At 36.8% G+C, this 60,011-nt stretch overlaps 1 protein-coding gene and 1 long non-coding RNA gene across 4 annotated transcripts; both read left to right on the top strand.

Annotated features, from left to right (window-relative positions):
* Window positions 1-28,733: 28,733 nt before the first annotated feature.
* On the top strand, window positions 28,734-40,254 carry LOC120085663 (UPF0047 protein C4A8.02c). The gene is made up of 7 exons (XM_039041789.1): window positions 28,734-29,012; window positions 29,304-29,364; window positions 29,445-29,539; window positions 29,635-29,668; window positions 30,988-31,042; window positions 31,117-31,159; window positions 39,863-40,254. Exons 1-7 carry the CDS (start codon window positions 28,773-28,775, stop codon window positions 39,932-39,934), a joined length of 600 nt encoding a protein of 199 aa, XP_038897717.1. The 5' UTR covers window positions 28,734-28,772; the 3' UTR covers window positions 39,935-40,254.
* A 1,049-nt stretch (window positions 40,255-41,303) lies between these two features.
* On the top strand, window positions 41,304-45,202 carry LOC120086601. Of its 3 annotated transcripts, none has more exons than XR_005484267.1 (4): window positions 41,304-43,673; window positions 43,814-43,929; window positions 44,194-44,326; window positions 44,459-45,202. It is a non-coding gene; the product is annotated as an uncharacterized LOC120086601 (long non-coding RNA). The 3 variants fall into 3 exon arrangements; XR_005484268.1 differs by having other exon boundaries at window positions 43,814-43,964; XR_005484266.1 differs by having other exon boundaries at window positions 43,814-44,326.
* The last annotated feature ends 14,809 nt before the right edge of the window (window positions 45,203-60,011 follow it).

Raw genomic sequence — 60,011 nt, 5'->3', positions numbered from 1 at the left:
CTATGCGTTGGTGCTATGCGGTCTATGCATTGGTGCTATGCAGCCTATTCATTGGTGCTATGCGGCAGTAGTACTAAACGATGGGCTAGACGATAGAGTATGTGATGCATGCTGAAGTTATGCTATGAAACGAGGAAGGCTTAATGCATGGTTGATATGATAAGAGCTATGTGTGGGCTAGGACATGCGTTAGCTTAGAAGTATGTGACCAAAAGAGGGATGCAAAAGCCTCTAAGTGAGCTATGCGTTAGCCAGATTGAGCGATGCGTTGAAAAGGAGGTATGCGGCCATGTGGTCGTAAGCGTTGGCTTGGGAGCTGCCCTTGCGTTGATAGCCAAGAGGGAAAGATCATCTTGAAGATTGATTAGCTAAGCCAGCTGTCATACTCAGGTTTGATATTATCCTCTAAGGATGAGGTGGCAGCCTGATGTTAAAAGAAGAACATGCAGCTGTTAGTTTAAAAAGAGAAGCCCGACTTCAAGCAGAAGTTTGGAGAAATTCACTCGAGAAAATGAAATAATTTTAGAGCCATTCAAACCCTAAATATGTCTAGTTGCTGAGGTTGATATGCCGGAGGGAGATTCTAGCAGAATTGAGCTGAAGTATGAAGAATCCAATTAGAGGTCGAATTCTCGGGTAAGTTGGGCCAGTCTTGATAATTTGAGGATTCCGGCACAATCATGAGGAATTATGAGCTGAAATTTTAAGTTGAGCTTGCTAAGACAATTTAGAGAATGTTTGTATAAGAAAATTTCTTGAGGAAAGGCCTAGAAAATTAGTTATTAAAATTTAAATTTAAATCTAGAATCTTGAGCAAGCAGGCAGCTGCTTGGGTTGAACAAGCAAGCAACTTTAAGAGCTTGACAATGATGATGAGCGCATGCGTTAGAGGTTGAATTGGCGCAAGGATGCACAAGAAGCATCAGACTATGCAACGCATATTGAAGCCATAAGCGCAAGGTTGCGTTGGACGATGGTGCACCGGATGAACGCATGGGACATGCGTCGATGTGCCACCAGACGGGAGTATAAGCCGGATGATTGGCGCAACTAGATGAACGCATGGGGCATGCATTGATGTGCCACAAGACAGGCACATGAGCTGAGCAATGGGCGCAAAGATTGCTATGCGATGGGCAGTAGGCGTGAGCTGAAGGCTTGAATGCCGAATGTAATGCATGGACGCAAGGCATGGACGCATGGTAATGAAGTTACTGCATAGTCAAGTTAAGGCCTAAGAATTTGGCTAAGTGTTCAACACACAGTAAGCATATACATGAAGGGAATTGCCAAAAACTGTGAGTGACTCTAAATGCTTTAAATGTTTTAAGTAAACTGCTAAAGCTTATAAATGTTTAGCAATGTATGTTTACTGAAAGCTATTTATGACAATTATTCTCAAATAGTTATGTAGCAACACATCTCACTTTAATGTTATGTTTATGCTATGCTTTACAATGACCATGAGGATGCGTTAGTAAGGAATGCATTTCGGTAACTAAGTCATTAAGAGATAAGAATATGCAAGTAAGTATAAATAGCTCAGTACTAAAGTACATGAATAAGGTACTAAAGCTTGGACTTAGAATGTGAATAGCTCAGTACTGAAGTACATGGAGAAGGTACTGAAGCTTTGTCCTAGAATTTGAATAGCTCGATACTGAAGGACATGGAGAAGGTATCCGAGCAGCTCGATACTGAAGTACGCAGAGAAGGTATCTGAGTAATAGTACCTAAGGTATGACGGTACTTAAACAGAATTATACAAATAAATGAAAAGTTGTTATTGGTAGTGTCGAGATCACTCCACTTTAGCTATGAATTGATGTTGAAGGATTGAGTAAAGGTTCTCTCTCAACTAAGGATGAAAATTATGATTTTAGGAAGTGAACAGAAAGGGTTCCTTCCTAGTTAAGTAGTAATGTAGTAAAGGATGATAAAGAGTGAGCAAAAGGGCCACTCTAGACTGATAGACTAAGGCATAGTCCAACAAAGCATAAAAATGCTATATGATGTTGATGATAATATGAATAATAGTTGCCAAGTTTATATTTCAGTAAAAGCTTTCAGTTTTGATATGAAATTTATGTATGAATGTTATGTTTAAATGTTAGTCACTCACTGGGCTTCTAGCTCATGTTTTCAAATGTTTTATTTTCAGGTAGCGGTCAGTTAAGCTCATGTTTTCAGTTCGCTGTTGCTGCTCTGCCACTTAAAGAGTCAAGTTAAAGGAAGCTTAATTGAAGACCTGTATTAGTTAGTACACATGTGTCTATCTAGTGACTAGTATTCTAGTCGGGCTCACTAAATTGTAAGATTCATGTATGAACAATGCTGCAAAACCCTGTAATGTAAATGTGTTAAGTTTTGAGTTAATTTGTTCAATGTATTGATGATATGTACATTTTAAGGGTTTGAGAATATTTAACAGGTTAGATAGGCAGTAAGTGTCAGCAAAAGGGTTGGTAACTACTGCAGCCACAACTCCATCCAGGTTAAGAGTGTAATCTAGGGTGGGGTGTGACAAGTCTAAAGACAGGATCTAGACTTGGGAAGGTCAGGTCAGAATCTAGGTTTGAAAGAACCAGATTAGAATGCATAAATAGGAGATAGGCGCTTAGGAATGAGCACTATTTGTTATTAACGCATCGCATACATCTTAGCAATAAGATATGATTGTATGCGGTCACCTTACTTTCATGCATTTTACATCAACGCATAGGACAAGAGCAGAGACTTAGGGATAAGCTCTATGGACATTTTGCATTCAACTCATGCGTCTTAGACTTAAGAGCATCGTATTTACATTGGGAAATGACTTGTTGTGCATGGTTGTAACATGATCGCAAAGTTTGACACATTCCCAAGTAATGCTAGCTAAAGATCTTCTCAATCCGTTCGTTGCATACTCATTGCACCTATCAACGTAACTATCTTTCTCAAATCCACCGCCTTCATTTACTTCTTTTTCATCAACGCAACAACACACCCACACTTTATTTATTTACTTGGTTACCACAAAGTTTTCATACACATTACCAATGCAACTATTTTCACAAGTCCCTGTGTTCGACCTTGGACTTATCAGGAAACTTAGAGGAATTTACACTTGAATTCCGCTGGGGAAACTTGAGTGCACAACGCAATCCATCAACGCATATCATCCATATTTCCATTCATAAAATAACGCATCAGTGAGCCTAGAGTTTTGCTAGTTAAGCTTACAAAGCTCGGAAGAGTTTCAAAAAGGTCCTCATCTCGTTTTCCCCTACTTTGGTTCGATTATTGACCTCGGACATACCACACTTGCAAAAAAGAGGGCAACACTAAGACAAGGATGCCTAAACACACACAAAAAAAATATAAAGGGCATTTATTTTACCTAGAGGGCTAGCTTTCACACCCCACCATTGGGAACCTAACACTTTTTTGTTGTGGGCCCTAACTAGTCACGGTGAGGGTAGCTCTTTTCACCTCTATCCATGCGCCCACACACACACGCACATTTTTTTTTTTTGCGGGCGTGTCGACTAATGCCTCTTTTTTTCATGGATTTTTTTTTTCAGAATTGCAACTAATTTTCTTTTCTTTCTTTTCTCTTTTTTTTAGCTCACAGTAGGCCCTATTTTATCCACTTTGTCTAGTTTTGCTCTAAAACAAGTGTGGTCACTCCTAAGTCAAAGGTGGACCGTTCGGGGTGACAACAGAAGTATAAACCAAATAACTCAATTCTAAGCATTCAAGGCTTTAGTTTCGCAAAAGAAATGACTTGAATATGTAAGAGACAAGAAAATTTTTTAAATTTGGGATGAAAATAATGATCATGCATTCATTTTCTCATGCAAATTTCATCATAGAAAGAGTGCATCATAGACTATCATGATAACAATATGGAAAATAAGCTAATAAGGCAATCAAGCACACAAGCGTAGTCCGGGCACAACGCTTAAGGACCCCAAGCTAATAAAAACTACCTAACATGCACCCCACCCCCAACTTAAAATAATACATGGTCCCCAATGTATTATAAATAAAGCTCAACAATATCATAAAGACAAGGGAACAGAAAACATCCCTTGAAAATGATGCGTGCATGGGATAGTGGTGGTTAGGCATCTCCTCCTCACTTGATTAGGCTCTGGAGAGGCCTACTGATGACTTGAAATTGGTCGTATGTTGTGCATGCCTGATGATGTGCTACAAGCTCATGTTGCCATAAAATTGTAACGCTAAATGTAATATTATGCTATGTTAATGCTCATGCACATTTTATGCGATACTACTTTTAGATATATGCGTTGTTAATTATATGCATGTAGTATGCTATAGAGTAATACGTTGTCACAAGTTTCCTTGCGCTGAAACCAAATATAATTCCAACGCAAGTTTCTCAGAGTAATCTGAGGTTGAACATAGGGATTGTTTTCGTTAATGTGTTACTTTTGTGATACATGCAACCAATTTTTACAATTAATAAGAATTGGGTTTGTACATGAATTTAAAGTTGCGTTAATAAACTAAATTGCGATGAAGATAAACCTAAGCTAATGTGATATAAGATACAAGATACATGGTATATATGATGCTGAGTTCGAGACTGACTGTGAAGTTTATACAAAGGATCGTGGTATGCGATGACAAGTCTTTATGGATGAATCAGAAGGAGAAAGAATAATTAGTACAAGTGTCGCAAGTTTGTTAATTGCGTAAAGATGTAACTAAGGTTCTGCTTTCCCTTGGCGTACACCTCTCGGTGATCAGCTGTGTTCCCATATCTCTATGTGAACAGGAATGAACGTGGTGAACGCAAGGTTACTTCCATCTCTGGAAGTACTTTCTCGCTTAAGTTAACGCATTCTTCCCAACCCTCTCTTGATAGGCAGAATAGCATCTTCACTTCTGCTCTCACAGGTGAAGATGTCGTCTAGCATGCCTTGACTAAACTTATTATTTCTTTAACCCAACTTAATTTTACCTGCTTAATTCTTGCTAATTACCCAAGGGATTAAGAAAACATCATGGAGAAATGAATTATGGGTGAACGAAAATAGACAGAGAAATGATAAAGGAAATGATCATAACATTCAATACCAAGATTAAGCGTCTGATACATGGTGTAATGATAGACAAAAAGATGAAATACAAGTGATGATAAAGAGATAGAACAAATACAGAAGAGTGTCAACGTCTTGACACAGATCTAGACGGTGGTTTTGCTTGCCGGCGTGTGGAATGGATGAACAGAAGAGCTTCCCTCTCAGGCTTGCTCATCTGGTAGTGGTGACCTTTGTACAGAGCTTCGACAGTGGGGATCAGAAGGATTCTTTACCTGGAGACTCACCTCTCGGCCTTGTCTTTTAATTCTTCTCAGATCTACTTTGATTAGTCGCTCAACCAGTCTCTCTCTCAGATCAGTATATACACTTTTTCTCTATATTCAAGCATCCCTTCAATGAAATTGCAGAAGCTATTTATAGGCAAAGCTTTGACTCATTGCATTGTGGTCCCACTTTATTGTTAAGGCAGTTCCTAAAATGGTGGAGTGAATATTCCTTCTGTTATGCAATCAATCCCATCAGTAATGTACAACGGTCAGTTGTACATGTGTCAGAATCCTCCGTAATTGCATTGCTCTTTACATCTTTGATCGTTTGCCCACATGCGGTATTACTTTTGATTACCGCATGCGATTGAAATTGCGTTGATCGCAAAGCTCTTGATCGATTGTCGCATGCACCATCATTGCGTTAATCGTCTCTTCATTATTGAGTGACGGGCGCAAGGCGACGTAGATGCGTTGTTCAGTTTATCTTTGAGCCATGAACGCATGCAGTGACTTGATTTCCTACAAAACATAACTGAAACATTCCATTCTACCATCATAATGATGTTAGTGGGTGTATTGATGACAATTTATAATTCTCGCATTTCTTAGCCAATTTCTATACAATCGACGCAACTTTCCTTTCTTTTGGCCGCAATATCTAAATAAAACAATATAAATAACTTGTATTTCTACAAGTTATCACCTACAAAAAGAGAAAAACAAAAGAAAACCTACAAAGCAAACAAAAAAAAGTAGCGAAAACTAAAAGAAAGAAAAACTAAAAGAAAATGAAAACCGAGGGCAAAATAAAATAGGAAGGGAAAAGAAAACAAGCCTCAGTTGAAGTCAGGAGAGTTCGGGTTTCTCTGAAGACCGCTCTAGAATATAATGTTGTCGTAATAGAGGCAGTTTTCGATGGAAATGAAATTTAACGTAATAGAGGCAGTCAGGAGAGTTCGGGTCTCTCTGAAGACCACAGCCTCGCGACTCACTCGGAGTGACTCAGTGGCTATCCTGAGCGCCTCCTCCCCGTAAGATTCCTCTGCCATCAAAATCTTATACTAGACCTGGGGACCAGCATCAGGAAGCTGCTCTGCCGTTGGGACATCCTCGTCTTCCCCTTCATCATCTAAACTATGCCCTTCTGCAACTCACTCACGAAAGGTGGCAATTAAAAACCTACAGATGGCGGCTCGAACCCCCATCCTCTCTTCATCGTCTGAAATCTCCACCTTGAACCTATGACACCACTCAGTAATTAAGTTTGTGTGTCCTAAGCTAATGGTGGTGGAACATCGTCCACAACGACGAATCGAAGCACTAATGACTCATCCGACATTGATGGGCATTCCCTGGACTAGACAGTACAAGAGTTTAGCCTAGTCCTTCGCTACATTCGTGAGCTGTAGAACTGGCATGAACTTGGAACATACAAAGGCATGCAAATTTTGGCCAGTGATGGACATATCCATCCCTCTGAATCTCACTGCCACCTCTCTTGACCCGGCCCACTACACTTCTGGACCACATAAGGCCTCCATAACCTCCTCCTCGAGGAATTGCTGAGAATAGAACCCACTATACTAATCGTTGAAGTCATGTAAACCGTACACTTCATTGATGTGTGATGATGAAAAGGGAACCTTAATGCCTCTCACCAACAAATAGTCCTTACTCTCGTCGATGTTAGCATAAAACTCTCTAACTAATGGGACAACTACCTCGCTAGGAAGGGCTGCCAAAGATTCCCACCCCCTCTACTCTATAGTAGTAGTGATATGTGGGTAAAAATTAGCCTCTAAGGACCAGGCTCTCTTTGGGACAATTTTCCTAAAAGACACTACATGGTGGCATCTATCTAGGGCCTCCTGAGAACTAAACCTAGAATGCTCGAAAACTGGCTCTTGGTATTGCCCATGCCCACTAGAACTAACTTCCTTCCTTCCTACTCTCCTAGGACTCATGAAAATGATTTCCACAAAAAGTTTAAACTCAAAAAATTTGATTCCTAGACAAAGTCTCACAACCCCTTCTCAACTTCCTTCCAAAAACCACTCCCAAACTCTCAATAACCACAAAAAATCACCAAACGTAGAAAAATCCCAATTATTTCATTCACATATATTTAACTTTAACATATCCAAATCTACAAACCCATTCAAAACAAGCAAGAACTCATGCGAAATAAAGAATGGAAAAAATAATTACCTTGAAGCAGAGAAATCCAAAAACGCTAGAAAACTCACTAGTTGGAGAAAACCCCACAAAAATGGACTACCAATCTAGGTGAAACATGAGGATTCGGAAGAAATGAAGGGGAAGACGTGTTTAAGATGAAAAATAATGAAGGAAATCGAGAGAAAATGGGGAGGGAGGCTCGGGTTTGAAAGAAAAATGAGAAGAAAGTGAAGAGTTTAAGGCAGAAATTGCGTTTTAACGTAGTTTTATCTTCACAGCGTTACAATGTTGTGCTTGCAGCATCGCGACACTATGTCCTGATTTCAATTTTTTTAAGAAAAACATAGAAACTTTCCTAAAAACTACTAAAATCTCTCTTAAAAATAAAAACAAAAAGGCAAGAAACAATTTTTTTTAAACATGGCTGCCTCCAAGAAACGCAAATTTTTAACATCGGTTGCTCGACGCGACCCATCTTCTATCAAAGCGCAAAAAAAATCTCGTATTTCTCGGGTCCTTTCTTGGATGAGTCAATATAGCCTGGTAAGGCCATAAGGGTTCCCATCTTTTGAAAAGAACCAGACAAGTCGAATTTTGGATTTTTAAATTTTATAAAAGGAAATAAGAAATAAAATGAAAGACTCTGGGATGGACTCAGCTAAAAATAAAGACTCTGACTCGACTGACTCATTAGGTGAAGATGAGCAAAATTCAAATATTAAAGAAATACCAAGACAAAGAACAGATCGAGGCTCGGGAGCCTCTAACTCCTTTACATGAGACTCCTCGAAGTAAAGCTCAGACTCATACTTAACCTCACCAACTTGTTCTCGGCATGGCAAGGGATAAACATCGTCATCTGAATCAGTCCACACGTATTCCCTCACAAGGTCGGCCTCAGTGCCACAAACGCGAGAAGGCTCTTAGTCAGAAATTCGAGGAATCAATTGTTCGACGTTCTCATCGATGCAAGTATTTCCATTGCACAACTCGACATTTTCAGAAAATGATTGTTCCCAAGACTCCTCAAGTCTCCTAACTAATTCAATGATCTGAATAATGCGGTCACTCAGACTTTGAAGCTCAGCTCTAACTTCGTGTCTAGAATAGAAGTCATCTTGCTAGATTCTCAAGGGTTCTTGATAACTGTAGGGGCACTTATGCACAGACTCACTAGAGGGATTAGAAAGTTCCCTAACTATATCGTCTAAAGAAATACCTGGGCTGGTAGATGGATATGACATCGATAACGGCATTTGGCCAGGCAACTCCCAAGGAGAATAGTATTCGCGCTCATGGCCATGCGAATTATGTATCTATATCTGAGCCAAAACTTGAACAATAGAGGTTAGTTTGGATATTTGATTTCTAAGTTCAACAATCTCACTTACCTCTTGTGTTTCCTGTTGTGTCACATATCTCGCTTGAAGCACATAAATGTTCAAATCTTCTGCCATAGAAAAACAAGTAGACATAAAAAGAAAAAAAAATATTTTGGGGTTTTAAAGTTTGCAATCAATTTTAACAAAAAGATATTAATTGGCGTGTATCCCCAGAAACGATGCCATTTTTAACAGGCCCAAAACTTACGTCGTTAATAAGCTCCAAACTTGATCAAAAGAAAATTTGTATACACCGAACTACTCATATTACTACTAAAGCATAGCAATAGTGGTAAGTGTGGGGTTGAACCACAAAGATGCGTTGAATTAATTTCTTTTAAATTAAAATTGACTTTGGAAAAAGTAAAAAACGGGGTTTTGGTTTTCGGTTGAAATTTGAATAATATGCAAGAAAATAAATTGCTAGGGATAAATGTAAGTCGTAATTGGTTTATCTAATTCTCAGATCAAGTAAACATTCAATGTAATTTCAATCATCGTTTTCTACCAATTGACTATACTAACGAATTATGCGTGCATAGCTACTAAATTAATGTGATTTAACTAATCTCTACAAAGGCCGATAATCAATTAAATTAAAATCAATCAAGCGTCCTAATTAATAATTAAGGCTGGAAAGACCGTGCCCTATTAATCTACATGCTCCTAGATTCAATTGGGTTCTTAGCGACTATAAAGAACTAGAAACACGTGCATTAAGTTTTAGGATTCAACTATGTTGATTAAGTGTCAGGAAAAGTCATGTTCAAATAACCAAGCATTCTTCAAATCTAAATTAAACATGCATACAAAGATTCAAGATTAGCTTGTAAACCTAAACATACATGTTCAATTGTTGCTACGGGGGTAAATTCAAGCATAGATGAACTAGTATGAAACGTGCGAACTTGAAATTAACTAGCAGAGAATTGCAATCATGATAGAAGCATCAATCCAACACACAAATGCAAATCTAAATCAATTGAGATTTAAAGAAAACATAATTCTGAATTATAAACATCAAATTGGGTAGAAAACTCAAGAGTTACATCAAATCCTAATCCAAGAACTAGATAGAAGTTTACCTCATCAACTCATAGACAAACCCATGAGATACAATCCAATCCGTGCTTACAATCCAAAATTAAACTAAAAACTAGCATAACGAAACTGAAAACATAAAGAGGGAAGAAGAAAGTTCGGCCTCTCCTCGGCCTCCATTGGAATTCAGCCTCCTTTAACCTAAAATCAAAGGAGAATATTTATAGAAAACATGATAGCATTGCAATGCTAGAGCTAGCATTACAACGTTGAAGCGGTTGATCAAGAGTGTCAGGTTGAAGAAGTCCAACGCTGCCCTGACGCTCACTTGCACGCGCGCAATGCTCTTCGTCCGTCAAAGCACGTAGGGTTGCAACACTGATGTGCAGCATTGCAATTGTAAAATCTGAACCTTATTTACCCTTTTTAATTATGTTTATTGATTGAGTTTAGCAAAGTAAGAGGGTTAAATATTTAAGTTAGATTGGAATTGTGAGAATTGGGTAAAGGATAAGTTTTAAAGAAGGAAAATGTCTAAGTATGGGAAAATTGGCTCTCGAATCCTTATTAAACTAGCCTTGCAAAAAGAAATTTTGGCTAAGTGTTGGTTGTGAAGAGTGGTGGTTGAGCATCGAGTAAGCATAAGGCAGGTATCGAGTAAATGCCATCGAGCATCGAGTATGAGCGATCGAGGAAGGGTCGAGCATCGAGTATGAGCGATCGAGGAAGGTCAAGCATCGAGTGTGATCGATTGAGGAAGGNGAGGAAGGGTCGAGCATCGAGTATGAGCGATCGAGGAAGGTCAAGCATCGAGTGTGATCGATTGAGGAAGGATCGTGCATCGAGCAAGTCACCGAGCACCAAGTATCTCATCGAGCATCAAGTTTTTCCATCGAGTATTCACCAGAATATTAATGAAATGTCCATCGAGTAATTAACCATTTCCATCGAGTTTTTGCATCGAGGATCGAGTTTGCTCGAAACATTTAGCTTTAAGCTTTTCTTTTAGTTATCCAAACGGATGGCTTAATTTGGGCCCTTAATCTCACCTAGTGAGTGAGGTGGCTTAAGGAGATTTCATGCAAAATTATTGGGTGATAGTATAAAAAGGGAAAGGAAATTTAAGAGCTCGTTTTGGATGGTTCCTTCGAGAAAATAAAACGATCTTGGTACCATTGGAAAGCTATTTGAGTCTAGTTTCCAAAATCAAGCCACTGGAAGGAAGTTCTTGCCGGAAAGAAGGCCAAAGAAGGAAGGAAGAGATGAAGGTTCATTTTCAGGCGATTCCGGGCACTTGACGAAGAATCTTCGATCTAGGCCAAACCACTTGGAATTTCAAGCTGAAAATTTAAGGTAATATTGTTATCAACATTTCAAGTAAGTTGTAGAAGGAACTTTTGCAAGGTAAGGTCTGGGGTTTGAGTTACATATTTGGGAATTTAAACCTAGAATTTTTTAACAAGTAAGGAGTTTTTGGTTTAGGGCCATTGAGAAAGATTTAAAGCCCCAGATTATACCACAAGGAGTTTTATGCTGAAATGTTTAGGTAACGTTATTAACACAATTCTGAGCATGTTTAAAAAAGGAACTTTCTTCAAATGAATTCTGGTTTTTGAGTTATTGATGTTAGAAACTGAATCTGGAATTTGTTGGACAAATAGACAATTTCTTGCTAAGTGTGAGCTTGGTTTAAAAGAGTAGTCTCAAAAGGGAGACCAAAGTAGTAACTAAAATTCTTATTCTTATGTGTAAGAGCAACGTCCATTGGGGAAGCCTACCAAGCATAGGAAAAACAAGCCTAAAGACCCATGAGTGACTAAATGTCTTAAAAAGTTTATATATATAAGGGTATATGTTCCAAATGAAGTTCACGCTAAGGTTTATGGGTTTTCCAAGCAACTAAAGTATACCTATGATTTTAAGGATTTCACGGTATTTCTTAAGCATGATATTTTAAGCTATTTAAATAAGTTTTACTAATTCTAGCGCATGTCAAGGCTAAATGATAAAGTATTGTAAAAACTAAATGTTTATAATTCGTGAAACATGCATGTTGAATTGTGACAATGCTCTTATGGTGAAAGCTAGGTAAGTGTTATGCCTAAAGCTTTATTTACACGTGTTCTATGAATGTTAGGATTCTATTAAGACAAATATCGAAGGTATAGAAGGTATCCGAGGAAGTACCTAAGGTGTTGACGATACTTAGTATACTCCACGTCCACGTAGGTAGTTCAGTATGAGAAGCCGAAGTATAGGTCTCTTGGCCATAGTCATTATAATGGGACCAAAGTATGGGTCTCATGACCATGAATGGAAGTTGGGAGCTTGAGCTACGAATGCTCGTTCTCAACTAAGATTTGATAGTATGTACGATTATGATGTTATGTTTAATGTATGTTACTACGTAAGTTGCTTGAGATTATTTCCAGCATGTTTATATGTTTAATATAATATATGTATGAAAGGCTTGAGACAAACTGTTTTTCTTTGAGTCACTCACTGGACAACCAGTTCACCATTTTCAAATGTTTTTTTTTTTTTTTCTCTAGGTAGCGGTCAAATTCCTCGAGGTTGAACCCACTACTGCTTGCCACTCAAGACTCGGCTAGGAAGAAAGAAGCTTAGATTAAGCTTGTAATTAATGTACATATGCTTTTTAAAGAAGTCAGGGACTAGTGGATTTTATTTTGAGACCCATGTGTTTGTTCTTGTGTTGTCTTGTTGGACATATGTTTTGTCATCGTTTCTGAAATGTAATTAAGTTGTTTTTGCTGGTTAAAGTTATAGTTATTTTGCTGCTAAGTCGTATTTGCATATCAAGGCTTTAAGCAGGTTTTACTGATAAGTTAGGCAGTAAGTGTTGGCAAGTAGGTCGGTAACTGAGAGGGGTGTAACAAGTTGGTATCATAGCATAAGGTTTTGGGAATGAGAGAGGGTTCATGCATATGTCTAGGTCCCAGTAGTATGAGTTTCTAATATGTGTACTATTAATTAAGTAAAAATGGCGAGACGAAGTGGCAGGGGAAGCAAGCAGAAAGTAGATAGGAATACTGACCCTATCAACCGTGACTCTAAGGTTGAAAGGAACTCAGGGGTGAATAAAAGAAAGACCAGAGAACCTGTGAATCAGGAGGCGACTTCCAAGGGAGAGTCGAGTACTCCTCAAGCCATGGTAGATCCTCAATTAGAGGATAGAGTGTTTGGCAAAGTTGCCCAAAGATTAGCGGCCAGCGTGAGTTCAGTACAAGTCGAACCAGAAAAGAAGTATGGCATTGAGAGGCTTAGAGCCCTAGGTGATATGGCCTTTGAAGGCACTGCTGACCCTGTAGAGGCGAAAGTATGGTTGGACTTAATAGAGAAATGTTTCAATGTAATGGGCTGTCCAGAAGACCGTAAGGTCAGTTTAGCTATATTCCTTTTGCAAAAGGGAGGGAGAAATGGTGGAAGGTGGTGTCTGCTAGGTGGAACAGTTCGAATGTTTTGTTGTGGCCTGAGTTTAGAAAGGCTTTTGAGGACAAATATTATCTCAGTTCTTTTTTAGAGGCAAAAAGAGATGAGTTCCTTAGGTTAGTTCAAGGAACGTTAAGAATGGCAGAGTTGTTGGGGATGATGCCCTAAAGTCTCGTGTCCTGTAGTTTGTAATCAGCTTGTACTTATGTTTATGATGTATAATATATGATATTTACTTACTTCTTGACTTTGCACATTGGATGTTTTATTTGCTTTACCACAAACCAATAAACTAAAATCCTTGGTTGTCTTTATGTAACTTAAGCATGTATGTGGTGACATACAAGTGGATCATGTCTTAAGTGATAACCAAAATGGTCTGTAGTATATGGATATAGGAGGGAAACCTTATCCTGGTAATGTTGCGGATGTGGCCCGCTTTGTGGAATAGTTATAAGTGTTGTGACTTGTCACAAATGATCTAATCCTGATCATTCATGTAGGGGACATGCGAGCAGGGGCGTCCTATACAAAGAGTTTGTAAAAGACCTGACCACGAAGTGTTAATGTCTCGTTATATAACACCGTTCATGATAGAGACTTCACTTCACTAGGATGACCATAGGTAACATGACCTCAATCCTGAGTGAGTTAGGAACTCCTGTCATTGAGGGCGGTCCTTTGATTTGCATGGGAGCGAGTGGCCAAGTCGCGGACTCAAACCTACCACTTTGGGGATTCTTCTGATTTGGGAGCTGAGAACTCAGCAACACAAGATGGAATTCACTAATTCCCTAAAGTAGGGGTAAGTAAATAGATAGCTCCCTTAAGGGCTAATCCCAAGGCTTGAACGATGTGGCGCCATACACCTTCTCATGGCCCGATAGGTGTTCACAAATAGTAGGACTATGTTGTATTGTTCATTGGAGGGATCAGTGGTACTTAAGGAGTGAGATGTAACTACAGGGGAAAACGGTAAATTGGTCCAGCTGTACTTACGAGCATCTGTGAAGGGTTATCGTACTCATGATTGGTTATATCCGATGGACACAGAAATATATCTGTGGTAAGAAAAGTACAACTGTCAATCTTTAGTGGAATGATTTGCAGTTAACGGGTGGTGTATCTCGTGGCTAAAGAGTTCAGTCAGTTATTCACGTACTGTTGGAGCTTCGAGCCATAAGCCCATAAGGTCCCCTTGGTAGCTTGGATACAAGTTGAGAATCAGTTTTTGGGTCAGTTTGAAATGTTCAAATTGATAAGAGGGACTTTGATCTAATTGAACTGGTTAACTATATATGATATGATTGACTAAATGTATGAGATATATTAATTTGGAGGAAATTGGATATAAATGTGATTTATATCAAGTAGAGGAGAAAACACTATGGATATCAAACTATAGGTTATGAATATAATATGATTATATCTATTATTTTATTAATTGGAAAGTTATGAGATAATTGCCTGACATTTTCTCCGTATTCATGCGTTAGTGGGAAGTTCAATTCGGTTTTCGTAACTGAAGAATAAAATGAAAATTGGTTTCATTTTTCAAGATATACGCATAATTGCTCACGGTGTGATTTGCATTCCATCGCTTAGTATTTTCAGAGCCTATACAATAGCGCCAAATTATTAAATGATCGCATTCACCCGCACGTGATTTCCTGAACGATCACTTAGCACCCAAGCCTTACTAAACGATCATATAGATGATCGCCTAGCTTTTCCTACACGATCGTGTACCTTGTCTAAACGATCAAGCACCCTGACTATATGATAGTTGTTGCCTTCTCCCACTTGCTTGATCTTTGTATGCGATAGCCTTTCCTCCACACCTCTACCAAATCCGAACAAAACCCACACTTTGGATTCTCACTCCGGGAATACTAAGGGCTCCAAGTGGTGCTGTCGTCCCTATCTCCTGCTATTCATGCGAAGTCATTCGTGGTAGACAACTGGGGTGCTGCTGAATGATTGCCTGACGTTCTAGCGAGAGCGCAAGGAGCCCATTCGTGTGAGAGTGAGATTTTTTCTGAAGAAAGTCTTCAACTGATAAGTCCTCGTTCTCTTGTTTATTTATCCTTTAAGCATGCCAGTAATTTAGTCTTGTTAATGCATATCTATTTGTGTGAATGTATATGTGGAAATTCTGTCACAATGAATTGGAAAGATCCGCTTCTGCTCATAGGTACTCTTGTTTAAGAGTTCCTTCAAGAGTATGAACAGAAGTTCACTAAGCTATTGCAATACGCTTTTCTGATTATAGCAGAAGAAAAGGATAGGTGTAGAAGGTTCGAGAATGGGCTAAAGAAGGAGATTAGAACTCCATAATTTCTACAGCTAACTGGTTGGACTTTAACCAGTTAGTGGAGACCATTATTCGAGTTGAGCGAAGTTTGGCAGATGATGAACAACTACAGAAGGACCGAGTTATGCCTGTAGGGTTAAGAGATAGGGGATGCCAACCTCCAGTTGCAGGCCAGTCAAGTATGGGTAAGTCTAGAGGCATGGATTGGCAGAAAGCCAGAAGAAAGAGATCTCAACCCTCGGCTAATACAGCTAGTTGGCCAGGTGTAGCACCTGTCTCTTATACACATCTAGATGTGTATAAGAGACAGGCTGAAGGGTGTAGTAGATCGACCTCAACAACATGGGCGTGTGTATGCAGTTACGCACCAGGAAGCCGCAGAATCTCCAGATGTGGTGACTGGTAATGTGACTTTATGTAAACAATTTGCTTATGTTTTATTTGATCCTGGTGCCACACATTCCTTTGTATCTAGCATGTTTGCATCATATTTAGATAGGTTTCCTGAAAGTATGTCAGAGGATTTGTATATCTCTACTCCTGTGGGAGATGTAGTAGTAGTAAGTGAATGTTATAGAAGTTGTGATGTGTTGATTGAAGGCCAGGATTTCTGTCGACTTAATTCCCTTAGACTTACTAGAGTTTGATGCAATTCTGGGAATAGATTTTCGGGGTAAGTATCATGCTATTTTTTATTTTTATAAAAAGGAAGTGGCCTTCAGGAAAGCAAGAAAGCAGGAAGTAGTTCTTGTGGGAAGCAAGGGGTTAACTTTAGGTAGTCTTATTTCAACAGTAAAAGCCAAAAAGTTGATTGGAAAAGGATGTGAAGCCTATCTGGCTCATATAGTGACTTCCCAGGATGAAAAGTTGAAACCTGAAGATGTACCAGTAGTTCAGGAGTTTCTAGACGTATTCCCTAAAGAGTTATCAGGCTTGCCACCTGATAGGGAAGTAGAATTCGCCATTGACCTAAATCCTAGGCACAACCCCTTTATCGCAAGCTCTGTATAGAATGACACCAGTTGAATTAAAGGAACTGAAGGTGCAGTTACAAGAATTGGTTGATAAGGGTTACATTAGACCTAACATGTCACCCTAGGGAGCTTCAGTTCTGTTTGTAAAGAAGAAAGTGTTGAGACGTACCATCACGCAGCGGAAGTCACCAGGATCCATAAGCACTCTAATTCATTAATTTTGGTAGAAATAAAAGCATGCTTCAGTAGAAATAAATGGGTTTCGTGGCATACCTTTGTAGAACTTTGATAACTTGTAGAAATACAAGTTATTTATACCGCTTTATTTAGATATTGCGGCGAAAAGAGAGGAAAGTTGCGTCAATTGTATGGAAATTAGTTAAGAAATACAATAATTATAAATTGTCATTAATACACCCACTAACACCATTGTGATGGTAGAAAAGAATATTCCAAGTCTGTTTTGCAGGATATCCAGTCACTATATGCACTCATGGCTCAAGAGAGAAAGATTAACGCATCTACGTCGCATTGCGCCCATCATTCAGGGATGATAAACGATCAACGCAATGACGGCGCATGCCACAATCGATCCAGAGCTGAACTTCAACCACATGTGGTAATAAAAACAACACTGCATGAGGGCACACGATCGAAGATGCAAATGAGCAGCGCAATCACGAAGGATTTTGACACGTGTACAATTAACCGTTGTGCATTTTCAACGGACTAATTGCATAACAGAAGGAATATTTATTCCACCATTATCGGAATTTCCATAACAATAAAGTGGGGACCATAAGTCAGAGAGTCAAAGCTTTCATCTATAAATACCCTCAAAGAAGTCACTGAAGATATACTTGATATGGGGGATAATTGATACGAGGCTATTGAGAGAGAGACCGATCTGAGTGCTAATCGGAGAAGATCTGGGAAAAAAAGAGACAAGGCCGAGAGGTGAGTCTCAGGGCGAATCATTCCAAATCCCCGCCGTGAAGCTCTGTACCTAGATCAACTCTACCGGTTGAGCAAGCCAGATAGGGAAAGCTCATTTTCCTTCCATTCACTCCGTCTACGCCGGCAAGCAATCTCTCCATCCAGATCGATGTCAAGACATTGACACTCTTTTGTATCTGTTTCTAACTCTTATTCATCAATTGTATTTCATCTTCTTAGTCTAAATCATTCACAACCATGTATCAGACGCTTGATTTTATAATTAAATGTCATGATCACTTTCATTTCCACATCTCTGTCTATTTTTGTTCCTTCATTAATCGCTTTCTCCATGATGTTTTCTTAATCCCGTGGTGATTAATATGAATTAAACAAGTAACTTAATCTGTGCTAAAAAAAATAAAGATGTTTAGCTAAAGCATGCTAGACGGCAGCTTCACCTGTGAGAGCAGAAGTGAAGATGCCATTCTGATCTGTCGAGAGAAGGTTAGAAGAATGCCTTAACTAACGCAAGAAGTACTTCCAGAGATGGAAGCAACCTTGCGTTCATACGTTCATCCCTGTTTCACCACAGAAATGTGGGAAACGCGGCTGATCACCGAGAGGTGTACGCCAAGGGAAAGCGGAACCGTACTTATATCATTAACGCAATTAAGAAACTTGCGATGTTTATATTAATTATCCTTTCTTTTTCTGTTTCGCACATAAGCCTTGCCACCGCATAACACGATCTTTGTATAATCTTCATAGTCAGTCTCAACTTCGGTATCTTGTATCATGTAACATGTATCTTGTATCATCATAGCTTAGGTTTATTTTATCGCACTTTACTTTCATTGCAATTTACTTTATTATCGCATTTTTTATCGCTTAGCTTTACTTTACTGCACAATTTACTTTATCGCATGTACAAACCACACTTTTATTAAATTGAAAAACCCCCGGTCGCATATATCACAAATATAACGCAATCAACCTAAAACAATCCCTGTGTTCGACCTCGGATCACACCGAGAAACTTGTGGTGAAATTATACTTAGTTTCAACGCAAGGAAACTTGTGACAACGCACAACATACTACAAGAACATTCATTAATAACGCATATCTAGAAGTAGTATTGCATATCATCGCAATGATCCATGCGTTGTATGACATAAGAAGATTAATTTTATTCATTCATATTCAACATGTCAATAAGTTTATGGCATCATTGCATTTTATGTTAGATTAAAATTATGTCATATGCGTTACAAGTTTATGGCGCCGTTGTCGGGGAACTGGTAATGGGAACGTGGACTTGTAGCTTAGATTAAAATTATGCGTTACAAACTTCCTCAAAGCTTGAATCCAACTGCAAATCACCTCTGAATCTTGTTATAGACTACCCCAAGATCTTTCCTACTATCCTCTTGGTGCTCTAGATTGAGTCGTGGGACTCAAAATAAGTCTGAATTAAGGGAATATGGAGATAAGCTCACAACAACAACCCAACGGAGGAAGTCTTTCTTCTCACGAGTTTTTTAGACAAATTTGATCGGTTGCCTTTTTTCAAAAACACTCCAATCTCTTCAATATATTGCAGACACTCATGCAAAGAGATTAGCTGCATAAGATGCAGCTCATGCTTGGAGTAAATGAAGACTTAAGAAGTGGGTTGTTAGTGAGCTACTTGAAGAAGACAATGGAGAATGCTAATTTTCCTTTTTGTGTATTTCTTTCTTTTTCAATTTTTTAATAAATTGATTTCATAAATCAATTCATTTAATAAAATTGAAAATATTATTAATTTTACAAAATTAATTTCATAAATTAAATTTTCTTAATAAAATTAATAAATAATTATTTAAACAATTTAAATAATTCTAATTAATTTAATATCATATTAAATTAATTAAATTTAATTTCTTAATATTAAATTAATTTTACACAATTCCATCTTCATATATTTAAATCATATTTAAATATTATTTCTCCAATTCCGTTTAATTCTAATTTAAAATTTTCAAATTAACTTATCACGATATTCTAGAGCTAATCCATTTATGAGCTAGTAGGGGGATCTCGTGGACCTACAGATCATGGGCTCCAACGATCCGAGATTAACCGACTAAACTCATTAGACCGAACTAACTCGCATTCGTTAACTAATGGGCGATTCCACTAAAGCCCATAGCTGAACTCCCCTCACTATAGATATATTATGTCCACTCGATATAAACATGATTAGTAAGTTAACCCTTCACAGGTTGTTCGTAATAACGGCTGGGTCGAATCTTTGTTTTACCCCTGAAATTACCTCTTGTTCCTCAAGTCCCATTGATCCCCTAATGAACAATTGATTTGTGTTCCAATCAACGAATCGAATCCTCTCGGGCCAATGAGAGGGTAAGGCCTCTTGTTCAAGACTCAGAATCAGTACTTCAAGGGAACAACCTCTCTACTAACCCTAATTGGGTAGGAGTGAATGTCATCTTGCACCCTATGTCCCCAACTATTCATCCGATCTTATCCCCAAAGTGGGAGGCTTATTGAGCAAAGACATTGGTCTACTCTCACTGTTTGCAGATTAAAAGATAATTCCGGAAAAACAGGAGTTCATAGTTAGCTTAGGATTAAGGTCAAGTTACCTAGGTCATTACTTTGAAATAGTCAGTCTTAAATAGTAAACAACATTATAAAGTAAGAGTGACTAGTTTCGTGGTCCGATCTTGCACAAAACTCATTTGCACAGGATGCCCCCACTCCTCATGTCCCAACATGAACGAATTAGGATCACTTTGTTTATAGCACTTTACAACAACAGAGTAGGCCGCATCCAATAATGTTACCAGAATAAGGCCTTCAACCTTATTCATATACTATAGATCATTTTGACTATTTACTCGAACCCGATCCACTTGTATGTCTCCACATGAAGTTCAAGTATTCACGTAATAGTCAAGGGACTTTACGTTTATTAGATTTCTGATTACGGGTAGAAATGCACGTTGTTACAGTGTTAAGATATAAAATAATGCAGGATTGTGATGATAAAAATATACATTATTGCGTCCAAAAGCATTAAGTTCACAATATTGTGATCGCATGCGTCCATCGCATTAAAACAGTTAACTTATGTATTTTTGTGCAGAAAATGCGTTGACGCAAGGCAGAAATGCGATCCACAGAAATTAACGTCCGAGTGCATTAAGAGATTGTGTTGACGCAAGGCCATGCGATCAAATTGCGCTCGCGAATATTTGCTCAAGAAGGTTGCCGCATAGAGCCAACGCATCATGGTGGGTGCATCTAGGTGAAAAGCATAATAAATCGCGATGGGACAGAAAGCTAATGACGGTCGATTCCGAATTAAGTTGACAAGTCGTTAACGATCTACTGTAGCAAGTACACTCAACTTTTCGGTGACAAATATCGGCGCATCAAACAGAGAATTAATGCCATCCCATCAGTGCAATCATAAGAGAGAAGAAGACTTTCACCCTGAAACTCTATAAAAACCAAAAGCCACCTTCAGTGAAGGAGTTCGTTCAGTTAGATAATTTTTCCTATAGATAGAAGTAGCCTTGTCCTTAGTTTTCTTTACTTAGAAGGCGGAAGCGAGTGAAGGGAGATTATACCGAGAGATCGTTCCAGTGAACTTGGAAGAGTGCCGGAAGCATCGACATTAGAGAGAGGGGCAACTCTTGTGGAAGCAAGAACATCTTTTGAGCAGAATAAAGATAGTAGTGTAAAAGCCTTGGGAAGCAAGGAATTGCTACCAGGCTCTCTATCCTTATCTTTCATTGTCATTTTGTACTCTCAACTTATTTATAGAAATGGAAATTTCATCTTTATATCTGATCACTCTCTGTACATTACGCATGAGTAGCTAAATTTGTCGAATGGGTTAAAAAGCACTTAGCTAGCATAACTGAGGATCTTCATTCTATGTGATTATCTTGTATTATGTATGCATCATTCGTCCATTAGAGATACTCGAGAGGGTAGTCTAAGATATAATCTAGGCTTGGAAAAGTCAGATTAGAATCTAGGCTCAGGAGAGTCAGATTAGAAACGCATAATCAAGAGATAGAAGCTTAGGAATAAGCGTTGTTTGCTATTAACGCATCGCGTGCATCCTAGAGATAGGTTATGATTGTATGCGGTCACCTTGTCCTTTTGTGCATCTTGCATCATCGCATAGGCAAGAAGTAGAGACTTAGGAATAAGCTCTATAAACACTATCACATTCATCGCATGCGTCCTAAAATTAGGAGCCACCACATTTGAATTGGAAAATGATTTGTTGTCGCATGAGTGTAGCATGATCGCATAGTTTGAACGCATTCTCAGGAAATGCTAGCTAAAGACCTTCTCAACCCGTTCCACCGCATACTCAGTGTATTTGTCGCATAATCATTCTTATCTCAAATCCGCTGCATACTTTTTATACTTCAAACAAAAAACCAACCAAATCATTAATTTATTTGTTACCGTAAAGTGATCTAAAAATTACCACCACATAGTGTTTCCCTTAGTCCTTGAGTTCGACCCTGGGCATACTAGGAAACTCAGTAGGATTTATACTTGGGTTCTGCTGAGAAAACTTGTTTGCACAACGTATTTTCCATCAACGCACCCTTTCCATTATTTCATCGCATAAATTTCTAAAAAACAAAATATTCAATAACAACTTATTGAATTTCCAGAATAAGTTCTATTGTTTAAAAACCACGAGTTTTAGGATATAAAACCCAACAGAAAGATGGTTCTTTCAGACTGCGTATCGTTTATAGGCAGCTAAATAAGGTAACGATTAGGAACAAATATCCGTTATTGCATATTGATGATCTCTTTGATCAGTTGAAGGGAGCAGTAGTATTTTTGAAGGTAGATCTGAGATCAGGATACCATCAGTTGAAGGTGAGAGAGATTGATGTCCATAAGACTACATTCAGAACCCGATACGACCACTATGAGTTTCTGGTGATGCCATTTTGCCTAACAAATGCTCTTGCTGTGTTTATGAACTTGATGAACAAGATATTCGACCCTTATCTGGACCAGTTTGTCATTATTTTTATTGACGATATCCTGGTGTATTCAGGTAGCGAGGAAGATCATGCAAACCATCTGAGAGTAGTATTGCGGACACACTGGGAAAAGCAGTTGTACGCCAAATTCAGCAAGTGTGACTTCTGGCTAGATCGAGTAGCATTTTTGGGGCATGTAGTTTCTGCAGCTAGAGTTAGTGTGGATCCTCAAAAGACGGAAGCCGTAGCATATTGGGAAAGAGCCACCGATGTGTTTGTGGTACGTAACTTCTTGGGCCTAACAGGTTACTATAGGCACTTTGTGGAGGGTTTCTCGAAGATAGCCCTTCCACTAACGAATCTGACTAGGAAGGATGTAAAATGGTCCTCTGATTGTGAACGGAGTTTCTAAAGATGAATCAAAGGTTAGTTTCAGCGCCCATACTTATGCTACGCACTCCAGGTGAAGAGTTTGTGATATACGGTGATGAGTCCTGACAAGGACTAGGTTGTGTGTTAATGTAGAATGGGATGGTGGTAGCTTATGCTTCTCGACAGTTAAAGAAGCATGAATATAACTATCCCACTCATGACTTGGAGTTAGCTGCAATTGTCTTAGCCTTAAAGCTCTTAAGGCAAAGAAGATGGATCAAACTAATCAAAGACTATGACTGTTCGATTGAGTATCACCCTGGTAAGGCCAATGTGGTGGTTGATGCCTTAAGCAGGAAGTCGATAAGGTCTAAAGCTACTGTTTGTTCAGTAAGAGGAAGGTTGATCCAAGAATTCAAGAATTCCAGAGCGACTCTAGCAGTTGAACAAATAGGTGGATTGTTAGCCTCATTCTAGGTACGACCCACCTTAATGGATGAAATTGTACGCGAACAGTTGAATGATCTTAACCTCTAAAAGATGGCATAAGAGGCAGGTAAAGGACTAAGAACCGATTTCCAAGTAAGGGCAGATGGTGCTTTATTGAAGGAAGGTAGATTATGTGTGTCGAATGTGTTGCAGCTCAAGCAGGCCATACTAGAGGAGGCACATAGTTCAGCTTATGCCATGCATCCAGGTGGCACCAAGATGTACAGGATTTTGAGGAAATCATATTGGTGGCCTGGGATGAAGAAAGTAATAGCCGAGTACATAGATCGATGTCTAATATGTCAACAGGTGAAACCTGAGAGATAGAGAACCGTAGGATTACTTAACCTGCTTCCAGTACCCGAGTGGAAGTGGGAACATATAGCGATAGATTTCTTGTTTGGATTGCCTAGGACACCCTTAGGATATGATGGAATCTGGGTATTAGTTGACAGGCTAACCAAGACAGCTAAGTTTATACCAGTAAGAGGTACTTTTACCTTAGATCGAATGGCTAAGATGTACGTGGATAAGATAGTTAGCCAATTTGGAGCTCCAGTCTCGATAATATCATATCGAGATCCGAGGTTTACCTCGAAGTTCTGGCCTAGTTTGCAGAAGGCTTTGGGTACCAAGCTACATTTTAGTACAACTTTTCAATCTACAAACGGATGGTCAGCCAGAGGTGGACAATACAGACACTGGAAGACATCTAAGAACATGTGTTCTGCTGTTTAAAGGAAGTTGGGATACACAATTGCCATTGATTGAGTTTGCGTATAACAACAGTTATCACTCGAGCATAGGCATGCCTCCGTACGAAGCATTGTATGGCAGACCATGCAGGACCCTAGTATATTGGAATGAAGTAGGAGAACGGAAACTGTTTGGTCTAGAATTGGTGCAGCAAACGTCAGATATTCTGAAGCTTATCAGGGAAAACTTGAAGAAAACTCGAGACAGACAGAAAAGTTACGCTGATAAGTGAAGAAGAGATTTAGAATTCGAGGTTGGAGACTAAGTATTTCTTCAGTTATCTCCATGGAAAGAAGTACTCAGGTTTGGAAGAAAAGGGAAACTGAGTCCACCATCGGACCCTATGAGATTATAAAACGAATTGGCCCGACAACGTATAAATTACAGTTACCTCCGGAGCTAACACAAATTCATAATGTGTTCCATGTATCGATGCTGAGAAAGTATATACCTGATCCTAGACACGTACTAGTATAACAACCAATATAGCTCAAGGAAAATTTGTTGTTTGAAGAATAGTCGGTTCAGATTTTAGACAAGAAAGAACAAGTACTCAGGAACAAAATCATACCTTTAGTGAAGGTATTGTGGAACAACCATGGTGTTGAAGAAGTGACGTGAGAATCCGAGGAGCAAGAAAGGAAGAAGTATCCTCAACTTTTCAACTGATATCTTCAGGTAAATTTCGATGATGAAATTTCTTTTAAGGGGTGGTAAATGTAAAACCCGAACCTTAGTTTCCCTTTTTAATTATGTTTATTAATTGAGTTTAGCAAAGTAAGGGGGTTAAATATTTAAGTTAGATTGGAATTGTGGGAATTGGGTAAAGGATAAGTTTTTAAGAAGGAAAATGTCTAAGTATAGGAAACTTGGCTCTCGGATACTTATTAAACTAACCTTGCAAAAAGAAATTTTGGCTAAGTGTTGGTCGTGAAGAGTGGTGTCTGAGCATCGAGTAAGCATAAGGCAGGCATCGAGTAAATGTCATTGAGCATCGAGTATGAGCGATCGAGGAAGGGTCGAGCATCAAGTATGAGTGATCGAGGAAGGATCGTGCATCGAGCAAGTCATCAAGCACTGAGTATTCCATCGAGCATCAAGTTTTTCCATTGAGTATTCACTAGAATACCAATGAAAAGTCCATCGAGTAGTTACCCATTTCCATTGAGGATCGAGTTTGCTCGAAACGTTCAGCTTTAAGCCTTTTTTTAGTTATCCGGACAGATGGCTTAATCTGGGCCCTTAATCTCCACTGGTAGGTGAGTGGCTTAAGAAGATTTCATGCAAAAGGGCTAGGCGATAGTATGAAAAGGCTAAGCTAGTCCATGAGCGTTACGATGCTGAAGCAGGGGCATTTTGGTATTTTTGACTCCTTTGAAGCCCGAGTGCTCAAATCACCTCCAAATTGCTGATTCTATCCCTTGGTTGCTCAATGCCTACAAAATAAGGAAATAAACACGTAAAATCTAATAACAAGCTTGAATTAAGTCAGGAATAATAGCTCTTTTTTAGGGCTATCAGTCGCTATCAAATGTGATCGAGAACAACAACTGGGATAGGCTTAGTGGTGGTGGTAGGGTCCACGATGGTGGTGGTGATGAAGGGGTCTACGATGGTCGTAGTGAGAATTATGTCAGTGGTGGTAGTGGTGATAGGATCGATGATGATGATGGTGGTCTGCTCAGTAGTAGGGTGGGATTTACATCAATGGTGTGTTGTTCGACAGTGGTGGTGGTGGACTGTTAAGTTTTATGTCTTAAAACTCGTGGTTTGTAAACATTAAACATGTTCTATTTTGCAATAAAGATGTTATTGAGGTTTATTTAGTAAAAGATGTTAATGAATATGTGAATTGCACCTTTTAACCCTAAATCTAATAAACTAAGAACTCTGGCTATAGTAAGAATACTTGAACTTTATGTGGAGACATAAAAGTGGATCGAGTTTGAGTATATAGCCAAAACGACCTATAATATAGGAATAAGGCTGGGTACCTTAACCTGAGGATACCATGGATGCAACCCACTTTGTATTCGATACAAACAGTGTGATCCTATATCGTTCATGTGGAGACATGCAAGTGGGAGCATCCTATGCAATGAGCTTGCATGAGATCGGACCACGAAATAGTCACTTTTACTTTATAACGCCGTTTACTGATAACACTGACTATTTCAATTCGATGACATAGGAAACTCAATCTTAATCTTGAGCTAACTATGAACTCCAGTTTATTCGGGATTATCCTTTAATATACATGGGTAAGAGTGGCTCAACATCGCCGACTCAATAAGACTTCCATTTTAGGGGTAAGATTGGGTAGATAGCTGGGGACATAGTCTGGCAAGATGGAATTCACTCCTACTCGACTCTAGGGATAGTAGATAAGTTGTTCTCTTAAGTGCTGACTTCGGCTGTTGAACAAGAGGTCCCACCCTCTCGATGGCCAAAGAGGGACTCAATTTGATGGTTGGACAACAAACCAATTATTCATTAAAGGATTAGTGGGATTTGAGAAGCAAGATGTAATTGTAGGGATGAAATGGTAATTTTGACTTAAATGTAATTATAAACAAGTTGTGAAGGATCGACTTACTAAGTATGGTTAGATCAAGTGGATAGAAATATATTTACAGTGAGGAGAGTGCAACTATGGGCTTTAGTGGAGTATCCCAGTAGTTAACGAATGTTGATTAATTGGGTTAAAGAGTTTAGCCAGTTAATCTTGGATCATTGGAGCTCATGATCTGTAGGTCCATTAGGTCCCCTTGCTAGCTCATATCGGTCTGAACCTTAGAACAGTGTGATGAGAGAATTTGAAACGTTCAAATTCATTTTAGAGAATTAGAATTAATTATATGCGATATAATTGATATAACTTAATAATTATGTAAAATTGAATGTTCTGTAAAAATTGGGATTTGGGATCGATCCCCGTTTCTGTTCAAGGACCTTCACCGATTCCTACAACATTTATCTCTGTCCATCTGTGATGGTCAGAGATAAAGTTCTATCTCTGTCTATCACCGATACACTCAATCACAATGATGAGTGATAGACAATGATCAATGAATAGTCCTATCTCACTAATACAATACAATGCAAAGTAGTGAATTAAATTCAAAACAAAACAAGGAAAAAAAAAGAAAGAGATAGTCAAATATAGATGTCTATCTTTGTCTATTAGCTGATAGACAAAGATAGACGTCTATCTCTGTCTATCTGTGATAGTCAGAGATAAAATTATATCTCTATATATTGGTGATAAACAAAGATAGAGTTTTATATTTGTCTATCGCTGATAGACAAAGATAGACTTCTATATCTATTTATCACTCTATCTCTTTAGTAAACATTTGAATTCATCAACTAAATATTAAATGAATATTTAAAGTTAATTCTGGATTGAATCAAGCCAAAACAAATTGCAAATTCTTGTATTTTTTTACAAGTTTTTATAAACATATCACATGCCTATTAATTAAAATTTGATTTACTCGTAGGATTTTGGTGCTGATTGGAATGAGGAGTTTATGTAAGTTGCGTATCTTCTTTCTTGTAACAGTTGAATAAGATGTTGATCTTGTTCAAAATTTTAAGAATTAGATGTTCTAACCATATAAGCTATTATAAATCGAGTGAAGATCAATCAAAGATAGAGTTCTATCTTTGTCTATCCTTGATAGACAAAGATAGGCATCTATCTCTGTCAGTGATAGATAGGGATAAGTATCTATATCTAGAGATAAAATACTATCTCTGTCTATCTAAGATAGACTAATAATAATATAATACATCATCAAATTTATGCACTTTTGCTAGTGTCTTTTATGCGTTTATGAGAATCAATCATTTTGCATTGCATGCGAAGGAATTATGAAGAAGATTTTGAACACGATCAACAAAGAGATTACCATTGTAATTCATTCGTAGAGATATTATCAGTCAATGGAATGTGAAGAAGAAGAAGAAGAAGAAGCAGAGTCACAAAATCCAAAAGAAAAAAACAATTACGAAATTGATCTGAAACCGAATCTTCAAAGTATTAACACTTCCTCACCGCTTCTCATTTCAGTCGTTTATAGAGGAAGGAGAAGAAGAAGAAGGAGAGGAAGAACTTTATCAGTGATCGTTGGAATCAACGAAGAAGAATGACAACCTCTGACCTATGTGGTGAAGAACAATGAAATCAATAAATGAAAAAGAAGACGAAGAAGAAGAAGGGAAAATTGCATAGAAATTTGGCGAGGGTAGTTTTGAAACTTTTTAAAAAAATTTCGTTAAATATATTTTTTTTTTGCTGTAGTTTATAAATAGTTTGTATTTCTTTTTTCCATTTTTGATAATTTCCCTTTATCCCGTCGATGCTTGAATAACTCAATTAACCAAGCAAAACGACCCCTAAGTTTATTACCAATTGTTGTTCCCATTTTGATCTTTTTTTTCTATGGACGTGGTTGTGATAGCAGCCTGCACGTGCGTCATTCCCATGTATCATAGGCGGTTGGGCTTTGCGGATGAGCGGTAAGTCTACGTTTTGTGGGCTTTGGGTCAAAATAATGCAAGGCGCCATTCTCTCGGCTGCACAACCACTCCGCATAAAGTTGCTGTGGAACAGCAATTCCAGTACTGGTAATTCTTCCGCCACCGCAAGATCTGGCAATACAAGCTTGATGGCGGCCGCTGGTCCGAAGTGGGCTCAGAAGACTGTTACGCTGCCTCCTCATAGGCGGGGCTGTCATCTCATCACCCCGAAGGTGATTAATTGGTTATCTTTACCCACCTTATCCAGAATCCTCGTGTTGATCTCCGGGGTTTAAACGGTGCCAACTTTTTGTTTTTATTTTATTTCTGTTCATAAATTTCTGTCGCTTCTTAGTTTAGCTTAGGCCTGTCTTCTGCACATGTCAGTTTGACTTTTCCGAACAATAGACGAAAATATCATGTTCTGTAGATATATCCGAAACTAAGTCTTTTTGTTGCATTGCTAAAATTATTCATTTCAATATTTATATGATTGCTGCTACTAAGTTTGATTTGTATATCAGATAATGAAGGAAATTGGACCAGACTTGTCAGAATTCAAATGTGGCCTTGCTCATATCTTCTGTAAATCTAATCCCATTTTTCTATTTTAGAGATTAATGCGTAGTTGGATTTCTTTGTTGAATCATTTGATGATGTCTCAGTGCAGCATACGAGTGCCTCTCTTACCATCAATGAAAACTATGATTCGGATGTTCGGAGTGATACTGAAACCTTCCTCAACAAGATAGTGCCTGAAGTTAGTTTGCTATCCACACTTATCATTTGCAACCGTCCCCCATTTTGACCATTGTTTCTCTCTCCCACTTTCTCATTTGGGGGGCTTATTTGCAGGGTACATCTGCTCCTTGGAAGCATACACTTGAAGGTTATCAAAATTTTAATTTCCTTCTACTTTATTCTACTAAGAAGACCTTTTCCCTTTTCTAGTTTTCTGATTTCATATACTGAAAAAGAAAACATACTCTACTAAAAGGGCCCGTTTTGTCTCCATCATAATATTGTAAGACAATTTGAACTTTTGTTAGTTGTAATGTATAGGATGCTAATGAAGGTGTTGCCTGGCAATAAGGGAGGAGGGATTATGATAGATGTGCGATAGTTTATGAAGAAAGACAGAAAAAATGTAAAATCAACCAACCAATTCAAACAATACATGAAGAGGAAGTAGGTGGGAACAAAATTTATCCGAAGTAATCTCATTTTAATTTGACAGGTTATCTCCACACAAGCCAAACTCACTCCTAATCCTTCAAAGTTCTGCACTTCTATCCCATCTAAAAATGATTGAAGGGTAACCAACGAACTTATATCATACTAAGCCAATTCAACAAATTTTTTACTAAGGCCCGTTTATAACCATTGTGATTTTGGTTTTTGATTTTTGAAAATTGTTCTTGTTTCTTGCAACTTCCTTTCTATGGTTTTCATCTTTCCTAACTAAACATTTGAATTTTTAGTCAAATTTAAAAAACAAAATCAAGTCTTTGACTTTTTTTAGTTTTCAAAATTTGACTTGGTTTTTTGAACACTAGATAACAAAATAAAGAAACCCAATGGTAGAAGTAGTGTTTATAAGCTTAGTTTTAAAAACCAAAAACAAAAAATTAAATGGCTGTGAAATGGGGCCTACATAACTTGTTTGCTTGAAATTTTTGTACAAATCACTTGTTTGCTTGAAATTGTTGTACAAATCCTACACTGATAAGCTATGAAAACATATTCTGTACGACGAAAAATCTTTGTTGCTTGCTTTAGATTTGACTTTTCAAACAGAATGTAAGTGTTTCAGAATCGCAGAGCAAATTCATAAGAAATATAGGATGGTGGGGGTCTTTGGAAAGGGTAAAAGGGTTACTCTCTGATCTTTTTCTCAACTAAGATGGTTCTATGTTTCTTTTTAGGCTCCGATTTCAAAAGACTTTTTATAATTATTCTACAAGTAACATTTTACTAAGTTGGGACCCCTTTTTTAGTGGGGCTTTTGAGGGCTGGGTTTCTTGTACGCTGTTGTTTTCAATTCATCTCAATAAAAGCAATTATTTCTATTAAAAAAAAAGTATCTGGGGAGTATTTACAAATTTTCTTGTTTTTCCTATCCTAGAGTTGTTTCAACCATTCCTTTATATATATAATTTTTTATTTTATACATCTACTCTTTTGATAATGAATGTGCTCATTATGCAGGCCCGGATGACATGCCAGCGCACATTAAATCATCAATGTTTGGCTGTGCACTCACGTGAGTAACTACTTAGTTTCTAGATTAAATGCCTACTTGACATGCTGTTCTCATTTGTGGTTATTCTTTTGTAGGATTCCGATAACAAATGGGAAGTTTAACATGGGTACTTGGCAGGTACAGTTTAGTAGATCCTTTTATTTATTTATTTATTTATTTATTTTTAATAGTTTTTCCCTTAAATAAAATACTAACAACTTTTGTTGATTGTGTGAATGATTAATTGGAGAATGAAATTTAATTTAAATATTGATTCTTTATTCATTTAGTTGAATAATTGGCATTTAGGTGTTTTTGGTATATCACAATGAAGGGGTGAAAATGAAAGAGTTTGTTATTGCTTTGTTTGGTACACAATGTGTAATTTAGGTATGAGAATAAATCATTCCTTGGCATTATATACTTATGAACAAGGCTAATCTGACCTTTCCAAAGTTTTTGGTTTTCAACTTTTCCCTCTGTCTAGGATTAAACTTTTCTTACTTCTTCAGTTCTTTTTTATTCTTGTTTTATACATTTTCTTTTTGTTCGTGCATATTTCTTTATCTTATTTAGTTAGAACAAATTAATATGTTTAAGTTAATTTTATACTTGTTAAGACTACATGTGTTTGGTTGGTTGTTAGTTCATAACCTTTCTAGTAAAAAAAAAGGAATTTTCTTATTTCAATTTTCTTGACATGTTTTTATCTTTTTGTTTCACTTTATGTTGTATCTTTTAAGGAAAATTTTGGAACTGCATTGGGAATAGTACTTTAATGTTCAATCACCAAGTTAACATGGCATCTTTTCTTTTGAAATGGAAACAAGCCGCTTCATTGAATTAATGAAATGAGACTAATGCTCAAAGTACAAACAAAGATAAAATATTAGAAAGAGCTAGAGGATCAACGGGGAACTTGGGTATCACAACAAGTTTGACATCTCCATAGCACCCTTAGCAAGAATGAATACAAGAACAAGCTATCAACAATGAAGGACAAAAGGAATACAAAAGAATATACTACGATGCAACAATACAATTCAAATACATATTCAATAATGGTAATTTGGAAAAATAAAAGCACTTCAGTTTAGGCTTAAATATTGGATGGAGAAATCAGCAAAATCTTTGAAGAAAATACATCTCGAGAACAAATTAAATCAAGCAACTTCAACATGAACTATCCAGTCAAAGGAAAAGCCAAGAAAGACCCTCTGATCCACCTTTTAGGACAACTGCCAAAAACAGACTAGACAACTTGCTAATATTCCCAAGCACTATCTAAGCTTGCAAACTCAATGAATGCTCAAACTACTGGACTTTAACTGTGAGCGATTAAGATGCACATAAAGAGATGTTGCCCCAGGTTAACATGGTATCTATAAAGAAACTATGTTCCTGATTACGGTTGTAAGGAAATCCACAAGATCTATTGGTTCACGTCATGATCAGAAATGGATATAGAGTCTACTTGATTTCTCACCTTGATAAGATGAAACATAGGCTTCCCACCGTTTCACTTTGAATTAAAGTAATGCCAAGTATTTGGATCTCATTAGATCTCCCCTTTTCGTACATGAATATTATTGGCCCTTTGAAACCTTTAGGCCCCCAATTGTGGGTACGTACTCAAGGAGAGCAATAAAGGTAAAGTACCTATGGAAGTTAGTTAGCGTTGTATGTAATTGTTAGTGGGATGTGAATGTGGAGTACGTAGGTGTGGGTTTGGCTACTATGGTTAGGAAGAGTGTATAAGATTTTTTGTATTCAGGTAAAGGTAGGAAGTATTTTGTGATAGATCAATACTCTAACGGGTGTTTGGCACACAGAGTTGAGTTGGTAATAATTGTATGTGGAGTTAAAAAGTTTGGGTTTGGGGTGTAGAGTTGAATCGAGATGGGCCAAAAGGCCTGTGTTTGGGGTGCTAAGTTGAGCTGAGTTATTTTGTTCAGAGTATCTTGTGCAATTTTTTGTAACCTAAAAAACCGACTTTTCTGTTGTATGTTTTTGTTTGCTTAACCTTTTTTAACCATTCAATTGTACACACATTTTCCCCAATTCTCATCATGAGATATCAATTTAAAACCTTCCCATATATTTTACATTTTTAGTTGAGGGTAAATTTCAAATTCTACCAAATTTTGGTTTGAGTTTTGAGTGTTTTTTTTTCTCAACCATGATTCCAATTGCCTTATTTTCAATTTGTCATCGATTACTTTGGAGTTGGAGTGGTTATTAAGGGTTTTTTTGGGAGGTAAAGGATGGTAGTAAGATCCACCATTTGGTGCGTTGGCAAGTAGTTTCTGATTCTTGTTCCCATGGTGGTCTTGACATTGGTGCTTTGAAGCATAGGAATTTGGATTTGCTTGCTAAATGGGGTTGGAGGTTTATGCAACAACCTCACTCCCTTTGGAGAAAGGTGATTATTAGTATTCATGGATCAAATCTTTTCATTTCGCATACCAAAAGTAAAGGCAATTTGAACCTCAAAAGTGCTTGGGCTAGTATTTCCATAACGTGGAAGAAGTTTGAACCGGAAGGATAATTGGTCGAGATTATGTTGAAGGATAATTTTCCTGTCCTTTCGCCATTGTCATTAATCCAAATGATATAGTCTCAGGATGAATCAATAACTTCTTGGAGTTTTTTTTTAAAAAAATTATTATTATTATTATTTTTTATTTCACAAGCCTTTAAAAGAAGAAAAAATCTTGGACTTTCAAGAGCTTTCTTCAAGTTTATTTTTTATTTCACTTACCCCTATGGAGGATATTTGGAGTTGGTCTCTTGAATCCTCGGGCATTTTTTACGGTGAAATCATTGACTAAATATTTGGACTCTCTCTCTTCTATGGACAACATTTATTCTCAGTTATTTAGAAATCTCGTAGTCCAAAGAAAGTTAATTTTCTCACGTGGATTCTTCTTAATGGCAACCTTCAACCTGTTCTTCAGAAGTTCCATAGAAAAAGCTTCCTCAACAATCTCTTATTATAAGACAACTCCTATACCAAATCCACTAGTGTCCACCCTAGCCTTCATTATCCAACCCAACCTAAAGAATCAAAGGCCCACTAAGGCCTACGGGCCTCAAGTAATGTTTGGGCTGGGCATAGGCCAACCCGACATCTTAAACACAGGCCCATAGCCCAATCCGACATCTTAAACACAGGCCCATAGCCCAATCCATGGACCTTGCTCAATGGGCCCAATTTGGATTGGGCTTGGACTGACCCTTTGGATCAGGCTCAAATTGGCCCTTTAGAATAAATTATTAATTTTTATTTTAAATTTAAAAATAGCCTTGAAGGCTTATTTATAGAGTATCCAACCCCTGCATCCTCCAATTTTTCCAATGTGGGACAAGAATAAAGTGGTTTTTTGACCTCCTAATCCTCGGCTTTTATTTGTCTTGGTTTGATATTTTGTCTCATTGTATTTTGAGCTATTGCTCATTTCATTATATCAATGAAAAGTTTTGTTTCCGCTTCAAAAAAAATAAAAATAAAAATAAAAATAAAGTGGTTTTTTGATGCCTTTCACTTTCCAACTCTTACCTACACAATTTAATTCACTCACATCTACTTCTTTTAAGGGTTGTTTGGGGGAATATCAATTGAATGGGTTTGTAATGTAATCTAAAATTCATGTTTGGATTTAGCATTTTGGGCCTAATTTGTAATACTAAACTTATTCCATTCTCACAATTTTCAACCCAACCCTCTTTTCTATCATTTTCACACTTTACGATCCCATTTCCGTTCCGCCTTCTATTACTCATGCATTCCATCACCCCTCAGATTCCCAGTAATCTTGATTACATTTCAGCTCCCCAAACAATTTCTTAGTGCAAATTGCAAACCAAAAACCATCCCTGAAGTATTGTGGTAGTTGCAATTACACAATTAAACTTTCATGATGAATAAATATCAAGAGATAAAAGGAGAATCCTCCCCAAGAATCAAATCAAAGTCTTTATTCATGAAAAGTTATCAAAACAAGAAGACATCCATCCATAGTGTCGGGATGTCGTCAGCTTTCTCTCTCCTGCTCGAGCATGCTTATCGAGAACCATCGTCAACCAACCCATGGGCAACTTTCCAACTCGGCACTTCTCGGACATTCATCCATCTAGACATATCGAAACTTGGACCCTTCCGAGTCCTTGTCGAATCAAAACTGCATATTGGGTGCTACATTGAACCTCCAGCCCATGGGAGTGGGCACAATGCTGGCACACCCATGGCGTCCGACACTGCCCATGAGATCCCGTTCTCGATGGAAGATGTCCAAGACACTTGTCTTGTCACGCTCGCCCACGCCACGACACATGCATGCGCCATGGGGTAGCTCACTTAGGCCATAGAGCCCAGGGGTGGTAGAAAGCCGACACCATGTCTCCTCCTATAGTGCATTTTGAACATTTTCCTCTTTGCCACCTATGCATATGAAATATGGCGAACGGTCACTCACCAACGTAGAGGGCCCATCTAAACTTCAATTGACATGAAATTCGACGTGCTTGCATATCTTATCAATATGCATCTAAATCTAGAGCTGCTCGTCCAAACTCATGACAGGACCCCACCTTCCGAGGTCACGACCCGGGCTCCATCTGGCCCCCACTGAGCTTATCATTGACACTACCGATGAAATGGTTTCTTGTCTTTCCACTTAATGTTCAACATGACATGCTTGCCCACTTATGTTGGTGTATTGGATGATGCACTATCCTCCTCGATCGCATCATGACACTTCTCTTGGCCCTCTTGGTTTTGTCAGATGTGTCGATACTCATGTGTGCCACTGCACTTGTCTGCACAAGTGGGTTCACAATCTACCATCTCAAAGTTAGATTGTGACACTCCCTCACTTAAACTGTCATCGTCCTCGATGACACACTTAGGGGTGCAATCCACTTTCATGGCAACAACGAGCATATATCATCGAGCTTGAGGGGCATTTAGGAAATCTAGCATAATTGATTCTACTGTAAATTTGAAATTGTTAAGATTGTTTCCTTATGTGTGTGTGTATATATATTTTATTTCTGTATAAATATAGATTGATTGCTTAAGTCTAGCTTTTTGATTGATATATCTTTTGTATAAATGTGAGGGTTTCCTCACTACTAAAAAATAAGAAATTTCATTATCATATATAGCTTCATATTGTGAAATTCATATTTTGGTTAACATAGCTACATTTTGGATATGGTTATCCCCTTCCCCCAACTAGGATATGGTATGAACATGGTTAATAATAATTTTTTTGTCTTCAACTCTCTGTGTGTCTCTGATTCAATTTAAAGCATTTGTATCATAACCCTAGCCTTGACTCATATTTCTAAATCGCCTTCCAGTACTTGGTGGTACATGTCTACCACGAGTGTAGCCAAAACTTTGAAAGACTTTTTCCTTATGCTGCTACCTTCCAGTTAAGATCAAGAAATGTCCACGTAAAGCGTTCTTGAGATAACTAAAAGTTCGATAAGAGTGGAAATTTAAATTCCATCAATTTTGGAATCACTTTTTCTCCTATCCATCCATTCAATCCAATTGAATACTACTAAATTGAAATTTGTGGTCTCTAATATATCTGCTTCAGTAAGATGATTCAACTAGAAAGATGTATGTTGAACACTCAACGTTTAGGATTCCCAAGCGTAAAGTAGCAACTTCAAATATTCTCCCTATCCCCGCAGTTGTTGCACTAAAAGAAATTTATACTATGAATTCTTTTCCAAGTATTCATGAGGGGTGGTGTCACGGGGCGGAAGCATAGTATAGAATTTTTTGAAATTCTCCCGTGCAGCCTAAGGAGGTTCCTTAGTCATCTTTAAGATTTGGACCCAATATTCCCTACTGAAACACTCAAACCACTCACAATAACTGGTAAAGGTGTTTTGCTAGTTCACCATTTTTGAAAGGAGGAAGAGAGAACACGATAGTTGTAGAAATATAACACTTTATTAATAAGCACTATTAAAACCACACTATACGAGACTTGGGGAGCTTTGGCTCTTTACAAGACAACTCTACTAGAGAGAAAAAAAGCATAAAAGAGAATATGTGCTCTTGTGTGTTTGGACATCCCCCAAACTACACAATTTATAGGCGTGGGAGTGAGGAAGGTTAGGTGAAATAGATGGGGAGTGCCTTAAATGGGGTAGTGACAACCACCCACTAGCCTTAAGAATAAGCCACTCCCCCATGACTAGGAAACTTCTTTTATTATTTAAGGGAGTTGCATGGTCATGTCCACCTCTTCCAAATTAATCTCTCCACTCCAATTTATTTTTGACTCTATTGCCGCCACCTGATTTGTGGGTCCATTGCCACGTCTTCCTTTGACCGGTTAGGATGTTGCCACGTGCACTCGCAAGCTTCAAATCCTCCACGGTGGTCCTTGGGCCTAGAGTCACTCGGACCAAGACGCCTGAGTGGGCCTTGGTGCTCTTGGTGCGCATGCCTGGCCCATGCCATCGCACCCAGTGTGCATCGGTTGTGCGCGCATGCGTGCACCTCCTTTGCATGCCACCTGAATGCTTTTCTTATGCGCATGTTTGCGTGGGCATACACGGGGCCTCGGTGGCTCGCACGTACCTAGCTCATCTTACTCCCCGTTGCTTGATGCTTGTGTGATAGTGTGCCCAGGTGGCGCGTGGGCCCTTGGTGCCCCAGCATGCCCTTGCGCCCCATAACGTCTTCTTAGGCCTGCCCATGCCTATCCAACTGTTCCTCTCGGTTGAGGCCTGGGCTCGCCTGACACCCTACTTTCCTACTTTCAAGTGGGTCATGTCACGCCTTGGCTTTAGCCTTTGTTAAGCCGTTGACTCGGTCTGCATGATTCCTCTGCAGTTCTCGGTCAACCTACCCCTTGTGACACCCTTGGTCACCCTCGAACCTTCATGGGTGTTCATCTTGAGTTTTAGGAGATCTGACAGGTGGACACTCCTTGATCCTAAATTTTTCTTGCTTGTCACCACTTTTCTACTTTTAATTGTAAGCAATGATATCATAGATCATTCTAATTTTATTTAGAGGAGTGACTTCTAAACTAATCCTAAGAAAGCAATAAAAGTGATCAAGTATAGAGATTTTCAACAAAAATATATTTTAGAGAATAAATTTCATCAATGGATTTACTAAACTCAATTGCTTTTTAGTCTCAAACCAATTAACACAACACCTAGGTCTAGAAGTTTTTTATCCGGATTGTTCCTTTTGGAATTAATCTTTTTCTTTGACTTAGTTACTAATTACTAAACTTTTGAAATTAGATAATTAAGCAAAGCATTAAGACTCTTCATCAACAATCTCTACCGTTTTCCGACTATTTTAGTGTGTTCAAATGATAGTTTAGCATGCATGATCTAATCTAAAATCCTCTTATTAAAGCAAGATTGTAACTAACGGTATCATTCAAATATTGATCAAGCATTCAAATGCATTAGGAACGGTCATGCTAAAAAGTATTGATATATATTGACATTCAAGATCCACATAGTGTTTAGCAATAATCTAAAGAATTGATCTAACCTTGGAACAATGAAAGATCAACCTAACATGGCTTTCTATAGACACAACCAATGTTAGAATGAAAAAATACAAACAAGAACCAAAGATACAAAAGGGAAAGAAAGACATTATCTGGCATTCTGGTCTCGGGTGGAGTCGACCATCCAATGCTCTCCAATCGACTTTGGCACCAAAGACCCTTTGTAATCTACTAAGAACCCTCTCTCTTGGGCCTAAAAAACTCCAAAACTCAATGCCCAAAACGGCTGGCAAACCCTATACTAAATAGGGAAATAAAATCCAAAATTGAACTGGCGCAGCGACACCATAAGCCAACATCGTAGCATTGTAGAAGAAAAGAGCATCTGCACACGAGTCTGCTGCATCTTCATCCTATTGTGTAGCCTCGGGTTTGGGCGTCACATGTAGCGTCATGGAGTCCCTTTTTGGGCAAAATTGGCCTTCTTTCCTTTCCTACTTTGGAGATTTAGCCTCTTCTTGTATTTATCAGGGAAAATTGATATGTTTTTACCCTTCTGATCTCAAAATCTTGTTATCTTGTTTAAATCCTGAAATTTACTAGCAAACGACATCAAATCTAAGAAGTTTAAATAAAAGGCAAATAAAGCACATTTCAAGTGCTTTTCAAGTAACTAGCTTCTTTTATTTATTTATTTATTTATTTATAATAATTAAATAGCAATAATAGCAAATAACAGCCAACCAACCATCTGCTTGTTTCGAGCAAAAATATGGTAGACTACCTCCCTCTCCCTATCTCTCTTAGTTTTGTAAATAGCTGCCTGACCATTCCATCATTGGCTATGTTATGTGTCATCACTTACCAGCAACAACCAGCCATATGATGGACTCTCTCTCTCTCTCTCTCTCTCTCATATGTAAAACGTACCGAGGGCTGATATTAAACCAAAACATCTGTAGTGTTTAATTTGATTCAACTTTTCTTTATTATACCTAGTTGAATTAGCAATGTTTCATTAGCTTTTACATATTTCCGGTCCTTAATATGATTCTTTTTAATCATCTTGAAACAAAGGTAATGCCTAAATGGATCGAGGATAAGTTCTGGCGAAGTTTTAAAGGATTTGAAGTTGACTATATGAAATTTTCTGCATTTAGTGGAACTGAGATGAGATGGGGTTGGGTTGATAAATAGGTATGAGGTTTGGATGGATGGGTCCCTATCCTTGGTTTAGCGTGACGGATGGATTTATATATGGAATGCTACATTCTACGACAGATGAATCTAATAGTCTTAAATCTAATGGCTAATTTTGATTGGACTTTGGATGCTTCAGGGAATATGGCTATGTGAGCACCGAGACCACCCCACTGCTCGCAATGTTGTGGTTACCCTGAATGGAATTTAGGTATATGCTAAGAGTTGGAGCTTCTGCTTACCCCGCCATTTCTCCTGGTTGTGTATCGATGCCAATAATAAACTGGTGTAATAAACTGGTGTCTCGTTGCCGCTTTGGCATAACTGAACTGGAGACCGGGAGTTTGGGGGACCGTGAAAAGACCTCTCCTTTTTCTGTTTCTTTTTTTAGAAGAGAGAAAAAAAAAGATTGTAGTTCGTTGTTTCATTTAGTAATGTCTGGATTGATTTTTTTTCTGCAGATCAAACAAGAGTAAAGAACAGAAACACCAAAAGGAAAATTGAAATATTTAGGGAGCACTTAATAACCCATTGATGTTTGGTTTTTAGTTTTTAAAAAATGATCCGTTTGAGATCCAATTGAATTATATATTTTTTCAATTTTATTATTTTTTTTAAATTGTTAATAAATTTCAAAAACAATATCATTTTCTTAAAACTAGTTTTCGTTTTTCATTTTAGATGTTTGAAAATTAAAGTCTATTTCGTCTCAAACTCTTATATAATAGTTTACATCTTTTTAAGTAAGAGCTAAATTCTTAGTCAAATTTCAAAAAAAACAAAAACTAGTTTTAAATTATTATTACTATTATTATTTATTTTTAAAATTTGGATTGGTTTTTTAAAACACTAGTAAAAAAAGTAGATAAAATAAAAAAATAGAGATGGAAATGGTTTTTATAGACATAGTTTTCAAAAATAAAGAATAAAAACATTTAATCTTTACATAACAAGGCCTTAATTATTGTAAAATGATGACTTAATCTTTAAAATGTCAACTCCTGTCTAGGGAATTCAAGACCAATAAATTACAATAAATTTTCTTTTATTTATTTTTCATTATTAAATATTTATTTTTTCATTTTTATAATAACAGTTTCCATCTTTTGAGGACTTTTAAAATATCGAAAAATGGGTCAAATTATATATGGAATATAACAAAATTTTACAAATTTGGTAATATCCAACTACAACCTAGTCAAATACCAAGAAAGCCCAGCCAACACGGAAAAATCATGCCCAATCCACGCAGTGATCTGGCCCACGATTTTTCCCTCTAATGCATGTGTAGAGATGTCTACGGAGTGGGATTGGGAATGACTTTTTCGTCTCTTGTCCCTTTTTTACTTAAATAGTTAAATATCTCACTCATATGTGACAAAATATATGATTAAAATGTTTAATTTTCATAATTTCTAAAAATTAAAATTAAAATTTTACAACAATACATCCTAAATTCTATTTAATAAAAAATAAATATATCAAATAAAAAGTTATATATAATTAATTAACTTTATTATAATTACATATATATATTATTATAAAGATAGTTTATNATATAACCGGGTGGGGTGGGGAAGCGAGGTGGGTCGAGGTTGGGGAATATATTCCTTGTCTCCATCTCCGTTTAGCCAATGGGCAAAATTTTCTCCCCGCTCCCTCCCCCATTCCCCGACTAATCGATTGGCTCTGCGGGTTAAATGGACATCTCTACGTATGCGTGCTAACCATTCATCTTTATTTCTATCGTTTCAATTTCAAATTTCTCTCTATCATTCTTCTTGTTCTTCTTCTACCACTGTTGCTTCCTGTTCTCTCCTTGCTCTTCTTCATCTTAATCCTATTCTTCTTCCGCTATTGTTGTTATTGTTTCTTCTTCCTTTTTCTTATGCCACCATCGCTGCCGTTGTTGCATCTTATTTCTTTTTCTACAATAGAGTAAAGATTTAACGAATCAACTACATCAGTAATAACTCAACTCTTCAAGGTTATAACTCTTTTCTTTTCTTCTCATCAATCTATCAGTGGTCATAGTTATTAAACCTAAATTTTGTGAACATATGGTAAGCAACATAAAAAGGAAAACAATCAAAGGCGAATCATCAACCAAAGGAAAGAAAATAAAAACAAAAAAGCAGGTGAAAGTAAAACCAAAGGTATAAACGTTAATCATAAACTTGTGATGGCACGCCATGGTCTCGCGACCATAAATTTCCCTGTTAATAATAGGTCATAACTTTTTAATCAGATGGCCGCTTTGGGCAAGTGACAAATTGTTTTTTTTTTTTTTTTTTTTTTCCATCCTCTATCCAGATCCAACATTAGTTTTGAGTTTGGAGTTCTGATTTGAAGAGTTTCATTGGAAAAAAAACACCCGAAATGCTTGATCAAAAAGAAATTCTATAAGATGGGTGTGATGATGGGAGCTACAGGTGTAGGTATACTTGTCAAATTTGTGCCTTTGTTGTCTATGTTAGATACCTGAAGAAAGGAAGGTTTGTTTAGAGCCTCCACAAGAGAATTCTTGGTGAGTTCGACTTGGGATCACTTAGGGTTTTCCACAAATGTCGAGAGGTTGCCGTTAGAAATTTTCATAGCCTAATTGTGGAGTTGATTGAAATTGGATCAAGAATGAGACGTTGATGCATTGTTGGCAATGAATTAATCGACGACTAATTCTAATCTCTGTACAATATGCTTAGCACTTGTATTCTGAACATGAGTGACTAAATTATATTGTAGTTCTAGGGTTTGATTGATTTCAATTGTTTATGGGTGATTCTTAATTATTTTGATTAATTGAATGCATTGGTCTCTTATCATGTTTGCGTTTTTCCAATTGAATGTTTGTTCACCATTTGATTGATTTAGGACTTTTAAATATACTATACTTGAGAAAGAGATTTTTAAACTGGAACTAGCATGATAAACTGACATTGGAATATGAATGAGATTGATAGGAAAACGTGAGAGGTTAAGAATGAAGAGGATTAATGCTATGTCTTTTAGTTTGAATTGCATGAAAATAGAATTGATTTTTAGACATTAGAAAGGGTTGAGCTCGTAAGAGGAAACTTAGATCTTCTAGGCCTAAGTTGATACATTGAATTAATTGAAAGAAAATATTTTGAATCCATAATAATGTTGAATGAGATCAATACCCTAAGACAATCTGGTCAAATGAATCCTTACTTTGAACATTTATTTGCTTTCTTTAGTTTTATGTTTAAAAAATCATCCTGTTTTGATTTCTTAAATAAAGTCGAAAAGATTGCTTGATAGCTAGTTAAATTAAATAACTAATTCTCTGAGGACGACAACCAATTTATTTGGATTTTATTACTTCGATGCATACACTTGTACGTGTCATATGCTTCCACTACAACTAACAAAAGAAGAATCTCAATCAACCACCATAAAATATTTCATTGATCTGGGGAAGAAGGAGACGGAGGAGGAGGAGAAAGAAAAAGAAAGAGATGGGAGAGGAAAAAAAATAAAGGAATTGAAAAATTGATTGCAGAAGAAGAAAGAAAAAACGTGTCTACAAAAAGAATGATGGAAGAAATCCAAGAACTCAAAAAAGGCCAAAAGAGTGTAGAACAAGAACAAAAAGATTTGAAACAAGACAAAAAAGAAACCACAAGTTTGTTGAATACCATTATGGATGGCCTGAAGGATAGACTTCCATTTGTAAATCTTCCACAACAAGAAGAAAAAGAGCATGAACAGAGTGTGGAGAAAAAGAAGGCTCCTTCTTCTAGCCTTCAAGTTTTGGAAGAAAATGATAATATCGATGAAATGGTGGAGTATGCAAAAAAATTTATATCTGGGATAAGTCCTTGGTATGTGGTAGTCTATTTTTTTAATTGTAACTATACATTTACTAACTATAAAATTGCCTTTTCTCGTAGATTGAAATTGGAAATGAATAACAAAATGAAGGAAAGGTTTGTACAGATAGATAATGATAGATGTCTATCATTGTCTATCACTATTATCTTTGTATTTGATTTGTGTTTTGTTGTTATAGAAATCTCATCGTTTCATTAACTTAAACTTTGTGTTTGATTTGTGTTTTTTGTTGTAGGAATCTGACATCCAAACACAACAGCATGAAACTCAAAATGATTTGGAACCTATTCCAACTTTAGATTTGGAAACTTCAAAAATACGAGAGTTTTCAGTAGAGTTGGAGGATGCTCAGTAAGACCAAAACACAAGAAAAGGAAAAGAAAAATGTTTCATTCTTTCTCTTAAGCTACTTTGTCTTAGACTTAATGTTTATGGACACTGATAGATAGTGATAAACTTCCATAGACACTGATAGAAGTCTATTATTGTCTTTCAGTGGTTGATTATTTTCTTAAGCTTAGCTACTACTTTGTTATTAATGATAGTGTAGTCTTCTATCTTATTATTAAGTTTCTTAAGTTTAGAACTATATTGCTTTCTATCATATGCTTGTAGGAAGTTGAAGTTGAAGGACAAGAAGTTGAAGTTCAAGAAAGAGTGAAAGAAGAAATTGAAGAAGAAGAAGAACTTGAAGAAGAATAGAACAAAAAAAAGGGAAAGAAAGTCAAAATATAGAAGTGAGAAAGAGGTATATGTATATATACACAGTGATCGTTGTCTATCACAATCTATCATTGATAGACAGTGATAAGCAACTATCACTATCCCTCAGACACATGATAATAATAGTCTTTTTAACTTCAATTTTTTTTTCTTGCAGCAAATCTATGAAGAAGAGGAACTTGAAGAACATCAAGTAGAAGAAGAGAAAATTAAGGATGAACAAGTTGAGCAGGAATAACAAATTAAAGAAGATACTGATTAGGAAGAGAATGAAGAGATTGAAAGAATAGGAAAAAACAAAAAAAAAAAAAAAAGGAAGCAAGTTGCTGAAGAGAATGGAAAGCATAAAAAGTTTAGATCGAAGGTGGTAGAAGACAAATATGTTCAGAACGAGAGACCAAAGAGATGGAAAAAACCAATGAAAAAGACAATAAACAATAAGAATAAGAATGAAAAGAAGGTCTCCTCAAAGAAGAAACCTGAGAAGAAGAAGGACTCCCCACAGAGGATAGTAACAAAAAAATTGATGGTGGAAATTGCTCCAAGCTTCGACCTGAAGATTTCTCAACTAAAATCTCAATCTCAATTCTAAAACTTTTGCTTTGGCAAAATTTCTTTGTAGTTGAAAATTAAATGCTTTTGCTTTGTGAACATGTTTCGATATATACTTGTTAGACAATTAACAACTTTTGTTAAGTATTTTTGTCACACCCCCCTTCCAAATTCACCTCTTTCTCAAGGAGGAAGATGTGAGGACAGCAGATGCGAACTCTCTTATGACATCTATTGTCAATTGAATCTGTTAAACTAGCATCTTAAGAATTTGTTTTGCTTTAGGCTTTAACCTGTAAACTTGTATATTAGCAAATCTATCACGGAACACAACTTAACTCATCTCAACATCTACTCCTGTATCAACATTACAACCTTGAATACAACTTATTACAGACCAAGCTCTGACTTTACCTCTAGGGGGTTATTTAATTATCGACCAAACTCAAGCAAACACATAACTAGCAAATACTTCACGACAGTGGCAGATTGGACCTTCTCTGTCAAGCAACCAACAACCTTGGAACTCTCCTACTACCTGGAGGGGGAGAAAACAATAACATTAGAAAACGGAGCTGGGGAGCCCATTAAGTGGCATGTTTAAAGAACATATGCTTTTACTTTAGAAATTCATTTTGCAAAGCAATATCGTAAATGTTTTAGCATGTCATTCAAGCTTTAGCTTTAGAAAGCATTTGGAACATATAGCCAACATAAACATTGTATTCATAAAATGTCTCCGTGAAAACCAGAGATCGACTTTTACATTTACTAAAAGGTTTCTCATACTCACGTTCTAGCAAAATCAGGAATATCATTTAACTAAAACGTCTTATTTTAAAACCAAAACTTCCTTTCATAAATTTTCATACTAAAGTCATAGCATGCTTTTAAGCATAGTTTTAGTAAAATCCAGGAAATTACATTATTAAATACCTTAATAAAACTAAAGGCGACATTTGCTAAATTCCAGTAAAACTAGGAAAAGAAACTTAGCTTGTAGAAAACTGTCATTCATCAATTTCACCTCCTTGACTGGTGAAGACCATGCTCATAAAATATTCCTACTAAAATATGAGAATAGTATAACATAAAATCTCAGTAAAATCAGAGATTAAACTCATTTGTCTTTTTTTTTTTTAACTAGAAAACATACTTTAATCTAGAAACACACCGTTTATCATCAACTTCCTCTCCTTGACTGATAATAACTAATCTTACTGGTTCTATACCCAATCATATCCCGTCCCTATGTGCACATGTAGAAAATTTCCAGCTAGACATACTAGAGTACATTGACATTCCCATCAGTGTATACTGACAATTTCCATCAAACGTCTTTGTCGTATGTTAGTAATCTAGGGTACTTAGCCAGTGTTTGGAAATCCTTTTATTCTAAACTATAATCTAATCATAAAAGCTCATTTATTGGTCATAAATACTCTTTAGCCCTTTTGCTAGAAAATCATAAATAAGTCATGCTGGATTAAACATATATTGGAACATAAATTCTTTCACGAAAAGTTCATACTTAAATGTACTTGAAAACATTAGAGTTTCTAGCTCAAATAAGAAATGTTTGTACATAAACACACTTTGAAGATGTTGAAGCACATAGCTCATGAAAGGTTAACTCATTGTTTAGTATACTTTGAAAACATTGGTTCATATAAAATAAAAACCTTGCATTGACATACCATGTGTTTAACATCAAACCATGTGGTTGCGCAAAACATTATTCAGCCTTGTAAAGAAATTCATGTTTTGGCTTTCTTTTAAAACCTTGATGCCTTAGGTAAAGCATGCGTTCAACACTTAGTTTTCATGGGATTGACTATGCGTCCACCTCTACACTTTGAAGAAAACTTAACATATTTGAGTAACTAAACTCATCTAAAGCATACTTTGAACTCATTTATAAAACATACTATACTTAGGCATTTTTCAAACATGCTTAACTTTTAAACTAGTAAAAGTATATACTTTGAAATACTTTTAGAGTTAGAAGCCACTCACACTTAGTTAGCTCCCTTCCTAGCTCTTTAAGCCTAAAAAATTCCTTAAGTCAACGCACACTCCTTCACATAGCATAGCTGGCCATGTGGTCTCCTTTTGGATGCATGGTATGAGTTGGTTGCATGGAACGACCACAACTTCTTCAATGTCAGCCCTTTCTGACCACCTTCATTTTCCAGTACTTATAGCATGAATTCCAACTCAAATTGAACAAAAAAACTTCCTTCATGAAACTTGTTAATAATTTTCTCCAGAAGCTTATCTTCAAATTTGAGATTCTAAATCTCCCTCGAGGACTCAAAACGCTCTAAATACCTTAGCTTGCTCCGATTGCTTTGAATTTAGACATTTATTGAGTTCACTTCACTTTTGGGCATCCTTTTGGCCAAATCTCACCAGGGTAGCCCAAGGATGTCTTCTACACTTAAATATCTTCAACTTGGCTGAAAATTCCCTTCTTTGCATGAGCCAAATGGTCAAATCACTTCCTTCTTCCAAGCTTTAATTTGTCGCTTGCTTTTTCATCACCTAAATCCTAGGTTCAAATTTCAGAACACATAACTTGAAATCTATTCATTAAAATCCGAAGCTTCCTTTTATGAACTTCTTACACATTCTTTAAACTAACATACCTCAAAATTGGAGCTCTAATTCTTCTTGGAACGCTAAAAAATCACCAAATATCATGACCGCCTGATGGTGCTTAGAATTTGTATTACCTTTGGTTTTCTTTAGTTTTCCGCATCAATTCATTGGAGTTTTCTCTCAGGAACCTTAGATATTCATCCTCACTCATCAAGCTTTCAAATGGTGGTGGGATCCCTCTTTTTGGCTGGTAAAAACGACCAAACCGATTTCCTTTTAACAACTTATATATATAGAGTTTTCTGCATGCCCTCAAACTCCTATATCGCGTCATGTAACTGAAAGAGTTAAATATCATGTAGCAGAAGTATCAAGAATCCATAACCATTAAAATTCACTAATTTTGACAAATACTAAAGCATGCTTTTCTAAAAAGTGGGTTTTAAGTTCATACCTTTGTAGAATTTTCCAAGAATCCGAGTGTACAACAACAGTCTTCACTAGAAATCACCATGAACCACCTCAAAGCCTTCCCTACTATCCTCTTGGAACTTTAGGTAGAGTTATGGGACTCAAGAATAGCTTGAAAAGGTGAAGAACAATGAAGAACTCACAGCAGCGGGACAAGAAGAACGATTTCTTCTCACAAAAATTTTTCTCTAAAAAATTTTGCATTAATCCCTCTCAAATGACTCCAATCTTCTTTATATATTGCAGATGAACATGCAAAGAGGTGAAGTGCATTGCTTGCAGCTCATGCTTGGAGAATTAATGAAGAGAAGTTAATGACTTTTGTGTGAGCATGAAGATGAAGGTAATAGAAAAAATTCATTCTCCATTTTGTGCAACATGCAAAAACGGTTCACTTTTCTTTTAAAAATATAAAATGATTTCAAAACCATTTTAATTGAAAAATAATTTTCTTAAATTAATTTCATCAATTAATTTAAAATATTAATTATTTTAATATCAAATATTAAATTAATTTTTGCACAATAATCATCTTCATATATTTAAATCATATTTAGATATATATTCTCTTGTTCCGTTTAATTTTAACGTTTCAAATTAATTTCTCAAGCTATCCTAAAACTTATCCATTTACGAGCTAGTAGGGGGACCTCGCGGACCTACAAATCATGGGCTCCAACGATTCGAGATTAATCTAAACTCATTAGTCCGATCTAACCCCCGTTTGTTAACTAATAGGAGACTCCACTATAGCCCATAGTTGAACTACCCTCACTGTAGATATATTATGTCCACTTAATAATCATAATTAGTAAGTCGATCCTTCACAGGTTGTTCGTAATCACAGCTAGGTAAAAAATACCGTTTTACCCCTGTGACTACATCTTGTTCCTTAAGTTCCTACTGATCCTCTAATAAACAATTCCGATTCATAATCTCTATGAATCAAATCCTTTCTCTATCATGAGAAGGCGGGGCCCCGATTGTTCAAGACCTGGAATCAGTACTTAAGATAACAACCTATCTGCTAACCCTAAATAGTGTAGGAGTGAATTCCATCTTGCAAGGCTATGTCCCCAGCTGCTCATCCAGTCTTATCCCCAAAATGGTAAGCTTATTGAGCAGTACTATTAGACTATTCTCACCATTTGCAGATCAAAAGATAATGCCGAACAAACGGGAGCTTATAGGTAGCTCAGGATTAAGATCGAGTTAACCTAGGTTACATATTAAATGAAATAGTCAGTTTTAACAGCAAACGGTCGTTATAAAGAAAAGTGACTATTTTCGTGGTCCAGTATATATGCAAACTCATTGCATAGGATGCCCCCACTCTCATGTCTCAACATGAACGATTTGTGGATCACATCGTTTGTAGCACCTTACAACTTCTTGTAACAACTACAGAGTGTGTCGCATCCAATAGTGTTACCAGAATGAGATACCCATGTATGTAGCCTGCACCGACCAATTCTTCACCCCAATGCGTGGAAACTTACCCAACGCATACAGTGCACCTTGTCTTCCAATGCATAGCTAGGTTAAAGCTTTCCAATGCATAAGTGGTTGCTCCTTAAGCTAAGTTACCCTCTATAGTGACTCCTTCAATGCATAGCACAACCTCTTTGCCTTGGTCATTTCTTTCCTTTAAGTCTCCAATGCATGGTGTGTGAGTTTTACCAACATATGGTTGCTCCACACCTATCCTACGCATGAGGGCTTGTTTGAGGTGTCTTTTGTATGCTCAACTCTGTTCCTTAGTCATCCACCTCCTACTTGAACTTGGTCAAGACTTCACTTGGTTGAGCCACATACTTCATCTTTCTATCAACTTGACCTTGCTCCCCAAGTGTGTTGGGTTGTTGTCCTAAAACTCACAGTTTGTAAAGTTAAACACTAACTATTATCAATAAAGATGTTATTCAACATTTCTTCAATAAAATTGTTATTGAATTTTTAAATTGCATTCACAAAGTCTAAATCCAATAAACTAAGATTCATGACTATTACATGAATACTTGAACTTTATGTAGAGACATAAAGATGGATCAAGTTCGAGTAAATAACCAAATGGTCTATAGTATACGAATAAGGTTGAGTGTCTTATTCTGGTAACACTATTAGATGCGGCCTACTCTGTAGCGGTTATAAGTTGGTGTAAAGGTGCTACAAACAAAGTGATCCTGATTCGTTCATGTATGGACATGAGTGAAGGCTACAATGATTTGCATAAGACCGGACCAAGGAATAAGTTACTCTTACTTTATAATATTGTTTACCGTTTAAGAGTGACTATTTCGTTTAGATGACCTAGGTAACTCAATCTTAATCCTAAGCTACCTATGAACTCCTGTTTATTCAGGACTATCCTTAGATTTTCATAGGTAAGGATTGGCTTAACAGCGCCGGCTTAATAAGCCTACTATTTCAGTGGTAAGACCGAGTAGATAGCTGGGGACATAAGGTGCAATAAGGAATTCACGCGTACCCGATTTAAGGATAGGAGAAAGGTTGTTCTCTTAAATACTGAATCCAGGTCTTGAACAAGGGGCCCCACCCTCTCATTGGCCCAAGAGGGATCTAGCTGAGTGATTGGATCATAAACCAATTGTTCATTAGAGGATCAGTAGAAACTTAAGAAACAAGACATAATATCGGGGGTAAAACAACACATTGACCCAACCGTTATTATGAACAACCTGTGAATGGGTCAACTTACTAGTTATGGTTAAATCATGTGGACACAAATATATCTACAGTGAGGAGAGTGCAACTATCAAGCTATAGTGGTGTGACTTGATAGTTAACGAATACTAATTATTTGGTCTAAACAGTTTTAGTCAATTAGTCTTAAATCGTTGGATCTTATGATCTGTAGGTCCATAAGATCCCTCTAGTAGCTCGTAAAACATGAACATCTTGAATTCATAAATTGAGTGAATTTGGAATGCTGTCAATTTGAATCGATCAAATTGAATTTTTTCAAATTGAAATTCGGGTTTGAGTTTGAATAAGTTCAAATTCAAATTAGGGTTTGTATAATTATATTCGATATAATTAACGTTTAATTTATTGAAATTAAACGAAATTAGAGAGTTTATAATATTTAAATATCAATTACATGAATAAGATTCATGTTTAAAATCAGATGTGATTAATTTAATATTTGATATTAAATTAGTTAATTAATATATTTAATTAATTAAAAATCAAATTAATTTCAATTTTAATTCAATTTAAGAAATTGAATTTTGGTATTTTAGATTTAATTAATTATGAATTAATTAAATCAAATTTTAATTAATTTTTTGAATTAATTGAAATTAGAAATTAGAAATTGGAAATTAAAAAAATATGGGATTTGAAGTGGGAATTTCCCACTTTCCTCCACGTAGGAGGTGTTCTTCCTACAAACACACATAATTCCACTTGGAATCTTCAACTACTTGCTGGTATTGATGGCCGATGGAGTGCTTGCATGCTGAAGATTAATAAAAACCTCAAAATTGAAGAAGAAGATAAGAGATTGGAGCTGGAGAAATTGGTTTATGCAAGTTCATCATCTTCTTCCTCTCAAACTCAGAAAAACCTTCACAAATTCACTCAAATTCAAGTTCCACCACTCAAATTCAAGGTTAAGAATAGTAGAGAAGATCTCTTGGTGGTTCACTAATGATTTGGATCTGAATTCACATGAAAAGCAGCTTGGATTGGGGAGATTTCCTCAAAGGTATGTTGAAATTGAAACCCTCTTGATTTTTTTTGTAAAAGCATGCTTTAGAACTCAAATTAAATGTAATTAGAGTGCTTATTGATTCTTTTTGCTTTCGTTGCATGCTAGTATATCCCTTCAAAGTGAATTCAATTCAACGCACCGTGTCTTAATTTTTCCCTCACAAGGCTTCTTTGGATGCATGGACTACCTTGTCACGTGTTCAATTTCCCTCCAATTCCTCCTTTTTTGGTTTTTGGACTCTTTCTCAAAGCATGATTTCTCTTATTGAGTTTATAGCATAGTTCATATCTACCACTTGTTTGTATGTATCCAAGTAGACTTGTTTCCCCTAAGGTACGTGTCCACTTGATATTTTTAGGGTTTCTTGGTGTAACTCCTTTCCAAGTGGTTGTCTCATGCTTTTTCTATGCTCCAAAGGTAGCTTTCTCCAAGGCTTAACTCCTTTGATTCCTACTCATGAGTTGGTATTCCCTTGATCATGCTTCTTCTTCTAATGGATGGTCTTCCTTGCCCTCTTGGCCAACCATCTCTTGTCTCTTTCCCTTGTTCATTTCTACACATGGCCTACCAAGCTACCTCGAGGTGTGATGCACTCTTCTTCCATTGGACTACCTCCACCGCATGGTTGCCCTCTCTTGGCAACACTTAGCAATTTATTTCTATGCTAAGTACCTTTGTGGGCATCAATCTCCTAAAGCATAACTATCCTTAACTTGGCTAACTCAAGCCTTCCTTCTCATACTTTCCCAAGGCCAATGCAAGCCACACTTCCAAGCACCTTGAGCCAACCTTCACAAGTCACTCCACCTAAGAGAATCCTCAGGGAAAAGTTTTAGGGTTTACAATTTTAATACATGTTTTTGTTGATTGTGTTGTTCTTGATAGATACTTGTTAGACAATTAAACAACTTTTGTTATGCATGAAAACTTGAGCATCAATACAAAGTGATAGACACTAATAGTTGTCTATTTATGTCTATCTACTGATAAACAGTAATAATAGTCTATCATTGTCTATCAGTAGATAGACACAAATAAACATTTATCAGTGTCTATCACAGTGATAAAAGCTTGATATCTGCTCATCTTTTGAATCTGGTTTGGCTTCCTTTATCATTGGTCCATTGATTTTTGCTCTGTATATTGATTACTCTAAATTCACATTTTTGCTCTAGTGTTTGGGATTTGTGTCAAATTAGTCATTAGATTATAAAATTGAACTCAAGTGGATCTAAAAATTTTAATCCATTAAAAACGTGAACATCACATCCGTACATTGTAGTCTATATACACAGTGATAGACTATAATATTTGTCTATTTATGTCTATCTATGGGTAGACAGTGATAGTAGTCTATCACTGTCTATTAGTAGATTGACACATATATACATCTATCAGTGTTTATGCAGTGATTGAAGCTTGATATCTGCTTATCTTCCGAATCTGGTTTGGCTTTCTTTATCACTGGTCCATTGATTTTTTCTCTGTATACTGATTTCTATAAATTCACACTTTTGTTCTAGGGTTTGGATTTATGTCAAATTAGTCATTGGGTTATAAAATTGAACAACCAAGTGGATTTGAAAATTTTAATCCATTAAATTGTGAACATCACAGGGGTGTACATTGTAGTATATATACATAATGATAGACTCTAATATTTGTCTATCTATATCTATCTATTGATAGTAGTCTATCACTGTCTATCAGTAGATAGATACAGATAGAAATCTATCAGTGTCTATCACAGTGATGAAGTTCACCTACCCTATTGCTTGTACATATTTGATGATAAAAGGTTGATATTTGTTGGCATTTTAATCCATTGTAAACTTGAACATCAATACAATGACCATGTGTTATTCTTTCTGTTGGGTTGCATGTTCTAAAATTGGTAGTTTGTAAACATAACATATTCTATTTTGCAATAAAGATGTTATTGAGGTATATTTAGTAAAGTTGTTATTGAATATGTAAATTGCACTTATTAAAGCTTAAATCCAACAAACTAACGAACTCCTTGCTATAGCATGAATACTTGAACTTTATGTGGAAACGTAAAAGTAGATTAAGTTTGAGTATATAGCAAAAATGGTAAGTATAGGGATTGGACTGAGTACCTTATCCTAAACACTATGGATGCAACCCACTTTTATTTAAGACAAATGATGTGATCCTGAATCATTCATGTAGAGACATGGGAGTGGGGGCATCCTATGCAAAAGATGTTTGCATGAGATCGAACCATGAAATAGTCACTTTTCTTTGTAATGTTGTTTATTGTTAAAATTGACTGTTTCAAATCGATAACCTAAGGTAACTCGATCTTAATTCTGACCTAACTATGAACTTCTGTTTATTTGGGATTATCCTTTAATCTGCATGGATGAGAATGACTCAACATCACCACTCAATAAGCCTCCCATTTTAGAGGTAAGATCGAGTAGGTAGCTGGGGACATAGTCTTGTAACATGGAATTCACTCCCACCTAATTTCAGGATTAACAGATAGGTTGTTCCCTTAAGTACTGACTCCTATTCTTGAACAAGAGGTCCTACCCTCGCTATGACTGAGAGGGACTTGGTTTATTGGTAGAACCATAAACCAATTGTTCATTAGTGGATCCGTAGAGACTTAAGGATTAAGATGTATTACGAGGGTAAAACTGTAATTTTGACTAAGCTGTAAATACGAACAATCTGTGAAGGATCGACTTACCGATCATGGTTAAATCAAGTGGACAAAAATATATCTACAGTGAGGATAGTGCAGCAACTGAGCTTTAGTGGAGTGTCTCGATAATTAACTATGTTAGTTAATCCAGTTAAAAAAAGTTTAGCTAATTAATCTCGAATCGTTGGAGATTATGATCTGTAGGTCCATTAGGTCTCCCTACTAGCTTATATGAGATTAAACCTTAGAATAGTATGATGAGTGAGTTTGAAGTGTTCATATTCGAATTAGGGAATAAGCATTAAATATATGTGATATAGTTAATGGCGTATAATTCAATTAGGAATTGAATGATAAAGAGAGAGTTGAAGATATTTAAATAAGATTCAAATATCAAAACTATGAATAAGGATTCATCGAGATTAGTATTGGATTTAATAATTGAATATTAAATTAAATTAATTAAAATGTTTATTGAATTATTTAATATTAATTATTTGAATTAAATGGAATTAATCAAAGTTGGTCAAAATCAAATGTTGATTTCACCAAGCTTTGAAGGTCAAAGGTCAAAAGTTGACTTCACTAAATGGGAATTCCAAAATTAGTTTTAAATTATTGAATTAAAATTGTATTTAATTAAAAATTGACTAAAGTCAAATGTCGACTTCAAAATAGTCAAAAGTCAAAATGTTGACTTCACTTAGTGGAAAAATCCAAGTGTTGGGATTGGTGTCCTAATTCTCCTAGAGTCTCGTAGTTTGTAAACTGTACACATTGTTATGAACAAAATAAGAGTTATTTTATTTGGCATTTACTCATATCCAATAAACAAAGCTCCATGGTTATTGTATGAAAACTTAAGCATGTATATGAGATATACAAGTGGTATCATGCCTTAAGTGATAACCTAGAAAGGTCTGTAGTATAAGGATTAAGGAGGGATACTTGATCCTGGTGACACTACGGATACGACCCGCTTTGTAGAGGTTTACAAGTATTGTGAACTACTACAAATGGTAGATCCTGACCATTCATGTGGAGACATGCGAACGGGGGTGTCCTATACAAAGAGTTCGTTATAAGACCCGACCACGAGATGACTAGTCTCTCTGTTGATACTTGAGACTTACATCTCATCTAAACGACCATAGGTAACATGACCTTAATCTTGAGTGTTTTGAGAACTCCTGCCTTTGAGGGCAGTTCTTTGATTAGTATGGGTGAGAGGTGGCCAGATTGCCAACTCAACATGCCTACCCTTTTGGGGACTTGTGCTGATTTGGGAGCTGGAAACTCAGTTACACAAGATGGAATTCACTCCTTCCCCGAAGTAGGGGTAAGTAGATAGATTGCTTCCTTAAGGGCTGTTCCAGGTCTTGAACATAGTGGCCATAACTTCTCTTTGGAAGAGAGGACTCAGTCATAGTAGGACTATGACTTATGTTCATTAGAGGGATCAATGGTACTTAAGGGTTAGATGTAACTACAAGATATAAGGTTATTGGCCCAATTATACTTACGACGATCTATGAAGGGTTATCGCACTGTTGATTGGTTGATATAGAAACAAAATATATTTGTAGTAAGGAGAGTGCAGCTGTCGGTCTTTAGTGGAGTGTCCGAAAATTAACGGATGGTGGATCCCGTGATTAAAGAGTTTAGTCAGTTATTCACGTACCGTTGGAGCTTCAAGCTACAGGTCCATAAGGTTCCCTTGTAGCTCAATGGATTCAAGTTGAGAATCAGTTCTTGGTGTTTATTTGAAAATGTTTAAATTGACAGGAAGAAAATCGATTATATATGATATGATCGGTGTGATGTATGAGATATATTAAGTGGAGGATTAATGTAAATGTGATTTACATTAAGTACCATAAAATTGAAAAAGAGCTTATGCTTTATATGTTTCATGAGATGAAATATTAAAACTATAGGTAATAAATATAATATAGTAAGTTGGTTATCATATATATTTATAATAATATTAATTATTGGATAATTATCTCTTTTTCTCTAATAACCAATTGAGTGGAAGTTATTGTGGTTTATGGTAACCGTGAGATAAAAGGAAAAATGTTTTCCTAAATTTAGTAGAGTTGCTATTATCGGAAAGAAACTCACAGAATGTTGTCAAGTGAATTGGTTTCACTAAAAAATAGCTCAAAGAGAGACTAAATGATTGTGGAGTGACATTATGCGATAGTTTACTCAACTGGTTATATCAAAACGATCGCAGGGTATTCTCTATACAATAGATTGCCTTCTTCTACACGATTGAGCATTTGTCTATACGATAGACTCATATCATCTCCCAGTTGCTCAATCATCTACATGATTATTATTCCTCCGCTCTCTTCCTCTAACCAAGTCCACATAGAGCCAGGTTATTATGATATTCCAAATTTCACTTCTGTTTTGAACTTCTTTTATAGTCATGGTGGGCTTTCTGCATTGCGTTTAAATGTTAAATGTGTTTATGTATGGTGCTGATGAATGTTTATAGGTTAATTGCCTCTATTTAAAGATTTCTTTAAAGTTACAAAGTGTTAATTTGTAAGGGTCCCTGTGTTTTTGGGCATAATTAACAAACAATCGAGTTTGTAATTCAAAGTGTTTGAGTTTGTTGAGTCGATTGCGATGAAGTTTCAAAGCATGGAGATGCGATTCTCAGCGAGGAAAAAGACCAAGAGTTGGTCATATCGTGTAGCATCAGGTAAACGATCGTTGGGATTTGGCTAAACGATCGCGTAAATTCTTTTGCGCGATCGTGTAGTATTTACTAAACGATGGGGTAAAGTGTTTGCTCTATCGCGTAGCGTTGGTGCCCGATCGCGTGGACGCTGGAGGTAAGCGATCGAGTGGGAGCATTTGATGCTCATCGTTTAATAAAAGACGAGCGCACTAAATGATCGTGTAATTAGCATGCCTCATTACATAGTCACTGATTACACGATCACGTGGTATATGATACTTTGGCACTCGCTCAGCGATTATTTAGACGATTGTGCTTCATCACATCGTTGTTGTTTAGACGATCTTCTAAGGCTTGCGTTGCGTTGCACGCTGCACGATCGCATACCTTATGCTTCATCGCATAATAAAAGGTACACGATCATTGCTAAATGATCGTTTAGCTCTGGAAGTGTCGGTAAACGATTGAGTAAAGCGTTTACTCTTTTGTGTAGACGATCGCAAGGTTTTGGTACACAATCAGTGGAGACGTGGACTTTGACTGGATGGTTCAAGATGGTTTGCCTGTTTGAACCAGAGACTCTTAATAGTTATCTTTAGTTTTGAGGATTTGAGGCTTATTATCCTAGTTCATCAACTTTTTCTTAATATACATGAGATTTATGTGGTTTATATGGCATAGTGTATGACATATAGATTTGAAACCCACCTTAGGTTGTGCAATTAATCATGCATCATGTATTATAAGTGTTATAATATGGCATGGTGAAATTACAAGAAAGCAGTGCATGCATCATGAAATATAAGAGTTATATTTATGCATGCAGTAAGTAATTTCATGCATTATCTTTATATTATAAGCGTTATAGTATAAGGGTGAATGGAAGCATGTTTGCTTGGTTCATTGCTTGTTTGTATAAGAGTTATATAAAAGTAACAACAAATGAGCAATGCATGGAGCATGACACTTAGACTCATTTGTAAAAGTTATGAATGTCTTGTATGTGTTTGCTTTGCGTTGTGCATAGTTTTGGTTGTTTCTGTTATAAGCGTTATAATAGAAATTAGAACTAAAATCGATAAAAAGAGTTGCATGCGAACTTAGGCGAACTCATGTTTTAAAAGGGTTTTAAAATTGGATTGAGATAGACCTAAGTTCAAGGTTCTAATGGGATTATCAACCTAGTTTAATCTTTTTAAATCGGTTTAATAGGATATATATTGGCATAAAAGATTAAAATTATATTAAATCTATCTGTGAGGTACCTTTTGTCTAAGGCGGGTTCTGTCTAGGCTGGGGTACTTAAGATGACGGAAACGAAACATCCCTACCTGAGAACCAACCTGGAAAGGTGAATTAGATAGATTTTCTACAAGCATGCGACAGTTGGTCAAAGACCCCATTAAGGAGTTTAATGGATGATGATCAAAAGTTGTTCAACTATCCAGAGTAAATGTTACTCTTAGGCAAACCTAAAAAGTCACTTAGTTAAAATTCTTAGCCGTATTTTTTCTAAGTAAACTAAACCCTAGGTTATAAAATACTCAGTGGGAAGAAGAGATGTATATGATATGTGAATGATTCCACTCAGGTTTCTCCTTGAATGTTCATGTCGTGAGATTCATGCTTGGCCTCATGGTGCCCTTGGAGCATCCCCTTTCAGATGGTGTTTCCATGAGTCAATATCAAGGTGGACGGAGAGAGTGTTTATAGTAAGTAGGTGAAGGGTGTATATCAACACATCCCCCTTCGGATGGGTTTTGTGTAGTTGGTCAATATCAAGGTGAACTATAGAAATGGATAGGGTCACTTTAGTTTTTGCCCCAATCGAATTTTTACCCTTCGAATTAGCTGCTTGGGCCAGAACTCTAGGGCCTAAAATGGAGGGTCACACTTACGGAAAATTGTTAAGTAAGTTAATGATTTCTTGACCAAATCAATGATGGCTCATCGTTATAGGAGCAAGAGTTGTTCTGGTATTAATGACTGGTTGAGAATGTCTCAATTCAGAGGAGGGATAAATTGACCACCCTTCGGTGACCTTTGTCCTAAACCTTTGGAGCGTCATTGCGAAACTTGATGTCACACGGGGCTCATGTTAGTTTTTCTAAACCGTATTGGATGTTGTATGTTTTTTTACCAAGTATGTGCTTAAAACCTAATGTAGGTCAATGTGTTCTTGTTTTTAGCAACATGTTTGTTTTTTTGTTAAATGCCTCTAGTTTGACCGATTTCATACAGTGGATAGAGTTTTGTAAAACATATTTCGTGGTAAATAACCTCGAGTTTGTCATGATTGAGGAGTGTCCTCAAGTCCCGACCCTCGATGCACCGCAAAGTGTTCGTAGTGCATATGAGTTGTGGATGAAAGCTAATTCATTGGCCCGAATTCACATATTGGCTAGCATACCTGATGCTTTGGCCAAAAGGGTTGAGAACATGGTCATTGCACGAGAGATCATGGACTCGTTGCAAGAATTGTTTGAAAGTCAGTTCTTACTTTTTGAACATAGAGGGACGGATGACAAAGACACCAGTAGTGTCAGTTCCTAAGTTAAACTCCAGGAAGAGAAAGCAAGTGTTGTTAACTCTGTTAAAGTTCATCGACGAAAAGTGTTCTCTAAAATGAAACTTGGAGCTTATTTAGGTTTTGATACTGATCCCACCACTCTCCCAAAGAGGAGGATGTCTAAAGATAGTAAATATGATTTATTAGCCTTGGAGATATGTTTGGTAGAGAATGATGACTTTGTCTGGATCCTTGATTCGAGTGCTACTAATCACATCAGTTCATTTTACCAAGGATTTAGTTCCTGGCAAACGTTGCCACAGGGAAAGATGACTCTTCGAGTCGGTACTGGTGAGGTTGAGTTGTTGCTGTAGGCAGGCTGAAGTTATTTTTGGACAAAAAACGTTATTTGTTATTGGATAATATTTTTGTAGTGATATCAAGAGGAACTTAATCTCGGTTTTTTTTCTCA

The sequence above is a fragment of the Benincasa hispida genome, chromosome 9, assembly GCF_009727055.1.
Source record: "Benincasa hispida cultivar B227 chromosome 9, ASM972705v1, whole genome shotgun sequence".
Taxonomy (NCBI): domain Eukaryota; kingdom Viridiplantae; phylum Streptophyta; class Magnoliopsida; order Cucurbitales; family Cucurbitaceae; genus Benincasa; species Benincasa hispida.
Note: the sequence above shows the minus strand (reverse complement) of the source record. Positions and strands in the feature narration are given on the sequence as shown.

Excerpts from the sequence above, each read along its gene's own strand:
- LOC120085663 (XM_039041789.1), top strand. The coding sequence starts at position 28,773 with ATGAGCGGTAAGTCTACGTTTTGTGGGCTTTGGGTCAAAATAATGCAA. Across the intron at positions 29,013-29,303 it reads GTCATCTCATCACCCCGAAG|ATAATGAAGGAAATTGGACC; the intron begins GTGATTAATTGG and ends TTTGTATATCAG. Across the intron at positions 29,669-30,987 it reads TTGGAAGCATACACTTGAAG|GCCCGGATGACATGCCAGCG; the intron begins GTTATCAAAATT and ends CTCATTATGCAG.